The following is a 72089-nucleotide window of genomic DNA, read 5'->3' as shown; positions in this document are numbered from 1 at the left end:
CTTAGTATTTGGGGCTGGTGTGTATTTTTCTACATATCCCTGCCAAAGGGGTAAGCGCGAGACTCACATTGATTAATCTGATTACCCTTCTCCCTTAGGAATTAGTGATTTCTGGGCAGCAGACATTGAAAGAAACTGATCCAAGTTCTTTCTCAGAGAGGGAAACTGATACTGTGGGAGAGAGTGTATCTCTGGCACGCTAGGCTGCACAAACTGAGAGTTTGCAGTACCTTCTTGTCTCCCATGTGGAAAAAGCGTGAGAAAGAAGCCCACACAAAAAAGGAGAACCAAGAGGTGAACGAGGAGGGACAGATCTCTGATGATGTAGCTTTAGTGCCTGGTCTCCAGGTCAGCACATCTCAACTTTTCATTTTTATGAAATGCTAAACTCTCTTTTATGCTTAAATAATCTCAATTGGGTTTCTTACCCTCATACCCCTAGAAATTCCCACTTCCCTTTAGCTCGCCTGCCTCAGCTAGATTTTTTTCAAGGTAAATCTGCAAGACTCCTTCAAGTTGCTCTTCCCAAATTATCCATTTAATCTATCCCTGTCTTGATTTAATATTGCCAAGGATTCCCAATGTCCATGGACCAAATTTTGAAATCCTTGAAAAACAAGCACATGCTGCTTTTCTTTCGATGCCCCCTCCTCTGTGACTGTGCAGGAGCCTCAGATGCTGGCCACGGTGTGTTTTTATAAGTAACCCGAGCATCCTTAGCACTACATTATGTCCATCCTTTTTCCCATGTTCTTTCCTTTATCTAAAATGCTCAGCACCCTTAGCTTCATGAAGATAGGGGCGCATGAAAACCATTCTCACCCATAGATGGTGAGTATAGCTTGGTGTATGGGGCAGAAGTAAAAATCTGCACTTCTAATTTGCTGATTGTGTCCTTGTTTGATTTTTGCTTACATATTCATTAGTAAATTTGGAACAGTATTCACCCTTTTATCTTCCACAGATTTGTGGACAGGATCCACAAATTTAATGTTTAAGAATGAGCCATTTCTATGGAGAAGCACCATTAATTTTTTTTTATCTCTCACTGAGTAGTTTTGTGGTTATTTGTGTGTGTATTCTGTCTCACAGATTGTAACTCCTCCAAGGAGACACACGGGTGGCATGCATCCTTAAATCACCTTGTGTCTTGAACACAAAAGTGCCTTGTTAGAATCTTCTGTGCCGGTAATCAAACCATAGGAGAATATTAACAATACTGGTGCATCTTACATATACAATATAATAGCACTTCTATTAGTAAAATTAGTAAGTGCTAGGATTTTTTTTTTTTTTTTTTTTTTTTTTAGTTTTAGGAATTTGTATCTTTAAGGAAAACTTAATTCCAAATTTTAATTTACAAAATTTTTGTCATCATTCAGAAGAACAGGGTGACATCTGCAGCAAAATCAATATAAGACATTTCTATGCTTCAAGAGACCAAGTATACAGTAAACGTGATAATCCTTGATTTCTGTCACTTCATGATTTTTCTCTTGGATTTCAAGATGGTAGAATGTATATAAACTAAGGACTTTCTCCTCCAAAACAATAACAACAACAACCCCAAACAAAAACAAAAAAAAATGGCCAAAAATTGTATTCACAGCTGCTTTCCAATAACTACTTGGCATCTCAGATTCTGCTGTGTTCAGGCACACCCTTCCCTGTTGACTCTTTTAAGAAGGAAATGTATGGGCCTTGACTTCTGTAACATTTTGAAGAAAAACTGAAATCTCAGCACAATTTAGAACTTGTGTTTCCTAGCAGACATATGATCATTTATCCTCATCCAGAGCTTCTCAATCAAAAGAAACTGCTAGCTACAACTGGAAACATCTAAAAACACATGTTTTCCTAGACATGTGAGCATTCTTTAATCCTTTAAAGTCATAAAATACTTGGACATCTGCTGGATCTCAAGACAATCTGTGGTTGTCCCTAACATTTGAGTGAAAAAAAAAAATAACAAAGCTTGATTTGTACTCAGAGCTGGTTTAGTTATAGCTCTTTCCTCCCACTCTTGAGGAAACCGAGGCTGGAAGGCAAAGTGCCTTTCCAAATGGCAGATCTCACTGGGGTAGGAGCAGGGCTGACCCCCAGTCTTCTGAGGCTCAGCTGAATGTCCTTTTCTTTCCCGCACAGAGTCCTGGGTAGAGTCTTCTGAGTGGGCATTTGTTCTGATGCACATTGGAGCAGCCCGCATGTGAAGGTCCATGTGGGCTGCGTGCCTCCTGCCAGTGTCATATAGGTCTCTAACCTGTTCCCACCTCAGCCAAGCGAAAAGGATGAGGTACCCTGAGTTGCATGAAGCCTCAGGAATCCATTCACCATCACCCGTGCTTCTCTCTGTCTTCATTTTTATACCTGCTGCCTGAAGGCAAGACCCATCTTCTGGCTGATTTAAGGACAGGCATTAATCGACCCATCTCCTTCGTTGTTCCCAAGTTCATGGAAAGCCACTGCAGTTGATTTTAATTTGAGATTATTTAATCTATATGATCATATAGATTATTTTGTATCATATATACAGAGAACCAGAAGTGCTGAAGTAAAGAGATGCCATCAATAAAAGCTGGTAGGCTGGGAAAGTGTATTTTATCAACAGAAAGCAGATCTGTCGTACATGATTGTGCATTATGACAAGTAAAAATAACATCAGTTTCCCATGTTCTAGGAGAATTTATCTCTCAAATAAAAGGGAAACATTGATACCATTGACCTGCCAAAGATGGGGTGGGGATTAAACCATCCATGAGTATCCTGGACCTGATCCTTTCATACCTAGAAGCCACTTCAAGGCTCTACCATGGACAGAGCACTCAACCACACTCCCAGATTACACCATTCAGGAGGTCATCATTTATAATGTGTTTGTGTAAGAACTCAAGGGAGACATTTGTTAAGTTCCAAAAGAGTGGAGAAAAAAAAAGTGACCGAATGTAGAAAAGAGTATGGTTGCTCCCCATGGGGTGTGTAGAAGCAAAGAAAGGAAACCTTTTCTTCATGCCTTTTGAGTTCAGCAAAGTGGTGTTGGTGACTTATTCGAAGAGGCTAATGCCACATCATGTGCCTCCTGCGGCTCACAAAGGGGAAGAGAGTTCCACCTGTGCCTTTTAATTTCAAACATGGAATCCTAACATTTTTAAAAGTCATGGCTTCACTTACATGTGGTCACCCCTCCTCACCTGAAATTGATTGTCTCCATGGAAGTGTTGTGAGAGACTGGAATTAGAATGCTTTGAAATAAATAAAAAATTATTCTTACAATTTGGGAGTATGTTTAATAGATTTATGAAATGTATACATTTTAAGATTTTAAATTTTAAGTCAATTATGAATTTATGCCCTTGATTTGGCTTCTTGTATCCTCAACCAGAAATTATCTTTTTCCCAAGGTCTGGTGCTGTTATCCCATTTCCTTCATAGATGCCCATTATGTTAGAGCCAAGGACGAAAATGAGAGCCAAATATAGAAAAATAAAACAGTTAACTGAAGTAAGTAAATAACACAGGTTTTACTTGTAGATTATTTTCTCTGTAGTTGGCACACACTGTTCCCCCTTTTAGACTGTTTTTATGAGTTCAAATATTGTATTTTATTTTTATATGTATCATGTCTAATATGGTCTGCGTCACACAGCCAGTTAGTTTCAAAATAAAAAATAAGTGAATAAATAATAGTAGAATATTAATATTTTTCATTTTTAATGGTGGACCATTTGATGTGTTGAAATCATGTTATAAGAATTTCTGGGCCAGGCGCGGTGGCTCACGCCTGTAATCCCAACACTTTGGGAGGCCGAGGCGGGTGGATCACCTGAGGTCAGGAGGTCAAGACCAGCCTGACCAACATGGAGAAAACCCGTCTCTACTAAAAAATACAAAAAAAAAATTAGCCAGGCATGGTGGCACATACCTGTAACCCCAGCTACTCAGGAGGCTGAGGCAGGAGAACCACTGGAACCCGAGAGGCAGAGGTTGAAGTGAGCTGAGATCACGCCATTGTACTCCAGCCTGGGCAACAAGAGTGAAACTCCATCTCAAAAATAATAATAATAATAATTTCTAATTCCCCATACCTTGAACTGTTTGCAGTGCTCGGGTTGATGGTTTGCCACAACCTATCTGTCCCAGCACGTTGTGGATATATGAGACTGGGTTGCCAGTGTTGTAACTAGTGGTAGCAGTCTCCTGCCTTTTTGTAAGTATGATGGCATAGAGTTATAATACCTTATGTCTCCAGATTTTGGTTCAACTGAAGAAAAATTGCGGCAGAAAACATACATGAACATATAGAAGTTTGGAAAAAAGTTAAGCTCATTTGTCAGGAGTGTAGAACTCCATAACAATGAAGTAGGTAATATGACACTGCTCAGGAGGAAGGCATGCTCCTCCCACACCGAAGATCAGAACGTCATTCTATTCACAGAACAAAGGGCACTCTTAGGCACTAGAGAAGATTTTCATCACACATTTTGAGGAATTAAATGTCCAGGCTTCCCTAATACCGAGGGCGATTTGACTTTCACTCCGTCATCATCAAGCTGATTAGATACCCCAGGTGTTCAGCCAGATCTTATTTTATATCACAGTTTCTAGTAAACCATGATGCAGTGAAACTAAATAGGTCTTAGCAGAACCTGACAGAACAGTAATTGTAGCACAGCACTAAAATTTACCCCCCGAAGTCTACTATGGAAGTCTGTGTCTCACATTGTCATCTGTGGAAATGCATCCTTGACAACTCGAGTAAGGGAATCAAATCTACATGGCATGTAAAGTCAATGAATGAGCAAGAAATCTGGGTCTAGTGAAAATAATAAAAAATGATGGTGATGAACAGCAGCCATAGTAATTGAAGTCAGTGTTGCCATTTAGATGACTGCATTTGGATTACCAGCTTCACGAGAAAGGGCATAATGACAAAATGCTAAATGACTCTAATAATATTAATTTATTCAAAGGAATAAGACTTGCCAAAGAACAGTTTGTAATATGTCTTTACACGGCAGTAGAATTTATATAAAAGCCTACTTTCAAGTAACTTATATTAAAAAGGATTATGTATTTATACTGAAGTTCACTTTTCATACATCTTCTGACTTCTGGTTGACAGGGAAAGTACTTAGACTTGATCTTAGCAAGTAACTTATCTTGAAGGTAAGACTTTATTTGTGGATGGTCACGGTGCTTTCTTGTATGGAGGGCACACTGTCATAGGAGTGCTTATACAACTTTGGAAAGCAGAAGCTAATTAAGTCTTGGACTTGGGGAATATGTATTAGGCTGGTGCAAAAGTAATTGCTGTTTTTGCCATTTAAAAGTAATGGCAAAATAGAAAGAGGTGTGAAAAGAAACACTCTCCCCAGTTCACCTGCACCTAGTGCATGTAATAAATCTTACTGAAAAATTATCCTGAGAAAGCCTGGATAGGGTAAAAATGCCTATGATTTATTTGCATAGTGTGCAGTAGCAAATACATATTTACAAAAGATGCCAAAGGAAAATGTCAGTGGGCCAGGGATGGTGCATCTCTACTTGCATTATTCCCTAATGAAAATAAAATACTGAGAAAAAGGTAATGAATCATATTCTTGTCCTTATCTCTAGAGGCCAAAATAATTAATGCTAGGTAAATTATACAGGTACAAATCATGAATGGTTATGAAAGCTGCATAAGAGATACCCTAAAACTCAGTGGTGTGAAGAGAACATTTATCATAATCACACATTCTGTGGGTCTGGAATTCAAACAGGGCACATCATATGGAAGCTTGAAAGGCTAGAGTTATCTGAAGATTCACTCAACCTCATTTCAGCTGGTTGATACTAGCTTTCAGTGGGAGACTGCAATTCCACTGATGATGGATTTCTCCTTGTGGTCTTTTCTTATGGGCTAGTTTGGACTTTCTCGCAATGTGGTAGGTGGATTCCAAGGGCAAACATAGTGGTCAAATGACAGAGAGAGAGAATATGAAGACTAGAGAGACATGAAAGACTAGAAAGACTATGACATAGTCTTGCAAGCCACAATATACCATTTTGGCACAGTGTTGTTCATACTATCCATGTTGATACTCCTACTCACCTCTCCGGGAAGGAGTATTGGTTACATTGTACAAAGGACATGCAGGATGGGAGATATTGGTGTGGTCATCTTCGGAACGTGAAATACGCCCCAGTTACTAAGCAAGAAATGGTAGCCAGCCCAAAACCTAGGGGACAAGGGAGGAGGGTGTAAAAAATGGAAGACAGTAGGAAGCATACCCCTATTTTGAAAATCTACCTGCACTAAAAATTCTGTATAATGAACTGTATACCCACAAATGCCTGTAATGTATAAAAATTCTCTGTATGTATTTTGTGTTTGTTTGTTTTGTTATTCCAATGTCCTTCACAATGATTCCAAGGAAAATAATAGAGCTACAGGAAAACTGTCCTGTGACATTAATATGGAATTTATAAAATGAAAAAAAGCTAATTACAAGCAATACACATGCATAGTAATAAATATGCCACACACAAGCACATTTAGAATTTCTCTTTAAGAGGGTCTTTTCTCAAACTGCTTATCACTTACTACTGTCATCAACCTGCCCCCTAAAGTGAAAAAAGATGAAAAGCAGAATTTGAAAGTAAGAATATTGTCTTTCATTATTTACATGTATTAGGGTTTGAATTATCTTCTAACATCGTGAAAATACAAATAACATCATTCATAACATTTTAAAAGTTCAATCTATGGGAATTTATCCATTAATATAGCATCTTTATCTTTTTATGTTTTTTTGCAACTGATTATATTGAACTTATATCTAAGTGTTATTTTTTTCTCCTATTTACCATGGTTTTATTTGATTAGGTTTTTTCTCTGTGTTGAGCATATAAAACGTACTTTGATGTTTTCTCTCTGCAGTTTGAAATCTCTATATTTTATTTTTGATTCTTTGGTTAGAGTTGTGAAATTTTATATATTTATATGTACATAACTACTTATTCTGAAATTTTATTGAATAAATATAATTGCTATCCCGTACCTAACAAAGAAATGTTTCCTATAGTTTTTCATATACTGTATGATTTAAAATACTATATATTTAAGTTTTTAAAAATATCATTGATTTTTATATCCTACTTTAACCTTCTGGGTTCTTTTTTTTCCTGATACATTATATACGTTAGAAGCCTTTTATCTAGTGTCTAGCTAGTGCCTGTTCTTATTGGCCTTTCTTTGTTTGATAAATCTGAAATGGACTCTATTTTGCCTGATTCTTGAATGAAAGAATTCTAGGTAGAACCGTATTTTCACACACCACTTGGAAGAGAAAAAATACAACCACTGTAATCTTCCATCTCTTTTTTCTAATGAGACAGCTAAAAGCTGCTCTCAGGGGAATCAGACCCACTGTCGTTCTTTTGTAGTTAAATGGCTCTTTTTTACTGGAAACTGTTAAGATTTCCGCATTAACTTTGACATCCTGAAGTTTCAGTGAAATGTGTTGCTTGTTTAAGATGCAAATTTACAAAATCCATTTGACCTGAGTGTGCTCATTACATTAAAAAGTCATTTTATTTATTTTTCTAATTCTGAAAAATTATCAGCCATTCTCTATTGCACCATTGCCCCAGTCTTTGTTTCCTTTCTTTCGGAGCTACTCAGCAATGTAGGTTGAAGCTTCTAATCTCACTCAATCTTCTATGTATCTCAGCTTGTCTCTCTCTCTTCTTTTCCCGTCCTCCTCATCTCTCATGCTCTGTGCTATGTTCTTGTGAGTCAGGGCCTTGATGTGTTTCCCGGTTCACTAATATTGTCTTCAACTGTATACGTCTTCTGTCTCTATAGTTGGTGTGATTAAAAACATATCCAAAGCTGATTGTCATTTTTGGATGCATTTCCTCATTTGTTCATGTTCTCATCTTGCACAGGGTTTGTTTCAGTTTTTCCCCCACATTCATTGCTTTCTGTGAGAAGTTTTGATGGATCACTTCTCAGAAGGCAGAGCAGGTGTTGCATCAGCAGTTCAGGGTTTCTTTTCATGGGATCTCTCTTCTCGATACAGCAAACATTGAGGCTATATCCAGTTTCTGTTGTGCAGGGGTCTCTGATTATTTCCTTTGTACTAACTGGAAATGTATGCACATTGTTTCTAACTGCAATCTCAAGCACAGGGCAGAGAATGTTCGGCTTCTGCTCTTCAAAAAAGAACTGAGACTCACGAGCCATTTTTTTTGAGAGCTGGTTTATTTTCTCCTGCAGTAGTGAGTTGCGTTCAGTTGCTGATTCTGTGAGGCAAATTAAATTTGAGCCTCCACATGTTCGTTCAATTCAGTGTGCTTTGACCCTACTCTATAGATATACCCACAGCTATTTTACCTTACTTTTGAGTGTATGTGTGTTTTTCTGTTCTTTACCTTTGAATAGAGGGCAGAGTTGTTTTGGTATACACTATCCTTTTGACCGGAGGTCAAATCTTATCAGAAATAATGACACAGTTTTGGGATATGGGAGCAGGAAAAAGACTGGTTTTTGAAGGGAACCTAAAATATATCCTTAGCAGTTGGTTAAATCTTCAAGTAAATTTCTTGATCCTGTTGTATGAAAACGTACACAGATTAAAGAACTTGAAGTTAAATAAACTAGAGAGTGCTATGATTAAAGTGCCTAAAATGCTGGCCAATCCATTTTTAGGTTTTAGATCTTGAATACTGAATAGCACTACCTTGCAGATTTAGATATGGGCTTCTCTGCTATATGAGTAAGAATTAACCATATCCTAGTGTATTGTAAATGGTGATCCACAAGATTATTATAAAATTATGTAATATTTTATATTTTGATGATATATACATAGTAATAGCCACCTCCACACACACACAGCTCCTGTTCACATACTCACTTTAGATCAACTGGATAACCACATCACATTTTTTTTTCTCTCCTTCCTGTCACCAGTTCAAACCACCACATGGCTTCAGCACCTGCATTCTGCTTACAATTTTGCTGGATTCAACTTTAATAATTACAGTATAATGAGTGAAGATCAAATGTCATAATACATTTTAAAAAATAGAAGACAAATGTATTAGTCTGATTTCACACTGCTATAAACAAATACCTGAGGCTGGGTAATTTATATGGGAAAGAGATTTAACTGACTCCCAGTTCCACATGACTGGGAAGGCTTCAGGAAACTTACAATCATGACAGAAGGGGAAGCAGGCACCTTCTTCACAAGGAGGCAGGAGAGAAGAGAGAGGGGAAATCGCCACTTGTAAAACCATCAGATCTCGTGAGAACTCACTATCTCAAGAACAACATAGGGGGAACTGCCCCCATGATCCAATCTCCTCCGACCAGGTCCCTCCCCTGACACATGAGGATTACAATTTGGATTACAATTCAAGATGAGATTTGGATTGGGACACAGCCAAACCATATCAACAATCATGAAAAAGCAATAAGAATCTCATGTCAATACGCAAAAAGGTTACCTTTAGTTATTTGAAAGTAAATTTCTACTAGATTATAATAAATTGTACCAAATAAGAATGCAATGTCTAACTCTGTTCAGCAGTTTTCTTTGATCTCAGCAATTCACAAAGCAGCAGGTAGATGGCAACTAAAAGATGTCTGCATGACTCTGGAATAGAAAACATTTCATGGAATGTAACCTGTGTCACTTCAACTTGGCTTCAATAGGTCAATCATCACATGAATAAATGGCATAAGAAATTAAGAAAGCTAATATCTAGAAGCCGGCCTAGTTATAGCAAAGAGTAGGTAGAGTTTGTCTTTTGAAATGTGTAGTTTTATTTAACTTCTTATAAACAAGCAGGAATAGAAGGATAACATGCTAGGAAGATCAACAAATGGAATTTCTTTTTTGGAAGTGAAAATTATAATAAGTTGTATATATCAATTGATTAGAACTCCAAGTCAGGCAACATATAGCTTCCAAGATAGCATCAGAAGTACAGATTGAGGGCAAGAACTTTGTCTATCATGTTCACTAATGTGCCTCATCCTGCAGGACAATTCTTGACACCCAGTGGGCATGTGATAAAAATGGCATTTAATTAATTAATTAATTGATTGGTTAAAGGATGCAAAAGTGCAAAGAACTGTACTGAGATCAAGACATGATGTAGGGTTGACACTAACTGGTTGTTTAACCTTGTATGTATATTAAACTTTCTGGGACAAATTATTCAAAGATGGGGGTAAATTAAATGATCTCCAGGGCTCTTTCAGTTCTTAAGAAGCCAATAAAAGGAAACAACTGGAGAATCAGGCATACAGGTAATTGGAGTCAATGCAAAATCTTTGACAAACACATATTACCTTCTCTGTTCAGTCCTTCAAAAGTCTAATAAGTGAGCAGCAGACTCACCATAGCTCAGAGACTGTTCCCCAGCAGTCCCTTAAATGTTATATGCCATTACGCCTGAGAAAATTAAAACTAATTAACCTAATTAGGAAAGCAAAACTGCTATCTCTTCTCTTTCACACTCTTTCTCACCTAGGATCTCCTTGTCCTCCACTCTACTGATAAAACATAATATATTGACTGATGAGGGTGTGAGGTCAGGACCTTTGAATGGTGGACCTGGGAAAACAAAAAGTGGAAGTGTAGGTGCCCTGAGGCAGAGGGCTGCCTCGCTGTTCTGTGCCAGTCCCATAGTTCCAGCTGAATGTGTTCATTTATTTCCACTTCCTTTTCAGAAATCTACAAGAAATGAGGACTCCCCTGACTGCTTTTTCTCATGAGTATGAGTTTACATTTCTTGTTGCTTTGCATGTCTTGTAATTTTGAATTATATCCTAAACATTAAGAGTGAGACACCACAGAACCATGAATTCTGATGTATGTAATCCTCTCAAAGTGTTATTATTTTTTTTTTTTTGGACATTCAATTAATTTGACTAAATTCAAAGTCCCAATCCTGTCTCCCTTGAAATGGGCAACAATTAAATTCCTCTTCTTTTAACTTTAGCTGAGCTTAGCTTAGTTTGTCTGACCTGTGGATGGTTCAAAGGTCAGCCAGAGATGTAGGCAGAGTTTATCCACGTGATTTGGTTCCCCTCTGCTGTGACTTTCTACACGTCCTACACGTCTTGGTTTCCTTTCTCACTTTCCATCTGCCATGTTCACCCTGAACTCTGTCCTCTCACTGCTCAATCCAGTAAGCCCTCTGTCATGCACGACCCTGACTAAAGCCCGCCCTCAGGCAAATGCTGTAAAAATCCCAAATCATCCAGTCTTCTTCCCTTTTACTGAGTTTCTAGTCACTGTTCCTGGGTCTTTTGAAAGCTCAACCATTCACTGATTAACCGAGCTAAGAATTGAAGCAACCACTTTTCCTACACTTCAATTAAGTATTCATAGTCGATACTTCTTTTCTTATTTCAGAATAATTTTTATGTTACTAAGTTATACTAGGATGCTGTTCACTTTACCTCTTTACTCTCCCTATGCCCCACTCACACATACTTAAGAAGAGGAACACTTGGTATTAGAGATGTTTTGAAGCTGGCTAGATGCAGGGTGTAGAATGAGCCTCTAGTACTTTTCCAGTACATCCAAGTTAGGTCACTTTTTAAAATTAAGGAATATTATTAGTAATTACACCAAGAAAATTAATGTAAAGTGGCAATGTCTTGAGCAAATAAAATATGTGATTATTGTACTGATTGAGTCCGTTTCTAGTTCTCTACTGTATTAGTGGCTTAGGGCTGTCATAACAAAGTGCCACAAATGGGGTGGTTTAAAACAACAGAAATTTACTGTCTCACAGTTCTAGAGGCTGGAAGTCCAAAATCAAAGTGTCAGCAGAGCTGTGCTCCCTATAAAGACTTCAGGGCATCCTTCCCTTTCACTTCCCAGTTTCTGGGGGTTGGCTGGCAATCACTGGTAGTCCCATAGGTTGTAGATGCCTCACTCCGATCTTCCCTCTTCATGTTGCATTTTCCATGTGTCTCTGTCTTCCCATAAGCATCTTCTGATACAATTCTATCTGCTTCATTTTGTGTTTCCTTTTCCATTTCCAATAAAATGTTGCATGAATTCACATAGTTGATATAGTATTTTGCTAGTGTAAGGTATAGACAACAAAAGGCAGCTAAAGTCAAAATTATAAATGTTCCCCCTCCAAACAGTAATTATCAGATGGCAGGTACATTATGAGCATTAAGACAGCCTGGCAATGACGTCTATATTTACATTGCAGGTCTCTGTCTACATTGCACATTAATATTCTCCAACCTTGTCAAATGTAATTTCCAGTCATCTTTGTTTCATCAACATATTATTTTACAATTTAAACAAAGATGAATCATAGAAATGTTTCTGAATTTTTCTCAATACACATGCCACAGAATAGATTAAAATATGCAAGTTGTTTGCATAAGTTAAATATTCCATTTTGGCATCTTTAAGTTCTTTTTTATTTTGAAACAATTGTGGATCATTCATATCAGATGAGGACAAAGGACCTTGACCTCTGAAAACTTAGAATTCTATAATAGTAACTACATTAAAAACTCATCTTGTTAGAATAGTCATACTATCCTATTTTTATTCAACTACTGCTCGATACAATAGCCCAATTTTATTTTATTCCAAAAGTTTTCCTTTATAACTTTGTAAAAGAATGCCCATGTGCAATCTTCTTATTTAGAGAGTTTATGAAAGTGTCTTAAAATCTGGATCTTCTTGACTAACTGAATACTGAGCACTTATCCCACCTAATTTCTTGGAGACTTTAGAACTAGGATCATAAGCCTGTGCCCACAAGTATAATCTGGATTGCAGATGATTGGTTGTTCTTTGGTCAGCACTGTGTGTTATAAGAGAGAGTCTGAATGTGTGTGTATGTGTGTGTGTGTGTGTGTGTGTGTGTGTCTGTTTGGATTCAGGCCTCTTCCACTCTTACATCTTCTTATAGTCAATGCAGGTGACCTTACTGGCACTGTGGATAATTCATTTCCCTGCTACAAATGTTGATTTGAAGTATGAGAGAAAGACACTCAGAGGGAGAGTGTTCTACAGCTATGCTAGTCAAATCTCCAGTAGAGGTGGAATTGGACACCTTGATTTCAAAATACTGCTCAGTGTTCAAATTCCAGGTCATAAGCAATGGGAGTTGGGAGCCAGAGACTTAGAGTTGTGCAGAATCTGGCTCCGGGGTCAGACAACTCAGCTCTGATCACTGACTCCACCTTCCTGCCTCGTAGGTCAGATACTTCACATGAACTGTGACGCCTCAGATCCTTCCTCTATAATATCAGAAGTTGTGATATAATCATTGTTGGGATTAACTGAGATGATACATGTGAAATAGCATAGGACTATTCTTCCAATATTATCAATAATAACAATAGAAATAATGAATTACTGAATAAAATCTAAGATGAATGAAAATGACTAAGTAATTAAGGCCACAGAGAACAATGTCCCATCAGTTATAGTAATACAACACAATGTATGTTTTCTATTTTGTCCGATTTTATTACAATCATTATTTGTTGTCCCTCCCTAAATTCATTTTATTTTTTGGTGTTGATTTTCCTAGTACATCATTGATGGAAATCATGTCTGGTTTACATTATCAGTTTATTGGTTTGCAGTGCTGGTTAACTTTAAGATCGATTTGTGTTTCTCTTCTAAAATCCCAAGGGCCAAACTTTCTACATTGCTGTCCAACAGAGAGCCACTAGAGGAGACAGTGACTTTCACAACTGGCTGGGTTCTGTCTGTTGCTTCCCCTGATCGTTCAGGATTGTCATGATACACTGGGGAAAATTAGCTTGGGCTCTTAGAATAGACTCCTCACAAAGCCCAATGGATTTCTTCGCAAAGTCAACTATGATTGTGGAAGTGCATACAAACTGATTATTTGGCAATTAATTTCAATATTCTATGTGCTAATTTGACTATTTGTGCCTAGAATTTTTGAAGGATTTCCTTTAGCTAGTCTTTTTCTTTCATGAAAAAAAAAAAAAAAAAAAAAAAAAAAAACACCACGTTTTTCTATGCTTTCATAATGTCACGGACCTTACCTGCTTCTGGAGCCCTCATAATTATGTCTTTGTTGTCACAGTTCTTGGCAATCCTACCAATAGATGTTCCCTTGGAACTCTCTGAGATTGCTCAAGTATCATATGTAGGAGAAGTACTGATACGCACATCCCAGACAATGCCCTAAGTGTGGCCCTTTCCACGCTCCAACAGGCTGTCTTTGCCTACATCAATGTGACCTCTCAACTCAAAAATAACCTGGATGACCTGACTCCTGACTAGCCCACAAGGTACAACCCCCAACCCCCACCACCTAGGCACTTCCATGGGAAAGAAGACCAAAGGACAATTTGGTTTTTATTGAATCCAACACACAATCTTTTCTCCACCCTCAAAGCCCAAAGAAAACCAACAGAGAGCAAAACAAATCATCGAATGTGATTTTAATCATCAGTTTTAATAGTGTCAATTTAATGTTGATAACTGACAACAGTAGTTTAGTTAACTGCTTCTTAACAATGTGGCACAAAGCAAGTTAGAAGTAGATTTTTCAATGTGGCCTGTCAATTAGCTGTTGTTTTGGGACTTGAGACATGCTAAATGCGAGTGGACGGAAGTCTGTTCAGGAGGGAGAACGTCTGGCCATAAAGCGATATAATGTGAGGTAGCAATACATTTCTGACAATTAAGGGGAATTTCAGGTTGTGTTTCTTTTTCTCTTAAACACAGGTGTGAAAAGAGGGGCGGAATCTTATTTTATCAAATTTAAAGTTCTGGGACATGAGGGAAATAATTTTGGAAAATTAGTCAATGAATCAAAGACCTCAACATCTATTTCCAGATGTGTAAATCCATTTGTTCACAATTTATGTTACTAAATTACCTTCTGAAGAATAATATTGGTTATTTGTGTATGGACTATTCATATAAGCAGGTGATTTTCTCATCAACATGAAACATGGTAGTGAGTCCCAGGAGTTATCAGTGTTTCTAAATGGATGTTTTAAAGAGAGAATAAATTGGTTGTATTTTAAAATAACGATATGAAAGGACATACTGGGAAAGCTGAATTCATACTCACAGTGGGATAAAAAAGAGAGACGGGGGCTTTCCAGTGAGCTCAGTGGGAGAGAAAGTGCTTTTTGTAGGATGTCATCTCTTTAGCATTTGTGGAATAGAATATAAGAGTTACCTAACTGACACGTGAAAAAGATTACATGTATCTTTATTGGCTGAAAACAGTTCATTTTTCTGATGTAAAACAATTTAACATGATCTGAGAATATCAACTATCCTTTCTAAGACTCCTAATTTGTTTTACCTTGATAAAAAAGCACCAAAATGAGATGCGAGGAAGAGAAAGTGAGCAAACTTATTATAGGTATAATAATACACATATACACACAGAGAAAGGAGGGTATAATTTCTTTTGAAAGTCCACTGAATTAAATATTAATCATATCTTTAAAACACAGCTAAATAATAATTTTGAATCAATATCTAAACTGATATTTGACCCAAAACTGGATATCAGTGTTTTTGAGAGACTCTAGCTAAATGGGAGTTCCAGTATCAGAGGTGGATAAATTCTTATCTCTGACCACTGGATTGAGCCATTTGGTTGTGGTATAGAATTGGAAACTGTGTCAAGGGTAACTAAACCCTGCTTCCAGAATGAGAAAACTAAACTTGTATTCAAAACAGATGCCAAGGTAATATAAAGTTATGAGAATTCACTACACATGGCCTGTGTAGTGAATTTAACACATAAAATTGACCATCACAAGCATGGAGAGAGCAGTGCTGAGAATGAGTCCTGTCCAGGGAGGGAGCGAGGGAGGGGAGAGGTGGGGAGATAGGGGTGCCCACTGATCTTGTGTGAGATCCTTGATTAAACCATTCCTGAAGATTTCTTCTCTGGGAGCCATTAAATCCTCATTTTACATTAAGCTGGTTTGAATTGGGTTTCTGCCTAGGGAAGAATCTTTTCAACTACATTCAACAAACATCTCTCGTCTATATTCCCACTGAGGAGTCATCTTTTCAGTATACATGGGCCATTCCTGTTGTGGGGGAAAATCAACAGGTAAAGTGAAACAATAACAACAAAACAGGTACAAATACACTGACACAAAGGTTCCAGCTATCAAAAAACTGTTCTTGCAGTGGTCTGCATAGCTGATTTTGAAGTCATGAATTGGAAATATGGATCTGTACTTTTTTTTAGATATAAAACACATTTGCTCACTTTCTCTTTATTACATCTCACTTTGGTGTTTTCATCAATATAAAACAACCAGTTGTGACCACAGGGCCTTTTTGGAAGATATAATGGAGCTAGACAGATATAAAATAGCCACTACACTTTTCCCCATTTGTATTTCACATACACATACATACACACACACACATACACACGCGAATCAGGACAGATATTTCTCTTATTCTCTATTGATATCATGATCTCAGCATGTGTTACTGGTTATGATTACAAGTTTTAGAAAAAGAAAAGAACCATTAAATGAATACAGTAAGCTTTACTCTGTTCTCTTTCTAGGAAAAGTAAAGAACAAGTGGCCAAAAGTATCAAAGAAATTTTGTATTTATGGCAAAATTAGAAAGAACTAGCATTCTTATACTTATTGTTAAATGGCTAGACTGAGTTATTTTCTATTTTGTCTTCTTATAGAAAAATTGTAAGGATCAGTGAACACTGATAACTGAGGCATGAAATGGAGGCCATTTTTACCTGCATTATCCATTTTGGCAATTATCATTTTTGACAGTAACAGCATGACTATAAAATTTACTCCTCAATTTGATCTAGGTAGTATGGTTTCAGGAGAGTCAATATGAATTGACCTGTATAACTATAAACCTTCATAAATGTTTCATATCTTAAGTCATCAAACAAATATTTTATCAGTGTCCTATGTGCTGCAATCACATAGAAACTTATTGAAATGGTTTCTATATTCTAATGAGTTAAGCAATATTTACAATTCTGCAAACCACACGAATCAGACATGAATAATCTCCTGGCATTTGACCTTTTCTTTTTTATTCATACTACCCTCTTTGCTAAGATTTGTGTGTAAGGGTTGAGGAGGCAGAATGTGGAACTGCAAAGTGAGGCATTTCCCCCGTCCCCCCTACCTCCGGAATCGCAAACACAAACCCTGTTTACAGGAAAGATATACGAAAGAAGCAACTTAAGAATTTAGGTAGACAAACTGTCGATAACAACAACAACAGCAACAAAATGAAATATATGGCTGTTTGGAAATGTTAATGTGTGGGGTATCTATAAAAACAGAAATGTCATTTCTTACATGATTACAATGGATTAAATACAAAACTTGCAGATTTGCCAAGTTATTTGACACAGGCACAAAGAATACTACAGCATTCATATTTTTAAGATAGGGTCGAGGGCAGTATACAGTGTTGCAACAGCTGGAGTTCCGTTTTTCTCTACCTGGTGAGGAATGTAAGCCTATTGTAGCAGTCACTGCATGTTGGCTACCAATGTTCATTTCTTTATTTTTTTCTTGTTAACACAAGTCTCTCCTCTCTGTGGGGTGAATAACATGTTCCAAGGTAAAAATATGCAGCCATCCTCTGGTGTGAGCCTAGGAGATCCTGGGGTGCACTTTGGACATTTAGGCAGTCATGCCAAAATGGAACTTCTAAAGTTCATGGGAAGAACACGTTTCTCCCTGTCCCTTTCACTTGTCTGGAATGTGCACCAGTGGCCCTCCTGTGACCATGAGTCTGAAGCCACATGCTGGATGGGAACCTCAGAAAACGCCAGGCTCTGAAGCAGCTGAGCTGCATCTTAGACTTACTGTTGGAGGAAAACCCTAATGTGTTCATGTCAACCTTAGGGGATTATAGAACAAATAAGCGTGATCCATCAGCCTGTGTCTTCCCCTTCCTAGAAATTGGAGGTGATATTTTCTGGGATCCTATCATCCTTTAAAAAAAATACAACTGATCTGTATATCCAAGCACTATAATCCCAATGTTGAAAACCTTGAAGATAAAAAATAAATGTGTTTAGTCTTTACATTATTTCTAACACTGGAGGTAAAAATTGTTTAAAATATTTTAGGTATTTCTATTGGTTTAATGCATTTTTTTGTAAATGTCATTCTGTGAAAGTGCATTAGTACAATGTTGACTTTGCATGGAAGCATTGTGTTGGTGTCAATGTGCATTCAAAAATATAATTCTGAAAAAAAATTAAAAATTATTTTTAAAATATTTATTTACATTTTAAAATGGAGGTCTATTTGAGAAACATATACAACCATAACAGAAAACTTCTTAGGCCACTTTACATGCTATCATAGGCAATAGTAACATACATATTTTTCCAAGCATAAACATTCAGGTATATTAATGACAGTCATGCAAGTATAATGGCTATGAGAAGACAAACTTTATTCATAAAGAGATAAGTCAAACGTGAAATGTATAAATGTATATCACTATGGTTGGAAACTGTCTGCACCCAGCTAAAATTGCAGTTATCTGAAATACCATTAGGGACAACCTAAGTTTTTTAACCGGATTGATCAAAATCCACAGAATTACCACCACACCACCACCTCATCAACTGCCCCCAAAGTCAAGATCTTGATAAATTTTATCTTTCACAAATGCAGCTGTACAAAAAGGACATTTCATCATTTATTAAAGAAGTATTAAGGTTTTTACATACAAACGCAATGCTCACACACAAAGTCAACATTGTAATAATGCACTTTCACAGAGTCACATTTACAAAAAGTGCATAAAACTAATTAGAACTATCTAAAAGTCATTATACAATGTATACCTTCAGTATTAGGAATGATGCAAAGACTAAATACATAACACAGAGATTTGTAAAAATAATGACTACAATTTTAAATAGTAAAAAAAGAAAAAGAAAAAAATGAAAATTTGACCTATGTGAAAGTACATTACAAGGAATAGAGTCTAGGTGATTGCATGGAGACAGTTCATAAGAGATAGCTGAACTTCATGATCATTAAATTATATTTTGAATTCTTATATCATGATGAATAGCTGCATTTTTTTCCTTTAGGTCACAGCTCTTTTCAGAGAATATTTTCACATTCATTTTCTATGTGGTGCTGCTCTTTATGAAATTTATAATTTTTTTTTTTTTTTTTTTTTTTGAGACGGAGTCTCGCTCTGTCGCCCAGGCTGGAGTGCAGTGGCCGGATCTCAGCTCACTGCAAGCTCCGCCTCCCGGGTTCACGCCATTCTCCTGCCATCATCATACATGTTCCCTATTAAATTTTCCCATCTTCTGCTCCATGCTTCAATGTTCTTTTGTGTATGCAGAAATGTATTTCTCATGTACTCATATATAGATAACAAATTTGGCAGAAACATTATTGGTGATCAAACAACAACACCATTGCATAAGTGTCTTCTTATTCTATCATGCACATAATTATTTTAAAACCGGTCAGTAACTTCACTGGCTTCTTCTGAAAAGGAGGCTTTAATTCATTAAAAACTCCTGGAATGCCATCAGCTGGAAGGAATGCTAGCGCAGGCAAATGAAATATTTTTATTTTATTTTTTTCAACTTTTATTTTAGATTCATGGGTAAAAGTGCAGATTTGCGGATTTGTTACCTGGGTAAACATGTTGCTCAGGTTTGGTGTACAAATGATTTCATCATCCAGGTAGTAAGCATAGTACCTGATAGGTCGTTTTGATGACCTTCACCTCCTTCTAACCACCCCCCTTCAAGTAGGCCCTAATGTCTAGTCTTCCCATTTTTCGTCCATGTGTCCTCAATGTTTAGTTGATTTTATATCTGGAAATTTTCCTGAGATTGTAATTAGTTCTAGGAGCCTTTGTTTCTAGGAGCAGAAACAATGGGGTTTTCTAGGTATAGAATTATGTACTCTGCAAAGAGATAGTTTCATCCTCTCTTTCTATTGGGATGCCTTTTATTTCTTTCTCTTGCCTTACTGCTTTGGCTAAGACTTCTAGTACTATGTTGAATAGAAATGGTAAGAGTGGGGATTGTTGTTTTGTTTCAGTTCTCAAGGGGAATGCTTATAGTTTTTCCCATTTATAGTATGATGTTGGATATGGGTGTCTCACAGATGGCTCTTATTATTTTGAAGTATTTTTTTTATGCCAATTTTTTTGAGAGTTTTTAACTTGAAGATATGTTGATTGTCATTGAAAGTATTTTCTGTGTCATGTGACACCGAGATGATTATGTGGTTTTTGTCTTTTGTTCTGTTTATGTGAGAACTCACAAATTGATTTATGTTTATTGAACCAACCTTGTATCCCAGGATTAAAGCCTCCTTGGTCATTGATACGTTTTAGATTTGTGTCCCCACTCAAATCTCACGTCATATTGTAATCCTCAATGTTGGAGGAGCCCAGTGGGAGGAGATTGGATCATGGGGTGGGCTTTTCCCTTGCTGTTCTTGTGATCGTGAGTGATTTCGTATAAGATCTTGTTGTTTAAAGGTATGTAGTACCTCCCCTTTCTCTCTCTTCCCTCTGCTCCAGTCAGGTAAGATTTGTCTGCTTCCCCTTCACCCTCCACCATAATTATAAGTTTCTGGAGTCCTCCTCAGTGATGCTTCTGTATAGCCTGCAGAACCATGAGCCAATTAAACATCTTTTTTATTATAAATTATGCAGTCTCAGGTAGTTCTCTATGGCAATGTTAGAATAGACTAATATAGTCATGGTGTATTTTCTTTTTGATGTGCTGTTGGATTCGGTTTGCTAGTATTTATTTGAGGATTTTGTGTATATGTTCATCAGCGATATTGGCTTGAGGTTTTATTTTTTTCATTGTGTATTTGCACAAGAATGAGCTAAGGAGGAGTCCCTTCTTGATTTTTTTTGGAATAATTTCAGGGGGATTGGAACAGGCTCTTGTTTGCACATGTGGTAGAATTTGGCTGTGAAGTCATCTGCTCCAGAGCTTTTTGTAGTTGGTAGGCCATTTATTAGTAATTTTATTTTGGAACTAATGATTGGTTTATTCAGGGTTTCAACTTATTCCTGGTTCAATCTTGGGAGGTTGTTTTTTCCAGGAATTTATTCATTTCTTCTTGCTTTTATCAATTATGTGCATGGGAGTGTTCATAATAGTTTTTGAGAGTTTTTTGTGTTTCTTTTTTTTTTTTTTTTTTTTTTTTTGAGAGTTTTCCTCTTGTCATCCAGGCTAGAGTGTGGAGTGCAATGGCACAATCTCAGCTCACTGCAACCTCTACCTTCAGGTTCAAGTGATTCTCCTGCCTCGGCCTTCCCAGTAGCTGGGATTAGAGGCACGTGCCACCATACCAGGTTAATTTTTGTATTTTTAGTAGAGATGAGTTTTGCCATGTTGGGCAGGCTGTTCTCAATCTCCTGACCTCAGGTGATCCACCCACCTTAGCCTCCCAAAGTGCTGGGATTACAGGCGTGAGCCACTATGCACGACCAGTTTTTTGTATTTCTGTAGGGTTGGTGATAATCTCAACTTTGCCATTTTTGATTGTGTTTTTTGGGATATTCTTTCTTTTTTACTTTATTAGTCAAGCTAGTGATCTATCAATCTTGTTTAGTCTTTCAAAGAACCAACTTTTTGTTTTATTGATCATTTTTATAGGATGCTGCTTCTTAATTTCATTCAGTACAGCTCTGATTGTATTTATTTTCTCCTGCTAACTTTGGCATTGGTTTGCTCTTGTTTATCTAGTACTTTAGGTGTCATGTTATGTTTTTAATTTGAGATCGTTCTAATTTCTTGATGTAGGCATTTAGCCCTATAAATTTTTCTCTTAACACTGCTGTAGCTGTGTCTGAGATTCTGGCATGTTGGATCTTTATTTTTGTTAATTTCAGTAAATGTTTTGACTTCTGCCTTAATTTTATTCTTTACCCAAAAGTCCTTCAGTAACAGATTGTTTAATTCTCATGTAATTGCATGGATTTAAGATATCTTCTTGATATTGTTTTCTATTTTTATTGCATTGTGGTCCAACCGTGGTGCTTGGTATGATTTTGTTTTTCTGAATTTCATAAGAATTGCTTTATGCCTGAGCATATGGTGATTCTTAGAATATGTGCTTTGTGCATATGAGAAGAATGTATATTCTGTTGGTGTTGGGTGAAGTATTCTGTAAATGTATGTTAATCCTATTTGGTTTTCAGTTTAGATCCACATATGTTTGTTTGTTTCCTGACTTGATAATGTGTTTTACTGTCACTGGGGTGTTAAAAGTATCCCACTATTATTGTGTGGTTATGCAAATGTCTTCATAGGTTTCTAAGAAGTTGTTTTATGAATCTTGTTGCTCCAGTGTTGGATGTGTACATATTTAGGATACCTAAGTCTTCTTGCCAAATTGAACCCTTTATTATAATGTAATGCCCTTCTTTGTGCTTTTTGATTATTGGTAAAATCTGTTTTGACTGAAATAAAAGTAGCAAACTCTTCTCTTTCTTGTTTTCCATTTGCTTGATAAATCTTTCTCCATTCCTTTACCTTGAGCCTATGGATGTCCTTATATGTGAAATGGGTCTCTGGAAGACAGCATACCATTGGGTCTTGCTTCTTTATCCATCTTGCCACTCTGGGCTTTTCAATTGGGTCATTTAGCAAGTTTACATTCAAGGTCAATGTTGATAAGTGAGGATTTGATGGTGTCATTGTGTTGTCAGCTTGTTGTCATGTAAATTTGATTATATATTGTTTGATAGTGTCAGTGGGCTATGTACTTAAATGTATTTTTGTGGTGGCAAGTATTAGTCTTTCATTTTCATGTTTTGCATGCCCTTAAGGACCTCTTGTAAATGTAATGTAGATCTGGTGGTAATGCATTCCCTTAGCATCTGCTTCTCTGAAAAGGATTTTATTTCTCTTTTGCTTATGAAGCTTGCTTTGGCTGGATATAAAATTCTTGGTTGGAATTTTCTTTTGTTAAGCATGTGGAACACAGGCTGCCAGTCTCTTCTGGCTTTTAAGGTTTGTGCTGAAAAATCCACTGTTAGCCTAATGAGCTTCAATCTGTAAGTGATCTGCTCCTTCTCTGTAGCTGCCTTTCAATTATTTTCTTTCATATTTACCTTGGAGAATCTGATGAGTGTGTACTACAGGGATGGTTGTATTATAGTATCTTGAGGCAGCAGTTCTCTAAATTTTATGAATTTTCATGTGGACCTCCCTAGTGAGGTTGGGAAAATTTTCATGGGCAATATCCTGAAATATGTCTTCAAGTTTCTTGCTCTCTGTACATCTCTTTCAGGAATGCCAATGAATCATAGGTTTGACATCTTTACATAATTCCATATTCTTGGAGTTTTTGTTCATTTAAAACATTTATTTAATTTTTTTTCTGCCTGTATTGATTCAAAAGAATGGTCTTTGAGCTCGGAGATTCTTTTCTCAGCTTGTTCTATTCTGTTATTAATGCTTCCAGTTACATTATAAAATTCATTTAGTAAACTTTTTATCTTCCTTCCTTCCTTCCTTCCTTCCTTCCTTCAAATGGCTATGTCTTTCAACTTTCAGATTGTTTTACCATTTTCCTTGGATTGGGTTTCAATCTCTTCCTGTATCTTGTTTAACTTCCTTGCCATCTAGATTCTGAATTTTATGTCTGTCATTTCAGTCTGGTTAAGAACCATTGCTGGGGAGCTACTGCAGTCATTTGGAGGTAGGAAGACACTCTGGATTTTAAGAATTGCCAGAGTTTTTTCACTGGTTCTTTCTCATCTGTGTGTTTCTTTAATCTGTGAAGTTGCTACTTTTTGCTTTTATATTCTTTGATGACCTTGAGGGTTTGATTGTTGTACAAGTTGGATTTGGTCAATCGGCATCATTTCTGGATGTGTTCATGGGGCCAAAGTTCAGCTCAGCATTCTTGGACTACATGCTCTGACCCTGGGTCTAGGGTTAGATACTTTTGTTTTCTGGCCTCTTGAGGTCAAGCACCTGCTGTGCTGGAGGGAGCTGAAATGGTCCCATGGCAACAACACTCTGACAGGAGCTGCTGGTAAAAGTGCACAGGCAGGGGATTGGTGCCTGAGACATGGATGAGTATGCTCTAACAGGGAAGTGTGGGGGGAAGGTGGTTGCTGCCTGAAAGTGCACAGTGGCACAGTGGCCATAAGCATGTGCATGCTAGTGGGCCAGTGGTGGGTCCACAAGCACGTGCATACCAGCAAAGTGATGGATTTTCATGTGCCTCTGTGTGCCTGCAGTGCAGCAGGGGAAGGCTGTGGACAAGTATGTCAGAGGGGTCTGTCTGCAAAAACACTACAATAGGAAGGTGGGGTTTTCTGCCAAATGAGCTATGGTGGTGGTTGTGGGCAAGTATTCTGGTAGGGCAGCTGAGGCTACACTGCAGGCAGTACAGGTAGGCAGGGACTCTGGACAAGGCCAGCATACAGGGGGGCATTCAGATCAGACTAACCTCATCCTGTAGCAACACAGCCCTGCTCTCTCCAAGACAAGCAGCATACAAAGGCTAAAGCTACCTTTAGGAGTATGGCAAGCCTTGAGGAATGAGCACCCATGGTCATGCTCCACTGCAGCCATTCCCATGCCAAATCCTCTGCATTCCATGCACCTTTCCCATCTCTGAACTATTTTCCTTGACAACTAAAATGTCCATGGGGGTTGTTGGGTCTTCTGCAGCTAGGATCCCAGAGGTCTGTGGCAAGAGTGGGCCACTTCATGCCTATTTCACTCACCCCTTGTCTAGGAGGGGCTCAGGGCCAGGAATGAGTTGTAGTGCTTAGCAACCCATTCAGGGCTTTCAGTTCCCTACCCTTTCAGTCCAGGGTCTATGTCCTCCTTATATCTACTCTCAATGTCTTCTTTACAAAGATCTGTTTGGAATGAAATGCCACACTTTTAAACTGAAGTTTTCTTGGTTTGCCAATGTACTCATATAAATTTTTTACCAAATGAGCACCCAATGTCAAGCTCCATGGGTTTTATTGGGGTCTGAATGGAAAAAAACAAGTGTTATTGGCAACAACTTGAAATTCAGTTTTTGAAGGCTTGATCACACGTAATTCCAAAGCTTTCATTATGGTTTAGGAATCCAATTGAAATCCATTTCTTCTGCATGAAGGCAATAACTAGATAATAGTCCTGTCTAACATAATGCTACTGTCTTGTTATTGTGATTTTCAGGATTTTAGGTGTTAGGGGTTTTAGATTTTAGGAATTTAGATTTAGGAATTTAGAATGTTGATTTTAGAGATTTTTGAATTTTCAAAATTTCGACATTCCTGATTATGGTGTTCAAGATTGTTTTTCAGGATTATACTACAAAGGCACATTTACCTCACCAGAAAAAACAAAAACAATAAGACAAAACAAAACACAAAAACAAAGAAACATTGTGAGCAGATCATAATTCCAAACATAAGCTTCAGTTTCCCAGTTGCTCAAACTATGATTTTCGTTTTTATTGTCTAGCAGAGAAAACATTCTTAGGGTGATTATGCTCCAGTGATTTATACTGCTTAGTTTGGCTGCTTTCCTCCTGACCTGGGCAGGTTCCCAGTGAAGGCAGGTGGCTCTCCAGAAAGCTTTTCATCACCAGAAGGCTTAGAAACCCTGTAGGTGGGGTTTTGACTTTAGGGGGAGATCCAGATGAAGTCTGTATGTGCTTTTCACTTGGAGAAAGGTGAGCCCCTTCAGGGCTCAGCCAGGCCAGGGCCTGGTGTGGCTGACAGGGACTGAGTCATCATAGACTGCTACAAGAAGGTGGAGCCACATGGACAGCCACAGGTGGGACTTGAGAGGATCCAGTAGGAGGTAAGAGATCCAGGCCAGCATCAGCTAGCCAGGTACCAACTGGTCAAAGGGAAGGATGTAGTAGAGGGCAGCCTTGTGTCAACTGAATAATAAAGCAGGTGGATTCATTTTATGTAGTCAAGCATTAGTTCTCAGGCTTTACAGAGTAGTGAATGTCCCCAGAGACATGGTTGAAATTATGACCCAGGTCTGGTGGGGCCAGGATCCAGCATTTCCCACTCTCTTTGCCATGCCTATGCCTTGAGGACGAGTCCTGGGGACATTAGGGCTAGAGATGCAAAGTGAATGATAGACAGGCATTTCCCAGCCTAAGCCAGCAGTTAGGATCCCTCAAAGAGCGAGAACCTGGAGAAAATGCACAGTACAGTGTGGTGTGTGTGGAGATGGCGGGTCATTTAGGGGAGCCATCAGGGAGCGTAGAGCACACATCTTCAGACATGAAATTTGAGAGTATGTCTGAGACTGGAGGCCTCAGCCTTGTGCTGAGATGCTTGCTTAATACCATCTGTAAAGACTGGAGCTCATTGAGTTATTGCTATCTGTAAAACTTTGGAAAAGGAGCTAACACTTTTCATGTAATAACTGCCAGGCATCAAAATAGATATCCTGAACCTACTCTTCTTGTTCTTTAGAGATGTAAAAGGAGTGATGGAGCCAAAGTCAAGGATTGGAAAACTTCTCAGATGTCTTTGTGTAACCGGGGCTGAAAGGGAGTGATTGGAATCAGAGAAGCTGGTGGGTTGCCGGTGGAATGAACTGCTTCTTCCAGACAAGGAGTGGAGAGAGCTGGGAAGTGACACCAAGCACCGAGGAACTGGGGCCCAGTCCATCTCCAGATTTCTGCATATTTCTATTGTTCAACATTTAGATTTCATAATTGTAGATAAAAAGATTGCTGTATTCTCATGGACATTGGGGATTGATGAGAGATTCATACTGCACACTCTGTAGCCCTCCTCAGATCAATATTATCCTCAACAGAGCCCATTAGGAGCAGAAAAGCACCCAGCAAACTGACAGATCCACCCAAGTAGGAGACATTGAAAGCATCACACACTTCACTATTATGTAAGACAATCGCATTGCCTTGACTAGCTATTAATAAAATCAGTAATTCTGAACTTCACTGAGAAACAATATCATGTCTGTGGTAGGATGAACTAGTAAAAAATTCAAGGCTTTCCTTCAGCCTGTGTAAAGCCATGATTTATAGGCCCCGTTACTGTTCGTGAAGCCCAAAAGTTGCATCTACAATAATGCTAATATTTTACATGTAGCACATTTACAATTTTCTGCCATACCCTGAGTTATTTTTATTTGATTATATTTTCTATATATGTATGCAGATTTATAATAGTGTATAACTTTTAATGTGTATTCCATTTGTAAACAAAACTTTTCCAAAGGGTTTATATCAATTTTTAGACTGTTTACACACCCCCAAGAAGTTGACATAATAAGTAAATGAGTCAAGGATAAAAATGCAAATGCCCAAATAAAAAAGGGCCAATAGTTACCTTGAAAAAGAGTCAAGCATTCTGGGATTTTAAAATCCAAAGTCCCATTTCTCAAAGAAGTCAAAATGTCTTTGTTTGCAGATGACATGATCCTATATATAGAAGACTCCATGGTCTCAGCACAAAAGCTTCTTAAGCTGATAAACAACTTCAGAAAAGTCTCAGTATACCAAATCTATGTGCAGAAGTCACAAACATTTGTATACATCCACAATAGTCAAGCAGAGAGTCAAATCATGAATGAACTCCCATTCACAATTGCTACAAAGAGGAATACAGCTAACAAGGAAAGTGAAGGACCCCTTCAAAGAGAACTACAAACCACTGCTCAAGGAAACCAGAGAGGACACAAAGAAATAGAAAACTATTCTATGCTCTTGGATAGGAAGCATCAATATCATGAAAATGGCCATACTGCAAAAAGTAATTTATAGATTCAGTGCTATTCCTATTAAACTACCATTGACATTCTTCACAGAATTAGAAAAAAACTACTTTAAGATTCATATGGAAACAAAAAAAAGAGCCCATATAGCCAAGACAATCCTAAGCAAAAAGAACAAAGCTGGAAGCATCATGCTACCGGACTTCAAACTATACTATAAGACTACAATAGCCAAAACAGCATTGTACTGGTACAAAAACAGACATATAGACAAATGGAACAGGATAGAGAACTCAGAAATAAGATAGTATATTATAACCATCTGATCTTTGACAAATGTGGCAAAAACAAGCAATGGGGAAATGATTCCCTATTTAATAAATGGTGCTAGGAGAACTGGCTATCCATTCACAGAAAATTGAAACTGGACCCATTCCTCACGACTTATACAAAAATCAACTCAAGATGGATTAAAGACTTAAATGTAAAACCCAAAACTATTAAAACCCTAGAAGAAAATCTAGGCATTACCATTCAGGACGTAGGCATAGGTAAAGATTTCATAATGAAATTGACAAAAGCAAAAACAAAAATTGACAAATGGGATTTAATTACACTAAAGAGCTTCCACACGGCAAAAGAAACGATCATAAGAGTGAACAGGCAACCTACAGAGTGGGAAACAAATTTTGCAACCTATTTATCTGACAAAAGGTCTAATATCCAGAATTTACAAGGAACTCAAACAAATTTACAATAAAAAAACCAACCCCATTTTAAAAAAGTGAGCACAGGACATGAATAGACACCTCTTGAAAGAAGACATTCATGCAGCCAGCAAACCTATGAAAAAGGCTCAACATCACTGATCATTAGAGAAATGCAAATCAAAACCACAATCAGATACCATATCACACCAGCCAGAATGGCCATTATTAGAAAGTCAAGAAACAACAGATGCTGGCAAGGTTGCAGAGAAATAGGAACACGTTTACACTGTTGGTGGGAATGTAAATTAGTTCAACCATTGTGGAAGATAGTGTGGCAATTTCTTAAAGATCTAAAACTAGAAATGCCATTTGGCACAGCAATTCCATTACTGGATATATACTGAAAGGGATATAAGACATTTTATTACAAAGATACATGCACACATATGTTTATTGCAGCACTATTCACAATGGCAAGGACATGGAATCAACCCAAATGTCCATCAATGATAGACCGGGTAAAGAAAATGTGGCACATATACACCATGGAATACTATGCAGCCATACAGCTGAATATCAAGTCCTTTGCAGGGACATGGATGAAGCTGGAAGCCATTCTTCTCAGTAAATACAGGAACAGAAAACCAATTACCACATGTTCTTACTTATAAGTGGGAGCTGAACAGTAAGAACACATGGACACAGGGAGGGGCACAATACACACTGGGGCCTATCAGGAGGAGGGAGAGCATTAGGAAAAATAGCTAATGTATGCTGGGCTTAATACCTAGATCGTGGATTGATAGGTGCAGCAAACCACCATGGCACACATTAACCTATGTAACAAACCTACACATCCTGCACATGTACCCCAGAACTAAACAAAATAAATAGATATAAATAAATAAATACAAATAAAATGCAAAGTTTTATTTCTCCATCACCAAGTTCGTCAAGGCAAAGAGAGTAAAACCACACAATATTGTTTATTCCAGTCCTTCCCTTTGTTAACCTTTAGTAGGATTACCAAAAAAAAACAAAAAAACAACACACACACACACACACACACACACACACAATTTGAGATAATTGAAAAAAATTTAATAGCCTTAAAAATTTGTTTTGCATTTACTCCACTTATGAAACAGAACTCCATGAAGTGTGTGATGAAAAAGAAAGACATTGTTAATCCCATTCGAATGAAAGGCATCCCTTGCTTGGTTTTTGGCTCCAACAACTTACTAGAGCATGGTGCTTTGGGGACAGAAGAATCAAGTCTGGGGTGGAGAAGAGAATGAAAACATTTCTTGGGCATAGCTGCAGGAAGTAACTGGTGCCTTACATGCTGCAGTTTGAATTGTGTGTTGGGAGAAAAGAGATGAGTGAGTTGGGGAGTAATAATGAAGAAATAGAACAAATGTAGGAAAGTTTTTGGTGGAAAATAAGAGACACAGGTGACTGGAGAAAATGTTTTTCAGATATTTTAAAAGTCATTTTTTAAAAAAATAGGAGATTATTGAGCATTTAAAAATGCTGATTAGGAGACGAAGAGAGTGAGGTTGAATATAGCTCAGGAAGAAGATAATTGCTACATCAGGGCTCCTGCAAACTGAAAAGGTTTTGGGATAAAGGAGCCCCAGTGAACTCGAGGAGAATGTGGGCTTAAGTAAGTAGCACCTGTTCCTAGTTGACAGGAGCGAAGAGAGATTTAATTAATGCAAGTAAAACTAGGTGTGTGCAATTAGTGAAAAAAAATCTGAGATAGATTCAGTAATAGTTAAACTCCCAGAGGTGGTAGAAATAGGGCTTCCGCAGAATTAGAGGTGGAATTTTAGGAGAGTAGAAAATATTAGTATTTGTAATAATCTGCAGAGAATGGGAAAGTTATTTGGTTATAGTTTGGAGACTTAAGTGGATTGCAAGGGAGTGAATTTATATTTCATTCTGAGATGCAATTTTAATCTAGAGAGGTCTGCACATTTGCCATCTTTACTATAAAATATTTATCAAAATCTTACTTTTTATGAAAATTTTGAATAGAGACAGATTCCTTTCTGAATATCATGTGGCTTCTCTGAATACTGGTGATATTTTTTCCTATTTACTATTTCTATAAGAATCGAGAAGAGGTTGACTTCTCTCCCACTCATAAACCCCATGGGTTTCATAAGACAAATACATAGAAAACAAAAACTAAACAGAAGAACAAACAATAATAAAGTTCAATCCCCAGTTTTGTTTGCAGAAAAGGCTTTTCAGTCATTTTTGTTCTACATCATTTTGTATTAAAAACGAGAGTGAGAAGGATGTTTAAAAGAATTAGGAACAACCAACTTTATAAAAGTATTACTCATAATAATCTAATGAGAGGTATTGAAACTTTCATATATTCTGTATATTGCATTTTACTAGACATAATCCCCATGGTCAATTTCTGAACTTTCAATACGGTTGTTAATAAGTTCAGTAAATTCCTTTCAACCGAGTATTACATTTCTTGGATATTGTTCTAGGAGAAGTAAATTTGTAAGCGAATCATGCTCACATTTCTATAATATTCTAATTAATAGATTTAGTTCTGCCACATTTTCCTTAACATATGCCAAATATATTTTAACTGCTTCCTAGATACAGCTATACGCCAGTCACATGGGGTATATTCTTTGTACAAGCTCACACTCATGCAATTCCACCCAGATCCTTTTGTTTCCGGTTCACCTTTTCCCTTCTTTCCTCCAGCACCCAAGTATCATAATGTCAAAACGTAAAATATCAACATTAGGAAAACCCAGGCAAACATAGAAGCATGACTTTAGCAAAACAAGGGTCTTGTTCTGGTAAGAGTTTTCAGCCTGGTAAAAATCCTGATGCCTTCTGGAAAAGGACACCAGATTTTACTTTGGAAATCAGAGGCCACAGATTTTCATTATCTGCTAGTTTTATTTATTTATTTTTAATTTTAATTTTTGTGGGTACATAGTAAAGGTATATATTTACGAGGTATATGATATATTTTGATATAGCATTACAATGTGCAATAATCACATCAGCGTAAATGGGGTACCCATCGCCTCAAATATTTATCCTCTGTGTTATGGACAATCCAATTATACTTTTGGTTATTTTAAAATACACAATTAAATTATTATTGACTAGAGTCACTGTGCTGTGCTATCAAACACTAGATCTTATTCATTCTTCCTATTTGTTGTGCCTTACTTCCCCCTGGTCCTCTAGCTACCATTCTCAGCCTCTGGTAACCAACTTTCTACTCTGTATCTCCATCAGTTCAATTGCTTTAATTTTTTACTCTCACAAATCAGTGAAAACATGCAAAGTTTCTCTTTCTGTGCCTGGCTTAATTCACCTAACAGAATCACCTCCAGTTCCGTCCATGTTGTTGCAAATGAGAGGATCTCATTCTTTTTTATGCATGAATAGGATTCTATGGTATATACATACCACATATTCGTTCTCCCTAAGACTGTTCATAGACACTTAGGTTGTTTTCAAGTCTTGCTATTGTGAATAGTGCCTCAGGAAACACAGGAGTGCAGGTATCCCTTTGATATAGTGATTTTCTTTCTTTTGGGCATATCCCTAGCAGTGGGATGGCTAGATCATGTGGTAGCCCTACTTTTAGTTTTTTGAGAAATCTTCAAACTGTTCCATAGTGGTTGCACTAATTTACATTCACACCAACAGTGTACAAGGTTCTCTTTTCTTCACATTCTTGTTGGCATTTGTTACTGCCTATCTTTGGATAAAGGTAATGTAACTGAAGTGAGATGATATCTCACTGTAGTTGATGAAATCCCTCAACTTTTGTTTGTCTAGGATACTCTTTATTTCTCCTTCATGTTTGTAGATATTTTTGTCAATATAATCTTTTAGGGTACAAATTTTTCCTTCAGCATTTTAATATCATGCCACTCTCTCCTGGCCTACAGTTTCCACTGAAAAGTCTGCTGCCAGATGTATTGGAGTTTGATTGCATATTATTTGTTTCTTTTCTCTTGCTACTTCTAGGACACGTTATTTATCCTTGACCTTTGTGAGTGTGATTAATAAATGGCTTGAGGTAAGGGGTTAAATTTGGGTTAAATTTGTTTGTGTTTTACATCTTTCTTATACTTGAATATTGATATCCTTTTCTAGGTTTGGGAAGTTCTCTCTTATATCCCTTTGAATAAATACTCTAATACCCCCTCCACATTCTCTTTAGGCCACTAGATCTTTGATTTGCTTTTTGAGGCTATTTTCTAGATAATGTAGATATGCTTCATTGTTTTGTATTCCTTTTCTTTTGTCTCATTTGATTGTGTATTTTTAAATAGCCTGCCTTCAAACTTACTAATTTTTCTTCTTGTTTATCAATTCTGCTGTTAATTAACTTTGATTCATTCTTCAGTATATCAATTGCATTTTCAGCTCTAGAATTTCTACTTGACTCTTTTTAATTATTTAAATTTCTTTATTAAATTTATCTGATATAATTCTGAGTTCCTTCTCTGCGTTATCTTGAGTTTCTTTGCGTTTTCTCAAAAGAACTATTATGAGTTTTCTTGTCTGAAAAGTCCCATATCTCTGTGTTTCTAGGATTGATTCGTGGTGTCATACTTAGTTTGGTGAGGTCATGTTTTCCTGATGGTCTTGATGTTTGTGGATATTCATTGGTATCTGGGCACTGAAGATATCAATAGTCTTTGCAGTCTGGGTTTGTTTTTACCCATCTTTCTTGGGAAGACTTTTCAGGTATTCAAAGAGACTTGGGTGTTTTGATTTAAGTCTTTTCTCACTACAGCCATTTCTGTATAAGGGTCACCCTAAGCCCAGAAGTACTGTGGTCCTCAAAGACTTGTAGAGGTACCGCCTGGGTGCTCCTGGCCAACATTTAGAAGAATTCTTTTTTTCTCTTTCCTTACTTTTTCCCAAACAAGTGGAGTCTCATTCTCTCTCTCTCTCTCTCTCTCTCTCTCTCTCTCTCTCTCTCTCTCTCTCCACCCCCGCCCCCCCCCCCCCCCCCACTGAGATGCTGGATCTGGGAGAGGAGTGACACAAGCACCCCTGTCACCACCACCACGGGGACTATTGGGTCAAATATGAAGCCACCATGGCACTGATTCTCACACAAAATGCACTGTTAATGCTACCTGGCTAACGCCTATGTTTGCTAATGGCTGTACAATCAGCAGGTGGTGCATCCAATCAGGCATTTTCCCCCCCTTTTCAGGGTGCTAAGTTCCCCCAGACTCTGGTTTGTTCCAGAGGTGCCATCCATTAGCCAGGACCTGGAGTTGGAAACCTTAGGACTCTACTTGATTCTCTGTTCTACTGCAGCTGAGCTGGCAGCCAAACCACAAGACTCTTTTCTCCCCTTTCCCCAGGCAGAGGTGTCTTTCTCCATTTCCGTCGCCACCACGGGCCCATGGTTAGTACCACGAGGCTACTGCTGATGTTTACTTAAGGGCCTCAGGCTCTTCAATCAGCTTGTGGTGAAAGCTACCAGGACTGACACTCACCCTTCAGAGCACTGGGCTCCTGTCTGCACCAAGATAGGTCAAGAAATACCATCCAAGAGCCAAGGCCTGCCGTTGGGGACCCCAAGAGCCCTTTCACTGTTTTACCACACTGTGGCTGAGCTAGTACCTAAGCTATAACAGCAAGTCCCTTTTTCTCTTCTCTCTGTTTTTCTCAAGGAGAAGGAGTCTCTCCTCATAGCTGCTGCAGATGTCAGTGTGCTGGATCACATTGAAAGCCAGCACATGTTGGTCTCACCCAAATTTTCCTTCTTGTACTTCCCACTTACCATTGCTAATTATTGAAGGCCCAAGAGCTCTTTAGTCAGCAGGTGATGAGTCCTGCTAGAGCTGAGCCCTTCCCTTCAAGGCGGTGGGTTACCTTCTGGCCCAGGATGTGTCTAGAAATGTTATCCAGGAGCTAGAGCCTGGTAAGGGGTCTTCACACCTCTGCCTGGGGCACTATCCTACTGTGACTGGGCTGGTATTCAAGTTGCAAGAAATGTTGTCTTTCCTCTTCCCTCTCCCCTCTTCAAGAAGAAGAATAAGGTCTCTTTCCAAGCAAACTCACTGCCTGGTGTAGGGGGAGGAGTAGCCAAACACTCCCTTAGCCCCTCTAGATGATGTTTCACTAGGTTGTGTGCTTCCCAAGTCTGCTGTACCTGGGTTCTGAGCCCAGCATAGCACTAGGACTTGCCTAAGAGTTGCAGTCCTTGTAGCCTAGACTGCCTTTCAAGTTTATTTAGAGCCTCAGAGCCCTTTTTCCCATGGTGGTGAGGCTTGCCTACACTGAGGTTTCAATTGCTGGGATGGGCAATTCCCCTCTGGTTAGGGCTCCTCTAAATGCTCCGTCTGTGAGTGTTAGCTGACTTCTGCCTGGTGTTGATAGCATGAGTTCCAGTGAAAGTCCCACAGTCCCTGCACTCTTCCTTTCTCAGGCACGCAGATTCTCTCTCTTCACCCTGCTGAGGGATGGAGGAGGGATGGTGTTGGCAATGTAAGACTGTCTTTCCTACTTTCTTCACTGCCGCTTTCAGCAATCTAAAGTTAAAACCAAATACTGTGATCACTAACCTGATTTTTGGTTCTTATGAAGGTGATTTTTGTGTATGTAGTTGCTAAATTTAGTGTTCCTGTGGGGAGTACAATTGGTAAAGGCTTCTATTCAGCCATCTTGCACCTCCTCCTAGTTTTAAAAACACATTTTCTTTCTTTTTATTGACATCTTTCATATATACAGAAAAAGTGAAGAAACCATATAAATTCAACTTGAATTCTCCCAAAATGAACACACCCATGTAAATATTACCCATATCAAGAAATAATGCCTTTCTAGCACAAAGGAGATTCCCTCTGCCCCTCTTGATCACTGTCTCTTTTCTCTCCCTGAGTTGAAAAACACCGTTTTCGCTTCACATATCCTAGCTAAGCGTTGGACATCTTTGAATTTTTGTTTTTAAATCATGAAGTCTGTATTCTATGTCGTGCTTCTTGTGTGTTTACGAGATTAATTCATGTTGTTTTGTACATATTCTATTTGCTGTATAGTGTTCTACTGTATGAATGAATATAGTTTGACACTCTGTTATTAATGACCATTTAAGTTGTTTATTAGTCAGTTCTCACATTGCTATAAAGAAATACCTAAGACTGGGTAATTTATAAATAAAATAAGTTTAATTCACTCATGGTTCGTCAAGATGTACAGAAAGCATGATGCTGGCATCTGCTTGATTTCTGGAGTGGCCTCAGGAAACTCGCAATGATGGTGGAGGGAGAAGGGGACGCTAGACATCTCATGTGGCAGGATCAGCAAGAGCAAGGAGGGGAGGTGTGGCACACTTTTAAACAAACATATCATGAGAACTTGCTCACTATCAGCAGAACAGCTCCAAGGGAGTGGTGTTAAACCATTCATGAGAAACATCTTCATGATCTAATCACCTCCCACCGGGCCCCACCTCCAAAATTGGCTATTTCAATTCAACATGAGATTTTGGTTGGGACACAAATCCAAACCATGTCAGTTTGCTTCTATTTTTTTTTTTCTATTAAAGATAATGTTGCTACAGAATTTTTTAAATATATATATGTGTGTATGTGTGTGTGTGTGTACATGTACACATTTATGTTGGGTATATAATCAAGTATAAATTTGCCAGTTGATAATACATACACGTACTTAGGTTTTTACACCAGCCAATCTTTCATGGATACTTCAGAGAGGGTTTCTCAACTTCAGTCCTATTGAGGTTGAGCCTTGTTGAGAACCACTGGGCCCAGCTGAGAACCACGGGGCTCCGCTGAGAACCACAGAGCCCAGCTGAGAACCACTGCTCTGGAGTTTACAATGTGAATTCATAATTACTTTTACCACTTCAAGGAATTTAGAATGCTTTAACTCTATTTATTTTTATTTCATATCATATGCATATTATATATTTTAACATTCTGATATTTAAAACTTAAAATTTTATAATTGATTCGGAAAATCAACATATATTCGATTTTCACACATTTATTTTTTCTCTTTCTCTTTATTCATCCTGATATCTCTGTTCTTCTTTCTGTAATCATTTTACTCAGGATAGAGGTTGCAAGTTATATTATGTTTTGATTGTCTAAAAATTTATTTGCCTTTTTAAAATATATTTTTATGGATATAAAATTCTAGGTTGTCATTTCAATATATTGAAGATTTTATTATCAGGTCTTCTGGCTTGCATTGTTTTCATTGAGAAATCTTCTGTAAAACCTTTTTCCTCTTTGAAGGTTTTCTGTATTTTTGCCCCCTCTGGAACTCTTATATTTTTCCATTTGTCTTGAATTTTGAGGTATAGTATCCTAATGGTCATGCTTTTCTTCTTTATAGATTTAACAGTATACATTATAAATTACGAATATAAAGTTTGATGTTGCTCATGTTTTACTGAAAATTCTTGACATTTATTTCTTCTTCATTCTTCTTTCTTCTCTACTTTTGGGACTCCAATTAGGCCTCTATTAGACCTTGTTCATCATGTATTACATATTTTTTATGCCCTTAACTGTGTTTTTCTTCATTTTCTGACCTGTTTTCTTTTGATCAATCTTCTGGTTTAATAATCCTCTTTTCAGCCTCAGCATTCTGTTGCTAAATTAATGTATTATGTTCTTAATTATATTTATAATATTTTAAATTTCATAATTTTTTCTTTGATTCATTTCTATGGTTTCAGTTTCTCTACTGATAATCTCCTATTTGCCATAGAATGTATTGATTAATATATATATGTATCTAATTTAAAGTTTGTGTTTGGAAACTTCACTATCTATATGTGCATTTCTTAGAGACCTGATTGTTTCTGGTATTTTTCTTCTTTATTTTCTGTCATTTGATCTTAGTTTCTAGTATATAAAGTAACTTTTTAATGTAATGCCATACATAAAGTATTCTAAATTCCTTGAAGTGGTAAAAGTAATTATGAATTCACGTTGTAAACTCCAGAGCAGTGGTTCTCAGCTGGGCTCCGTGGTTCTCAGCTGAGCCCCGTGGTTCTCAGCTGGGCCTAGTGGTTCTCAACAAGGCTCAACCTCAATAGGACTAAAGTTGAGAAACCTTCTCTGAAGTATCTATGAAAGATTGGCTGGTGTAATGTTGTGAGGACAGTTTGCTATTTTTATAGAGAATTTATTTTTACTTCTTATAGGCAGGAAAAAAATCTATTTTTACTTCTTACAGATGTTTGATTCATTATTAAGCATAATTTTCCCTGGGGGTATTTGTGAAATAAAAAGTCAGAGCTTATGGCTCAGAAGCCAATTATAAATTTAATCTGGTGAGGGACTGACAGGTAAAGGTTGAGCTTTAATCTTCTTGAAGGTTGGTTCTTTCCTGTTTGTACTCCTTCATGGTCACCACTGAATGCCTGAGTTAATTACCAGGCATCCTCCTCTTTGCTGTGACCTGAACTTCATTTGTGGTCTCTCTAGTGCAATGAAATTTTGGAATCTCTACTCTGCTTCACTTCTCAGCTTTAGCTTCCTGACTGGCTTCTGAGCCACTGGGAACTGGTCTTTTAATGCACAAATTGCTCAAGGAAAATATAGTGCTTAGTGTTAAATTTACTTCTTTGTACTTCCTTTCCCTGGGTTCTTGGTTTTTACTGTCTTGGTAATTCTGCAGAACCTTCAAATGGATATTTTCTTAACTTGGTCAGGGTTTATAGTTTTTCTTGTTCAGAGGGTTGGCATGCAACAAGCTAATGTACAGTTATCAGAAAATCCACTATAACATATTAGAAACCTGGGCAAGTAAATACAAAATAATATAAAAACAGGTACTAATATCAGACAAATACATATATGATTGTCATGTACCTCCTCCCCTTAATCCAAAGGAATTTAATCTCCTACCTCAAAGCACTGTTGGTCAATGCAGAGTAAGGACTGAGGACGTTTATGTTACTGCGAGAAGAGACCAGAACTGGAGGTCAGATACCTTGACTCACACCTGACTTTGCCACTCCCAAGCTTCAACACCTTTAGGAAATCGTGTAACTTTTCTGTCTGATCTTTCTCACTTGTTTAAAAAAAAAATACAATAGCTACCTTTTCCACAGCTTTACTTTGTGTATAAAGTGAAAATGAGATACTGATATGAGGCTTATATAAACTTTCTAGAATTAAAGAAAAGGTGTCAGTAATGTTAACTTGTATCATTAGTAGATTGATGTGTTTATTAGACAATAAACTATACATCATTTCTCCATATAATTGTGTTGTGCAGCAGAAAGGGCAGAAAGAACCATGAGAAGAAACAAGATCAGGTTTATTTTCTGATTATAAAATTTATATGATCTATAGAACTAAGGCTGCCCTTTTTTACCCTCAGTATTTGAAATTAAATTAATTTTAAAGGCTCCTTGGGAAGAGAAACACAGCACCATTGACCCTAAGCACTCTGCCTCAAGGCCTAGTTGGTTCTGACAAATCTGAAAACATCTAAGAGAAGCTAAATTCACACTCTGGTTCTTTCTTTCCCAATAGTGCTTCTGAGGGAGGGCTTAGTGTTCCACAACGTCATTGGTTGAAACTCTTGGGAATTTTGGAGCCGTCTTCTGCACTTTAAGGTGTTCTGTGAGATTCCTGATAAGTGGGAAATCACAAATCTCCATGGATTTGAATGATTCTTAAGTATTTACTGCTTTGGCCACATTTTATGATTTTAATTTATATAAAGCTTATATAACACTTTTACAGTGATGCTATCAATGAATTTACTCATTTTCCTGATAGCGCAGTGTCTTCAGTACTAGCAGAAAGCAATAGTGGTGCTTCTATCATTGATGCCATAAAGCAAATCGTAAGTTATTTCCACATGTGCCTGGGTGAATGAAAGATCCATTTCAGAAAGAATCAATCACTAGATAATTAAAAAAGCAAAGAGTATAGGAAGGCATTTACTGTGGGAAATCACTGAGAAGATGAAGAATTACAGATGGCTTAAGTGCCTTCTGTGAGGGAACAGGCATTGTCCCTCCCTTCCCATTTCCCCACAAGGGAGTTCCATGTGAGCAGAAAAAGCTGGAGAGAGAGAATGTGGTGCTTGTGAATAATGCAGAGAGGATGACAAGCTTAAATATGGTGACGACAGAAACCCACAACATTTATTTCACATGTTTCTGGCTGGCCAGTTTATTGTAAATCTCTGTATGATTTTATTTATGTATCTATAGTGAAAAGTTATCCTCCCTCATTCCCATTATGGCAAACTAGTTACAATGCTATTTTTATTGCATCATAGTTATAAATATAATCCTGCATATTTTGAATATAGTTATGAAAACCCACCATTTCTTATCATCTGCATAAAAGAAAATAAAAGCAAGTAACAGAATAAAAATATAAGTAAATGTGTAGGTAACATAATTATAGAATATTTAATAGATTGAAAACATTAACATATGAATACCTCTAAAATATGCATGTGGGGGAAACTTTGGGAAAAAAATGAGTGGCAAAATAGTGGCACAGAAATGAGATGCTGTCCTCCCTCCTCACACCCCAGCAGTGAGATGCTGTCCTCCCTCCTTACATCCCAGCAGTGAGATGCTGTCCTCCCTCCCTCACATCCCAGCAGTGAGATGCTGTCCTCCCTCCTCACATCCCAGCAGTGAGATGCTGTCCTCCCTCCCTCATCCCAGCAGTGAGATGCTGTCCTCCCTCCCTCACATCCCAGCAGGGAGATGCTGTCCTCCCTCCTCACATCCCAGTACTAAGATGCTGTCCTCCCTCCCTTACATCCCAATAGTGAGATGTTGTCCTCCCTCCTCACACCCCAGTAGTGAGATACTGTCCTCCCTCCCTCACATCCCAATAATAAGATGCTGTCCTCCCTCCCTCACATCCTGGTAATGAGATGCTGTCCTCCCTCTCTCACATCCCAGCAGTGAGATGCTGTCCTCCCTCCTCACATCCCAGTACTAAGATGCTGTCCTCCCTCCTCACATGCCAGTAGTGAGATGCTGTCCTCCCTCCCTCACATCCTAGTAGTGAGATGTGAGATGCTGTCCTCCCTTTTCATATCCCAGCAGTAAAACGGTGTCCTCCCTCCACACATCCCAGCAGTGAGATGCTGTCCTCTGTCACACCAGGTAACTGAGAGGCTGTCTCTGCTGTTTTACTTGCTTCTACCTCCACCTTCCTGTATGCCGTGTGTAGAGCAGCCAAAGTTAAATTCTCATGTGTGGATCCCCCATTCACCTTTTGAAAGCACTTCATGTATTTCATTGTGTGTGAGGTAAAATAAACAAACAATGCTTCATATGCCCTTTGAGACCCTGCATTACTAGAACCAGACTGTCTTTCTACATCCAACTCCTGACACTTCCTTACTTTTCTTTATAATGTCCAGCCATGGTGACCCCTTTTCTCATCTGAGAACATTGTCATGTGCTGCTCCCACTACTGAACTAACATCCTCCCTTCACCTACCTCCCTCCTGCCCATCTCAGTCTACATATGACCTTGGAGACCGCTGTCACTAATCTCAGACTCAATCTTTCTGCATCCTACATATTTGTTTTAATAGCTGCATATTGTTTTCAATTATATAACTTATCACAATTTACAGTTGAAATTTATTTGTTCTTTTATTTAACATTTGTATTTTCTGAAGCCAAAATAATATTTTTTATTCATAAAGGTGGTTGCACTGTTTTTCACAAAATCCAGAATATAATTTGTTAAATAATTTTTGAAAGGGTACATGACCTATATCCTCAATAATGATATACTAAGCTCCTCAAGAGAATACAGTGAAAATAAAGAAAAGGTATTTATAGTACGTTGCCGTATTTTTCCTTTTGGTTATAATCTAGATTATCTTCAATTCTCAGAATAAAATCAGTACCTTTTGCCTGTGTGTGTGTGTGTGTGTGTGTGTGTGTGTGTGTGAAATTCAATGTGCTTTTTTATGCATTTAAATCTTATAAACATCTGTGGGAGTAGAAAGGGATAACCATGCCCATTATGTAGATGTCTAATAATCAATTTTTACTATGTATTTGTTGAGTAATTTTCTTTACAGCAATGACCTGTTTCTTATTAAATTCATTGTTTAATTCATCTTCTTCTTCTAACACAAGTGCAATATTCCAAGTGCCTTAATAAATAAGGAAGTAGGATTTTCCGTGCAGCCCCTACAATGCCTGGGGCCCTAGAAGTTTTCTCACCTCTACAGAAAGAAGGACGTTTCTACTTCTGTGCAGAATTGGAAAAAATGAAAAAATGAATGTGATATAGCAATTATAGTGTTTGGCAGAGGAATCATTATATTATTCTTTTGTTTTGTTTTGTTTTTGAAATGTTGAGTGATTTTCTTCACAGCAATGACCTGTTTTTGATTAAATACCGGTCACTGATTATCTTTTTCTTCTGACACAAGTGCAATATTCTAAATGCCTTAATAAATAAGGAGCTAGGATTTCCCCTGCAGCCTCCACAATACCTGGGATCCTAGAAGTGTATGACATTTCAAAAACTAAACAAAACACCACCAAAGAATAATATAATGATCACTCTGCCAAGCACTGTAATTGCCACATCACATTCATTTTTTACAACTATGCACAGAAGTAGAAATATCCTTCTTTCTGTAGAGGTGAGAAAACTTGAAGCTCGGAGAAATTAGAGAAATTGCCTGTAGGCATATCAATGATATATGTAAGTGTTAGAATTTGAATCCAACTGCTTGTGACTTAGTCCAAAGCTCATGGTTGTTCCAATAAGCAATATAATGTTAGGACTGTGAGGGTAACCTTTGATGTCTCCAAATCATTCAAATAAAAGAAATGCATTTACACTGAATCAAGAATATTTACATCTTACAATGCACTCCATTTCCATATATACTATGGTACTAGATTTTTTTTTTTTTAGAAACTAGTGCCTATAGTTCCTTCATATTAAAAGTGGATGAGAAGAATATTTTCTTCAGATCAGTTCTGATGTGATTTCAAACAAGCTTGAAACAAGGTGACCAGAGAGTGCTTTCAGTTGGCCCATCTTTATCTTTCTATAGGTACAAAAATTGGCCTCCAAAGGACTGCCTGTATTACCAGAGCCTGGATGTGATCTGATAGATTTATAAGTGAACAAAAGTTCAAAAAGTGCTTCTTGAAAGTGTATATAAACAAAAAAACTTACTACTCATTTAGTGTTTAAGAATATATGTTACTGTTTTCTGTCATTGTATTGAACTTGTATCAAACAAATGACATGGCTTTTTATTCAAATATTTTCCCATATTAATAAAAAAAAGAAATGTAGCTGGTTGCAATGTCTTAATCCCTTTTAGTATGGCACTTTTAAATATCAAGGAAACCAATAACAGGAACGTCATTTTGTTTCATTTTGTTTCTGCCTTGTCTGATAATATACCACCTTATTAAGAAAATATTCTTTATTCAGGCCGGATGCATTGGCTCACGCCTGTAATCCCAGCACTTTGGGAGGCTGACATGGGCAGATCACCTATATAAGGAGTTCAAGACCACCTGGCCAACATGGTGGGACACCGTCTTTACTAAAAATACAAAAATTAGACAGGCATGGTGGGGCATGTCTGTAGTCTCAGCTACTTGGGAAGCTGAGGTAGGAGAATCGCTTGAACCCAGGAGGAGGAGATTTCAGTGAACCGAGATCACACCACTGCACTGGGTGACAAGAGTGAAACTCTGTCTCAAAAGAAAAATCAAAAACAAAAACAAACAAAACAACTCTCTATTCAATTCAGGAAATAATAGTTCGTGGGATGTCATTTTATATCAAGTACTGTGTTAGCCGTGTTCCTATGTAACAAAGAAATGTGTTGTAGCAAATAAACCTGTAACAAAGGAACCACAGAAGGTAACGATGCATCAGCAGAAGGCAGTACTGATTCTGACTGTGAATGAGACTTCCTGAAAGAAATACATGGCTACTCTATTTGTTCATTTGAAATATTTAATTGAAAAACAAAAAGTGAAGACATTCAAAGTGCTCAATGTGATGATCTGATATAGGCATATATTGTGTAGCAGTCATCACAGTCAACTTAATTTACATATCCATCATCATCCATGCTGTACCTTACACCCCCAGGACTTGTTCATCTTATTACTTGTTCTCAAATTTGTACACTTTGACCAACATCCCCCCATTTTCTCCCACCATGATGATCAGATATCTCCTCACACCAGTTAGGATGGCTATTATGAAAAAACAACAAGAGATAACAAGTTTCACAAAGGTGTGGAGAAAATGGAAACTTAGTACCTCATTGATGGGAATATAAATTGGTGGAGCCACTATGGAAAATACTATGGAGGCTCCTCAAAAAAAGTTAAAGTTAGAGCTCTCATGAGATGGAGCAATTCCACTTCTGAATATATATCCAAAGGGAATGAAAGAAATCAATGTGTTGTAGTGATATCTGTACCTTCATGTTTATTGCAGCACTGTTCACAATAGTCAAGTTAAGGAATTGATATGATTTGGATTTGCGTCCCCACCCAAATCTCATGTCCAATTGTAATCCCCAGTGTTGGAGAAGTGGGCTGGTGGGAGGTGATTGGATCATGAAGGTGGATTTTCTCCTTGCTGTTCTTGTAATAGTGAGTGATTTCTCACAAAATCTTGTTGTTTAAAAGTGTGTAGCACTTCCCACTTTGCTCTCTTCCTACTGCTCCACCTATGTTCCTGTTTCCTCTTTATCTTCTTTCATGATTATGTTTTCTGAGGCCTCCCCGGCCATTCTTCCTGTACAGCCCATGGAACTGTGAGTCAATTAAATCTCTTTTCTTTATAAATTACCTAGTCTCAGGTAGTTCTTTATAGCAATGCAAGAATGGACTAATACAGGAATCAACCTAGTATGCATGGATGGATGACATAATAAAATTGTGCTATATATAAGCACAATGGAATATTATATAGATTTCAAAAAGAAGGAAATCCTGTTCTTTGGGACAACATAGGTGGACCTGGAGGACATGATGCTAAAATAAGCCAGGCACAGAAAGGCTGCTGCATCTTAACTGCACAAAACTGGAGAGTGGAAGGGCATGAGCCCAGGAATGTTAACAACTGAGCATGGGAATTTACTGAGATCACAGTCTGTTCATACAATGGTGGGAACTCAGGCTGGAAGAAAAACTAGGAATAAGATTGTGAAGGGCCTGGGGAGTCCTGCTGGGGATTCTCAAACACAGTCATTTTGAAAACCACTGCTTTTCTCAAACACAGATTCCTTCTGTTTTGGTTCACTATGGGCACGAGCATGCTGCAGGCAGAGAGCGTTTGTCAGGTTTCACTTTCTTTTGGGTACTCTTGTCAGGACGTTGCATGCATATTCATTGCCCAAACAACCCTATGAATTAGGTACTGCTATTACACCAGCTTTAATGATGAGGAAACTGACAGCCGGCACAACTTGTCCAAGTGACAGAATGATTGTCGGTAGAGCCAGGACTCACATCTAGGCTTTCAGTGGCCATGATTGCCATGTGCCTGGTGAGCCTGGTTTTCCCAAGGTTGGTCTGAGCCCACATCATACAATGAGGTCTGGTTTTTCTCAAGCAGTTTATAGAATACTGGTTCAATTATAGTCATGCTAAAGTGGCTCCATATAAAAAAGCCTGTTGGTGATAATACAGAATTCTAGACCCTCCTCAATAAAGTGCTTGCGAAAACTCTTAGCTGAATTTAGGTAAGAAAGAAAATTATCTCTATTATGATTGTTCTGATCAGAATTTATTTTTCACGTCTTCTGATCTTGTTTTCTTGCTATAATAGACTACCCATGTTTTCTAAGTTTTTGGTTTCAGTAACACTTTATACTCTTAAAATATTAATGAGTTTTCCAAAAGAGCTTTTGTTTATAAATGTTACATCTATCTATGTATTCCATATTATAAATATAATATGCACACAAAATCACATTTGTGAATATGACCTCCAATCTCAGGGAGTATGGCTTAAGTATTAAGAAGGAGCCAAACTCAAAGTGTCAGACGTAAGTTTGCAAAAACTCTAATTTTCACTTGAAAGCTCAGATTATCATTGAAAACATATATTATCAGCTGTTTACTTTGATGCTAATGGTTCACTTTATACATTTTAAAGAAAATATCTGCCAATTATTTACGTTTAAATAACCATAGTTTGTCTGTCCTTCTTTCAGATATAAAAGGTGGTTTCTGGAAAAAATGGTTTGTACCGTTTGCAACTCAAATAATCACATAACTGATTTATCTTGAGATAACCACTGAATTTCTCATTTTAACAGGTAAAATATTTTTAAAAGGATGAGTACTAAAGGGTTGAGATTTGATAATTGTGATGCTTATTATTAAGTGTCAAATTGATTGTATTGAAGGATGCAAAGTACTGTTCCTGGATGTGTCTGTGAGGGTGTTGCTAGAGGAGATGAACATTTGAGTGAGTCAGTGGACTGGGAGAGGCTGACCCACCCTTAATCTGGGTGAACACTATCCCCTCGGCTGCCAGCGTGGCTAGGAAAAGCAGGCAGAAGAAGGTGAAAAGAGTGGACTTGCTGAGTCTTGCCACCTTCACCTTTCTCCCATGCTGGATGCTTCCTGCCCTAGAACATCAGACTGCAAGTTCTTCATCTTTAGATTCTTGGACTTACACCACTGGTTTGCCAGGGGCTCTCAGGCCTTCCACCACAGGCTGCACTGTTGGCTGCCCTACTTTTGAGGTTTTGGGACTTGGACTGACCCACTGCTGACTTCCTTGCTCCTCAACTTGCAGACTGCCTATCTTGGGACTTCACCTTGTGATCGTGTCAGTCAATTCTCCTTAATAAACTCCTTAATAAATGTATACGTAAATTATATTAGTTCTATTAGTTCTGTCCCTTTAGAGAACCCTAGTACATTAATTGTAATAATTTTTGATGCATTCGTAAGTCTAACTTATTTGTTTTCTTTGGTGGGAGTATGTGGTGGGGAGGAATATAACTGCTGCCTACACAGTTTCATGCCATTGCCTTGATCCATAAGCCACCATTGCTTTTTGCATCATCAATAAAAACATCAACACAGTTCTGGGATAAACCACGATATTTCAAAATGGTTATTTGATACTTGGAATATTTCAGCACCACTTAATGTTTTTGTTAGGCACTCACATAGTGGAAAATATTTCCTGATGACCGTTTCTCATATTGGACCAATGCAAGCAAAATAACAAGTCCCGCCACATGTACAGATTGAGCCATTTGTAAGGCAAAGGGAAATTCTGTTGAAGAGATATTACCCTGAGACTTTGGGTTTTCAGCAAAATGATTGAATCAACAAATTAGTGTATGGTGGGAAAGTGGCCCTGGTTCTTATGTTGCATTTTCATCCAGCTGGCATTCAGCAGTGTGTGCCTCAGCTATTGCATGTGGTCCTTCAGCCAAAGCAATGCTGTAACTCACCTTGGAAAATGCTGCCCTTGCTTTCTCATTTGTGGTATGAAAGTCCGTAACAAATAATTCGTGGATCTGAAAGAGTTCATCATAGCTCTGATTAGCATATTCAACTTCCTTTTCTTTATTCTTTGATTGATTGATCTCAAAGTGATGCTACGACTTACCTGGTACCATAACGGTATTCAAAAGGTTCCATTGCGTACGATTATAGTAAATTATTAACATTTATAATGCCAGCATAAAATAGCTTTCATCATATTTCTATTTATTATATATAGTTTTACCCATTTCTTAGTAGATTATGTCCTTTAATAAGTTAGAGAACTCTCTGATAAGTCAACTCTGAAGAGTCTCTTCAGATATAGATGATATTGGTATGGGTTAAGTATTATAATCCCTTCTAAAGCCAATGCTGAATTCTTGAATAGAATACAAATAAATTATCTTGTATTTTACAATAATACATTACTAGATTCTAAAAAAAAAAATAGTATAAATCAACTTTAAAAATTTAAATGTTTTCCAAAAAATTTTTTTGCAAAATGAGACAAAAATTGTACTTGCTTCTGTGTTCCTGTGTACAACTAAGAAAAATCACCAGATTTGGTAAAATTATGTACTGAACAGTAATGAGGCTGAAGAAAATTTAGCAGGTATAACCAAAGATAGAAAGGACCAGATGGTAGGAGTACTGAGAACAAACTAGTTAATCTCTGGCAGTGAACATAAGAATACTCTAAATGTAACACATTAGAATGCTCTGGAATACACATGAATACACAGACACACATTCTATTAGTTATCAGACTGATGATGGCATCACATGATGTGTCCTCCAGATAACTTTACACTACAACAGAATAAAAGTGGAAAAGGCAAATAATGTCATCGAATTCTTTTTGCTTTGATGTTGCATACTGCCTGGAAGACACACAGGAACTCTCTGGGGTCTTCAGGTCCCATTCTGAAGGCCTCTCATTTTCCAGTATTTTTGACTACCTCTACTTAGAGGTAAGTGTGTCAATCTCCTTTTCCTGGGAATGTTGGAGTACAACATGAAAACAAAATTCACCTATTAAGCAGGACACTTATATTTTGTGACATTTTCTGAGTAGCAATCTTATAAAATTCTCTGTCAAGGAAGATACGTTTCAGGGCCATGGGATCTTCTTCTTCCTAAAGGGACATAATAATTCAACTGCCCTAATTTTAGAGATAATGAAAGTGAGTGCCAAAAAGAAATTAGTATTTCAAAATCATGGCCAGATGGATGAAGGACGTGAAACAATAGACCCAGTTTTATTTTTTATCTTGCTTGTATTAACTGTAGTATTAAACGTACTTGAAAGTACATTCATGATTCTACCTATAGAGCTTATTTAGTGTTCCCTCAGGGTACATATACAATGAACTACAATTTAACTGTCTATCTCCCAAAACACCCTATTTGCCATGCGCAGAAACACTGTTTGACCTAAACTAAAAAAGTAAAATGAAATCCTCAGCTTCTGCTTCAATTAACCATTGACCCTGTTGTACATATGACAGAACAAGAGCAAGATTCGGCTTGATGCATCTTTTTCTAACCTCAGGATTTAGTTGAGTGCAGAGGAGGAATTCCTCACCTTTCTTTTATGACCTAGTCCTATTTAATTCACTTTACTCCTGAGTACATTTTCTCTGTTGTTACTCATTATCCCTACACCATAGTAATTTACTGGCTGCCCAGAATAACCAAAAGTCTTTAACATACATACTTCAACCACCAAGAAACTCTCACTTTGCAGAAAATTCTTCCTGGATGGTAGAGGATGTCTTACCAACCAAAACATGGTACTTTTTGGTACCACTTCATTTAGCCACGTCCACCACTCCTCCCTGTTGCTGAGCTCTGCCTTTCTTTCCCTACAATATCCTAATGACTAAATGAGACATGCATGTAAAATCCTTAGCACGATGCCTGGCAAATGCTAAGTACACAATTTTTGTGCACTATTACTGCCTCATTTTTGTGAAGATATAATGGTTACTGCTCTTACCTCTCCATGGAGTTGACACGATTTCTACATGATGTCTACAGAAGGAGTTTTTTGTTTTCTGTCATAACTTTGCCACCCTGGACCTATCTTTATCTACTCTTCATGTTACCTGGTATCACACAGCTTAGATTAATATTTAAGGATAAGTACATATGCTCAATGTCACACATCTGATGTATTGTGTTCAGAATTTGTATTAAGCTATAAATGTCACCTCTGAGAAATCACAGTATTCTGAAAATCTATTAAAACATTTATGTCATAATATCCAAATTGTGTAGTATTTGTTTCTCCCAGTTATGAAAAGTGTTCCTCAATGCATGCAACTGAAATACACTTAAATCAAAAATTCTATCATAAATATTTAATAGTAATAATACATGGATGAAACAATCACTTGTCCATATGGATTTGTAAACCATTTTGAGGAATACTGTCTAATGAGGATCTAGACTTTAACTGTATCTTACTAAACCAGGACTTCTGAACTCGGCTGAGTTACAAATCATCATACTCTTGTTTTGAAAGTCTTTCATTGCTGCCAACAATTCCTTGTCATGAATAAGATAAACTAGAAAGTAAATTTTTCCAGGACAACATCCTCTTATAACATCCAAAATAGATTTAGTTGTTCTATGATAAATGTTGAAGTAAATACCATTAAATAGTTCAATTTACTGTAGTTTCAAATTCACTACATGAATATTTCTTTTGTTCCTTTTCAACAATGAAACAGAATCCCTGCAGTAGAGGCAGGCACTAGTACTGGACAAGAAATGTTTTGGCAAAGACGAAGGCATGTTATATGATGGGGAAGACAGTATTTTCCCAGGTGAGTGGCTTGGCTGAGAGGCCAGTTCATCACACTTCCACTCCAGTGGGCCACCTGTCAAGTCATTCTGAGCTACAGAAGCTGGGCATCCCTTAGCTGGTTCGGATTCCTCTGGTGGTTCCATGTCACTGGAGAGAAGAGTGCTAAAGCTCTGGATAGGAAGAAAGGCAGGCCCCTTTGTATGTTTCAACTAAGGAGATACTCTCCTCAAGCACAAGCTTTGTGGCTCCAAGGAGTGACCAACCCATATCCCCTCTTTCATCTCATGCCCAGGTGACCAGGAGCCTGGAGGGGGGCTGGTCTCCTTTTTGCGAAAGAGATGCAGGATGTTCCAAAAGATCCAGTCTAAACCCAGCCAACCATGAGTCATGTGCACTCTCTCTGTGACACTGGGAAAGTCACTTATCCTTCTCAATTTCTTTCTTACAGAGGAAAAATATCCCTACTTTAGAGTTGTTGGGGAGGACTCTCTGCTGCCCCCGATGGAGGGAAGCTGAACTACTCCTATGTCTCCCTCACTCTTTTTTTTTTTTTTACATTTACATATTTTTATTTTTTAAAATTTTTTTGAATAAATTTTTTTATTATATTTTATGTTCTAGGGTACATGTGAACAACGTTCAGGTTTGTTACATATGTATACATGTGCCATGTTTGTGTGCTGCACCCATTAACTTGTCATTTACATTAGGGATATCTCCTAATGCTATTCCTTCCCCCTTCTCCAACCCCACAACAGGACCCGGTGTGTGATGATCCCCTTCCTGTGTCCAAGTGATCTCATTGTTCACTTCCCACCTATGAGTGAGAACATGCGGTATTTGGTTTTCTGTTCTTGTGATAGTTTGCTGAGAATGATAGTTTCCAGCTGCATCCATGTGCCTACAAAGGACATGAACTCATCCTTTTTTATGGCTGCATAGTATTCCACGGTGTCTATGTGCCACATTTTCTTAATCCAGTCTGTCAATGATGGACATTTGGGTTGGTTCTAAGTCTTTGCTATTGTGAATAGTGCCACAATAAACATATGTGTGCATGTGTCTTTATAGCAGCATGATTTATAATCCTTTGGGTATATACCCAGTAACGGGATGGCTGGGTCAAATGGTATTTCTAGTTCCAGATCCTTGAGGAATTGCCACATGGTCTTCCACAATGGTTGAACTAGTTTACAGTCCCACCAACAGTGTAAAAGTGTTCCTATTTCTCCACATCCTCTCCAGCACCTGTTGTTTCCTGACTTTTTAATGATCGCCATTCTAACTGGTATGAGATGGTATCTCATTGTGGTTTTGATTTGCATTTCTCTGATGGCTAGTGATGATAACCATTTTTTTCATGTGTCTGTTGGCTGGATAAATGTCTTCTTTTGAGAAGTGTCTGTTCATATGCTTTGCCCACTTTTTGATGGGGTTGTTTGTTTTTTTCCTTGTAAATTTGAGTTTGAGTTCTTTGTAGGTTCTGGATATTAGCCCTTTGTCAGATGAATAGATTGCAAAGATTTTCTCCCATTCTGTATGTAGGTTGCCTGTTGACTCTGATGTTAGTTTCTTTTGCTGTGCAGAAGCTCTTTAGTTTAATTAGATCCTATTTGTCAATTTTGGCTTCTGTTGCCATTGCTTTTGGTGTTTTAGACATGAAGTCCTTGCCCATGCCTATGTCCTGAATGGTATTACCTAGGTTTTCTTCTAGGGTTTTTATGGTTTTTGGTCTAACATTTAAGTCTCTAATCTATCTTGAATTAATTTTTATATAAGGAGTAAGGAAGGGATCCAGTTTCAGCTTTCTACTTATGGCTAGCCAGTTTTCCCAGCACCATTTATTAAACAGGGAACGCTTTCCCCATTGCTTGTTTTTGTCAGGTTTGTCAAAGATCAGATGGTCGTAGATGTGTGGTATTATTTCTGAGGGCTCTGTTCTGTTCCATTGGTCTATATCTCTGTTTTGGTACCAGTACCATGCTATTTTGCTTACTGTCACCTTGTAGTATAGTTTCAAGTCAGGTAGCGTGATGTCTCCAGCTTTGTTCTTTTGACTTATGATTGTCTTGGCAATGCAGGCTCTTTTTTGGTTCCATATGAACTTTAAAGTAGTTTTTTCCAATTCTGTGAAGAAAGTCATTGCGAGCTTAATGGGGATGGCATTGAATCTATAAATTACCTTGGGCAATATGGCCATTTTCACGATATTGATTCTTCCTATCCATGAGCATGGAATGTTCTTCCATTTGTGTGTGTCCTCTTTTATTTCATGTGCAGTGGTTTGTAGTTCTCCTTGAAGAGATCCTTCACATCCCTTGTAAGTTGGATTCCTACGTATTTTATTCTCTTTGAAGCAATTGTGAATGGGAGTTCATTCATGATTTGGCTCTCTGTTTGTCTGTTTTTGGTGTATAAGAATGCTTGTGATTTTTGCACATTGATTTTGTATCCTGAGACTTTGCTGAAGTTGCTTATCAGCTTGAGGAGATTTGGGGCCGAGAGATCTGCTGTTAGTCTGATGGGCTTCCCTTTGTGCATAACCCAACCTTTCTCTATGGCTGCCCTTAACATTTTTTCCTTCATTTCAACTTTGGTGAATCTGACAATTATGTGTCTTGGAGTTGCTCTTCTTGCGGAGTATCTTTGTAGCATTCTCTGTATTTCCTGAATTTGAATGTTGGCCTGCCTTGCTAGGTTGGGGAAGTTCTCCTGGATAATATCCTGCAAGGTGTTTTCCAACTTGGTTCCATTCTCCCCGTCACTTTCAGGTACACCAATCAGACGTAGATTTGGTCTTTTCACATAATCCCATATTTCTTGGAGGCTTTGTTCCTTTCTTTTTACTCTTTTTTATCTAAACTTCTCTTCTCACTTCATTTCATTCATTTGATCTTCAATCTCTGATACTCTTTCTTCCTGTTGATAGAGTCGGTTACTGAAGCTTGTGCATTTGTCACGTAGTTCTCGTGTCATGATTTTCATCTCTATCAGGTCATTTATGGATTTCTCTGCATTGGTTATTCTAGTTATCCATTCGTCAAATCTTTTTTCAAGGTTTTTAGTTTCTTTGTGCTGGGTTCGTAGTTCCTCCTTCAGCTCTGAGAAGTTTGACTGACTGAAGCCTTCTGCTCTCAACTCGTCAAAGTCATTCTCTGTCCAGCTTTGTTCAGTTGCTGGTGAGGAGCTCTGTTCCTTTGAAGGGGGAGAGGCACTCTGATTTTTTTAATTTTGGTCTTTTCTGCACTGCTTTTTCCCCATCTTTGTGGTTTTATCTGCCTTTGGTCTTTGATGATGGTGATGTACTGATGGGGTTTTGGTGTGGATGTCCTTTCTGTTTGTTAGTTTTCCTTCTAACAGTCAGGACCCTCAGCTGCAGGTCTGTTGGAGTTTGCTTGAGGTCCACTCCAGTTAGGCTACTCTCAGTTAGGCTCTCTCAGTTAGGCTACTCGGGGGTCAGGAACCCACTTGAGTAGGCAGTCTGTCCATTCTCTGATTTAAACCTCCGTGCTTGAGAATCACTACTCTCTTCAAAGCTGTCAGACAGGGACATTTATATCTGCAGAGGTTTCTGCTGCTTTTTGTTTAGTTATGCCCTGTCCCCAGAGGTAGAGCCCACAGAGGGAGGCAGGCCTCCTTGAGCTGCGGTGGGCTCCACCCAGTTGGAGCTTCCCAGTGGTTTTGTTTACCTACTCAAGCCTCAGCAATGGTGGGGGCCCCTCCCCCAGCCTCACTTCTGCCTTGCAGTTAGATCTCAGACTGCTGTGCTAGCAATGAAGGAGGTTCCATGGGCGTGGCACCCTCCCAGCCAGGTGCGGGATATCATCTCCTGGTGTGCTTTTTGCTAAGACCCTTGGAAAAGCGCAGTATTAGGGTGGGAGTGACCCAATTTTCCAGGTGCTGTGTGCCAGGGTTTCTCTTGGCTAGGAAAAGGAATTCCCTTCACCCTTGCCCTTCCTGGTTGAGGGGATGCCTCGCCCGGCTTCGGCTCTCCCTCACCCGGCTTCGGCTCTCCCTCACTGGGCTGCACCCACTGTCCTGCACCAACTGTCCCATTTGCCTCAGTGAGATGAACATGGTACCTCAGTTGGAAATGCAGAAATCAACCGTCTTCTGTGTTGCTCACGCTGGGAGCTGGAAGCTGGAACTGTTCCTATTCGGCCATCTTGGTGCCCCCCCTTTACAAACCGTCTCCCTCACTCTTTTGCCAACCCTAGGAAGGCACCAAGAAGTGTGGAGCTCTAAAAAGTGCTCACAGAAAACAAAGAAATAAAACTGCAAGCTTTTCCACAGAGATGCTCCTTTTGATGTTTCCAGACCTAGCACAGGGCATCCTGCATAGTCCCACTACCTGTAGTCACGGGACCTGTGTCCAGGGAGGCACAGAGGGAAGAGAACACAGATATGAGGGATTTCAACAACTTTTTCCCTGAATTATCATTTAATTCTTACTTCTGTTCTGTGATAGCTGGTCCCATCATCCTCATTTCTCAGATGAGGAAATAGAGGTTAAAGAATTCTTCACCTCCCCAGTGACTTCTCTACTGAGGAGAGAGCAATGAGTAACAGAGAGGAACAGTGCTGCTTTGCTGTGGGGTCTTCCCATCTCCTTTCTCATATCGCCTGGTCGTGGCAGGTAAATGGGAGAGAAACCCACAGCCATGGCACTCCCATTACCCTGGTACCCCATGCAGGGAAAGCCAAGTGGCTACAGGTGGCCCAGATTAGTAGAAGGAGTAAATAATCTGATATCAATTGCTTTCTTATAGCCCGTTAAACCATTGTTGAATCTATGTTTTCCAGCAAAAGTACATGCTTTTGAGTCATGGTTTTTCCAAGAAGTGCTGACATTAACGTATATGACTGTGTGTTTCATTCTTACACACAAACACACATGGCAATAGCAATCCATTAATAATTGAAGGAGATTTGAAAAAAAAAAAAAGTCCAGATTCCATCCTACTGTCCAGTTTGATTTAAATGTGAATTCCAAAAACCTAACATCATAACTAGACTAAAATAATAACCTCTTGCTCTATGTAAACTTTGAACAGATGACACATTGAATACCTGTGACTCAGAAGTTTTTAATTTAAACAATATGTTGTAAATTCAGCTTCCTAGTAGGCCTTTGTGCCTCTACGGTGGTTTAAGGTGACTCACATCTTTCCCATAAATTATTTCAATTCAAACTCTAAAAAAATTCATTAAGTAGTGAAGGTAGGTGTTCGGTTTGTGTTACTTTAAATAAAGACAGTGAGGTTTGGGGAGGAAAATGCGGCCGGTAATTTTTCATGCTGAATTTAGAGTCCAGGTTAACATATTTTCTATTAAAGCATAATGTATAGATTAGATAATCTGATTGAAATTAAGATCAGGCAGTTTGCTCTTTAAGTATAATAGTTACAAGTTTTGTAGTTCACTAGAGGAATTATGTCACTAATAAAAATATAAATTGAAAAAAATGAATTTGTATCACATAAAATATTAAAAATGTAATTACTCTTTTCAGTCTCTATTGTTTTGGGAACCCATTTGCTGTCAATGGTGGACAGCTGTGGGATTTTGTTTATACCAGGGGGTGCCCGTTTCCAGATTTTTCCCTCCTGTTTCCCTCTGAGAGCTTTGTGGTGGTGAATCATCGTGTCTTGCCCCTAGTAGACATCCCCTGTCATTGCACGATGCGGAGCTCTGGGGTTAATGAGCAAGCTCCACGTGCAAGGCTCTGCTGTAGGTGCTCCAGGTGTATTCACTCATTTGATGCCCACGCACAACAACCCTTTGAGGTAGCACTATTATCATCATATTTTACAGGCAAGGGTCTTGGTTCAGGTTAATTAAGAAGCTGAAGTTACATGACCAGTGAGTGGCAGGGCTTGGTTAGAGCCCAGGTGTTCTGGATCCCCATCTCTTGCCATTAACTTCAGTGCCGCACAGCCTGGCCAGTCACAGTGGGATGGTGAGCTGTTTCGTACACCCCCAAAGGTGCTGCACTTGCAGAATGACCTAGTTGCTCTTGTTCATTCTGAAAATAGTTTCAAAGTGAAACTGCTTGTTCTGAAACCATCTATATCGATTTTGATCATATAAGTTAATTTTGTAATTTGTAAATATACAGGTTCAAATTAAGAAAGGCATTATCTTATTCAATTATGTCATGTTCAATAAAGAATACTCTGCCCAATTATCAAAGTAAAGAGAGAGAGGATGAATTAATTTGTCCAGTTTCCCAATGGGGCACAGTTGAGGAGTAAAACCTCAGTGGGCAGAGAGGGGCAATTAAGCTCCTGTGGCCACTGTGTTACAGGACATGACACTGTGCCTCCCTCCCTCAAGAAGCCTAGTGTCCAGCCGCTGAGAATCTAGGCATCTGAAGTTGAATAACACCGTGCGAGAGCAGGTGAGAGTGAAACAGTCTCTGAAGGAGAGCGGCACAGAACAGTGTGCTTAGCAATAAAGGCAGAGCCCATGGAGGCTGCAGCAGGCAGAGGCCTTCGTGAAGATGCAGGCTGCAAACTGGGCTTCCAAGGTCCATGAGTGCTAAGAGGAGGGTGAAGCCTGCCTGGCAGGGAGAGAAGCAAGGACAGAGGCGTGGATGGTTGGGGTAATGCATAGTGATTGGAAGATGTACAGAGATGGCTTCATAGAGAAAGGCAGGACCTAGGAGAGAAGTTCAAGGTAAGATTAAAGGGTAAACTGGAGCCCACTTCAGGAGGAACTTGAATAATAGACTGGGTGAATATTATTTTTTGAAGTTTAAGAGTAGAAAAAGAGGAGAACACAAATAGTTATTGCATACCTCCTATGAGACAGTCATGGTACTGAGTGTTAGAAATACAGTCTCATTTAATTTTCATAAATCATTAAACAGAGAGGTTTATTGCCATTTTACAAAAAAAGGAAACTGAGGTGGAAATATGAGAATTAATGTGCCCCCAGTTCTTGCCAATTGGTACGAGCCATACATTGCGAGCTCCACTTTTGCCTTTTTGCACTGCTGGAAGTTGAGACACTTCATCTTTGACTTTGGGAAGATGTGTGTTGATTCAACAAGTACCTTGGAAATGTGACCAGACAAGAACCAACACATTTGGTAGCTGCATTCTAAACACATTTTCTAGGAATTTTGCTGATATACAATTTGAAAGAGGCCTTTGAAAATACGGAGTTGTTTCATTGCCTCTTACTTCTGTAAGAGTAGGGTGTTCCTCTGGCAGGCTTCCAAATGGAATGCATTTTAAATCACTGCCACTGGCTGACTGTCAATAATGCTTCAAGGAAAGGAACTGGAGACCAAAATTCTACTCTGTAATTAGTTCAGATTCTTCTGACAACTTACCTTTCCATAATAAATCAGACAAAGCTGAAAGCATGATAAATTTAATTATAATTGACTGTGTGAGTATTGTCACTCATTTGCATATATACCAAGTCCCATGGAATAATTTTTCTTACCTACTTGAGTGTTAAGAACGAGGAAGGATCAAATTATGGAAACATTTGCCTATAATTAAAAGGGAAGCTGCTCTTTGGGACCAGGTCTGCTATGTATGTAAGGTTAACTTTCACCGGGCACTTATCTCTATCACTGTACATTGTCCTCATAATTAGAAACAACCTGATTCTCTCAGGTTGGAGGGCTTGTGGAACATATGGAGTATTTCTAGCAGATCGAAGATAGAACCTACCCCTAACTGCTTAGTGAGGAAGTAAAGAAGTGACCCTGAGGTCACACCCTGGAGATACAAGTGCCCCGCTGGCCTTGGTGCTGATGGGTTCTCTTGCTCAGTTGGGCCATAGGGGATCCAGACTCCCTGTCTCTTCAGTCCCTGTAGCACAGTCCAGTTCTGAGCAGGGCTGGTTCCCTGAGCATGGAGTTGTCAGGACCCGGGTCTCCAGGCATCTTCATACCTGGGGATGCAGAGAGCTGCTCCTGAGCGTTCTCCCAGGGGAGCAAGGGAAACTTCCCATGAAGCCAGTGGGAAACTTCGTTTTATACTTCATTGGCCCAGGTGCTACCAGGTCTCCAATCCAGATCTCAACACTGGCAATGAGAATGGACTAAATCTAGTTGTTTAGATTATCTGGGGGGACACACCTACAAAGGTGTGAGTTATTGAATCGATATTTGAAAATAACATCTGGGGCAAAATAAGGGCTATAGAAGGGGTTGCTAAATGAGCAAATGCTCAATAATAAATAATGAATGTGTGGATAGAACCTGCTTCTGTTTAATTACCTGAATGTAGGGACCACTTGAATAAAATTACAGTTTTGTTAGGAGGAACTACTTAAGAAATAGGTAGGTACTCAGTAGGCAATAAATTGCATATATATTCGTGTGCCTGTCTCTATATGCATGTGACTGAGTTATTAAAGAGAGAAGAAACTAACTAGTGCTATTTATTTAATTGCTTTTGGTGGTGGGGATGTTAGGCGAGCCAGAGCTTCATTACGAAAGAATAAAGCAGCACCATCCCTGGCTCCTACCTTTTGATTTAATGGCTCTCTTTCTGGTTGTGAAGGCCTGGGCTTTGAGGGTCAGTTGTGGGGGAAAATAGTTTCTGTGCTTCCAGCTCACCGGAGGCCATTGTCCTGAGTTTTCTAGAACTGAGATGGCTGCTTAGAGTTGAGGCAGCAGAAGTGACTGACTCAGGATAGGAGAGAAGCCTGTCTCTGAACTTAGGGCATGAGAAGAATGGGAGATTCTGAAAGTTCTGGGATGCATTGAGTTGATGTGCACTGTGATTGAGGGCACAAAATCAGGAGGCTGAACTCAAAGGGGTTTGATAAAAACCCATGGTTGCCACAGAGAAGGGAAACCCATGATTCTAACAGAGCACTCAGGCTCCATCTGTGTCTGCAGCTCTAAGAGGACATTGTGAACTTAGTTGAGATCATTTGCCAAGGCTGGCTTATGGCAGCACAGACCAGCAGGGATCCTGTACAACCTGCACAGGGAGGGAGCAGTGAGCAGAGAACAGGAATAGTGATTGAGGTTGAATTTCCCAATTCCTAGGCAGGTGAGGGTCAGAGCAGATTTAAGTTAAGCAGAGAAATGCAACTTTTGCCACAGCAAGTGTTGCAAGACAAAACGCACATGTAACTGATTTTATTCTTAATCCAGAAGACTCACGCCCAGTGCTAGAAATGACAGTGTTCCATGATCGGTTAGGTGCACTCCCAACACTCATCTTCTGACCATCAAATTAACACTAATGGCACCATACTTTAGAAATAACTGTATTCCTTTTTTGATATGGTTTGGCTGTATCCCTACCCAAATATCATCTTGAATTGTAACTCCCACAATTCCTATGTGTCCTGAGAGGACTTGGTGGGAGGTGATTGAATTATGGGGGTGAGTCTTTCCTGTGCTGTTCTCTTGATGATGAGTGAGTCTCATAAGATCTGATGGTTTTAAAAACGGGAGATGTTCTGCACAAGCTCTTTCTCTTTGCCTCCTGCCATCCATGTAAGATGTGACTTGCTCCTCCTTGCCTTCTGCCATGATTATGAAGCCTCCCCAGCCATGTGGAACTGTTTATTTTGTAAATTGCCCAGTCTTGGGTATGTTTTTATCAGCAGTGTGAAAATGGAATAATACACTTTTAAAGTAGTACCTAATCTTATTTAGCTTCCCAAACAACATTTAAGGAGGAATAGGGCAAAAATTATTATACCTATTTTAAGGAGGAGAAAACTGAAACTCTGAGTGATTTATGCCATTGGCAGTAGTGAGATTTGAGCATGGATGATTGAATTCCAAGGTTAGTGGTCTTTCTCACTGGCCTATCTACCTCTGTCATATTGTCTTTTCCAATTCTATTATAAAACAATAACTGCAGGAATCAAGCTTGGATATCCATTTTTTATTACTTGTGTGAGTGTAATGAATGAATGGCTTTGTTGCTAATGACTCCCCAGATGGGCCCCTATCAACCTCTAATAATTGAAATTTACATTTATTGTTGATGAAATCTAGGTGCTTTCAATACAATGATTGCTTGAGGGACAAAAGAAAAGCTGACCTCTCTTACCACACAATCTGTTTTTATGGCTGTTTTCTTCGTAGCTTCCAGCCCTCTATGCACCTTTTATTTTATCTGAGTAATATTCATTTCAATGAATGGTTCATTTATTATAGTATAAAATATTAGATGCTTCTTTCTAGAAGCGACGTTGTCTTACGTTTTCATAGATTTATTAGTATGAGTATAAATTGCTCTGGAATATATTTTGAACATCTTTTTCTTCATCGTTTGCATAAGATGCCAGTAATTTATTCTCTTACATATAACAAAATGACAAAAGTATTTTTAAAAATTATCATTCCATGATAATGTGTCATTCAGTGGCCTGTTATAGGAATGTCTAATAATTTACAGAAAGGCATCCAGGGTAGATGAAACAAGAAATTAAGTAAAATAAGATAAAACAATTCTCCCACCTCCAACACACACACGCACATCAAAGCTGGTCACTCTGCGGACACAGACAGTTGCAAAGGCTTTTTCTCTAATTGGAAGAATCAGGAATTTAGTCCCATGCCTTGGGACTGTAGAAGAAATGATCTTGTCGTGAGGTGTGGCTTGCTTTGTAAGATTATTATATGTTGCCCTAAAGTAATAGTAGTTTCAAACACTTGTCAGTATATCTAGGCAATGTCCAAGACATCTAAGCTGACAAACTTGCTCCTGAAACAAGAAAATCGTTTAAAATTCCCACTATTTATTATGCATCAGCATAAAAATTTCTTTCTGGAATATGTGGTGAAGAGAGAGTAGGATGCAATTAAGCAGTGGATTTGGGGATAGGATGGGTCCACCCTAGATCATGTGTTTTCTTTTCCTGGGGTCTCAGTGCTAGTGTTTCCTTTCTGTGAATTTCCTGACACTTGTCTGCGTCTGGTATATTTTAGTGCCCTGAGAGTTCACATAACTTATCTCAAATTAAGTGACTTAATTGGTAAGGTGAAGGATTCTGGTGGCTTTAATTACCAATTACAGGATAATGATAGGTTTAAAATTATATTATAGGTTAGAGATATAAAATTATAATTATATAACTATAGATATAGGATCATATTTCCAGCTTAGATACCTTTATTGAAATATAGACAGAAATATTCAACCATCAACTGGATATCTTTACCCAGATGTACTACAGGCACCTCAGTCTCAACATGTCCACAGTGTATCTAGTCATTTCCCCACCCAAATAATTCTTCCTTTCATAAGCCCCTCCTGGGATCATAGCATGTCCATTCACCTTGTCTTCCAAGCCTTAAGACAGGAATTTCCAGGAATTTTTGATTCTTCCCCTTTCTTAATACGCATGCCCAGTGTCTGAGGCCAGGGCACTCTACTCTTCTGACCCTTCAGCTGCCCTGTCTCATCTTAGTTAACACTGTCATTGTTTCCCACTAGGACGATTGCAATGAGCCCCCAACTGTTGCACCTGCTTCTAGTCTCCTTCTCTGTCACTCTACCCTGACAATGAGTATCTAAAACTCATTCCTGATCATTCTACTCTCCTGTTAAAAACATTTCTCTTAATGTTCAATTAAGTTTCTCTTAACATTCAATTAAGTAAAATTTTAGTTTAGGATGAGATGTAAAATCCTTTTATGATAGTCTAAGCCAACCTCCACAGTGTAATCACTGGTCTCCTCCATAAACTCCCTTCAGAATTTCCTCTACACTATGCCCAAAGTTTTTAATTGAGATACAATTTACATACCATAAAATCGATCACTGTAAAGTGTACATATCAGCTATTTTTAGCACATTCACAAGGTTGTGCTACCATCAGTACAATTTTTTTTTAGAAAAATTTCATCACTCTGCCTTCAAAACAAGCCATGCTCATTAGCAGTCACTCCCTATTTCCCCCTCCTTTCACCCCTGGCAATGGCTAACCTACTCTGTCTTTATAGATTTGTCCATTCTGGTGACTTCACAGAAGTGGAGTCATACAATTTGTGGCCTTGTATACCTGACTTCTTTCACTGAGTGTAATATTTTCAAGGTTTCTTCAGGTAGCATGTATCAGTACATCATTCATGTTTACAGCTGAGTAATATTCCATTGCATCAATAGAACACATTAAAAGGTGTTTTATTCTTCAGTTGCTGAACATGTGAGTTGTTTTCTTCTTTTGACTATTACAGTATTACTATTATGCACTTCCATGTACATGTTTTTGTCTGAACATATGTTTTCCATTTCTTTGGGTGTATACTTAAGAATGGAATTTTGGGGTCACGTAGTAACTCCATGTTTAAGGTTTTGAGGAACTGCCAAATTGTGTTCCATACAGGCTGCATTACTTCGCATTCAGCAATGTAGCCAGCAACATATGAGCATTCTGATTCCTCCACATCCTTCCAAACACTTATTATTTTTCCTGTGAAAAATTATTATAGCCCTCCTAGTGGATGTGAGATGGCATCTTGTTACAGTGTTGATTTGAATTTCCCTAATGACTAATAATGCTGAGCATCTTTCATGAGCCAGCTTTGTATCTTCTTTGGAGACATGTCTATTCAAACCTTTTACCCATTTTAAAGTGTTTAAATAAATTTTGTGAATAGACCTTAGTTTTTGTAACAATTTTATGTTGACAGAAAAATTGAGCAGCTAACAGAGTTTCTAAATACAATTCCCCTACCCATTCTTGCACACAGTATCTCCTATTATAAACATCTTGCTTTAGTACAGTACATTTTTCATCCAATATTATAAATTATTAACTAAAAGCCATTATGTATTCAGATTTCTTTAGTTTTTACCTTTTTTTTTGTCTTTTCCGAGATATAGGACATCGTGTTACATTTAATGGTTATGTCTCGTTTAGCTTCTCTTGGGTGTGATATTTTCTCAGATTTTCTTTGTATTTGATGACATTGACAGTTTTGAGGAATACTGCTCATGCATATTATGGGATATCCCTCTACATTAGAATTTATCTGATGATTTTCTTATGGTTAGATTGGGATTATGGGCTTTGGGGAGGAAGTGAAACACCATTTTTATTGTATCAAGGGTCCATGCTTTAAACGTGACTTATAACTGTTGATACTTGCCTTGATCACCAGGCCAATGTAGTGTTTATAAGGTTTCTCCTTTGTAAAGTTACTCTATTTATTCTGTCTTTCCATATGGCAGTCTTTGGAAGGAAGTCACTGTTTGCAGCTCAGACTTAATGACTGTAGAGTCATGGTTCCCCTCCTTCAGACTGGAGTATGTAAATAATTTATTTGAAGCTCCGTATGAGAGATCTGCATCTTCTCTCTATTAATCTGGAATATTAGATTGTAGTTTTCTTTTCTTGTAATATCCTTTGTTCTGATGTCAGAGTGATATTGGCTTTGAAGAATGAGGTAGAAAATGTCCCTTCTGGTTTTTTTGTTAGATTTTATGATGGATTTGTGTTAATTTTTCTTAAATATTTGATAGAATTCAGCAGTGAGGTTATCTGGTCCAGCATGCATCTTTTCTTTGTTTCTTGGTTAGTCTAGCTAAAAGTTCGTCATTTTAATTTTTTTTCAAAGAACGAAATACACTTTAGGGTTTGTTGATTTTCCCCTGTTTTTTAGTTCTCTACGTGGTTAATTTCTGCTCTAATTTTTATTACTTTCTCTTTTTTGGCTTTCTTTCAGTTTAGTTTGCTTATTATTTCTAATTTCTTTCTTTCCTATTCTGTTACTATAGAGCAGGGTTGTGCTCAGTCACCTAGGCTGGAGGGCAATGGCATAATCATAGCTCATTGCAACCTCCACCTCCTGAGCTCAAGTGATCCTCCCACCTCAGCCTCCTGAGCAGCTAGGACTACAGGCATAAGCCATCACACTTGCTATTTTTTTTTATTTTTTAATTTTTTTTTTTGTAGAGACTGGACCTCACTATGTTGACTAGGCTGGTCTGGAAATCCAGGCTTCAAGTGAACCTCCGGCTTTGTCCTCCCAAAGTGCTGGGAATACAGGCATGAACCATCTCATGTGGGCTTCTAGTTTCTTAAGATGGAAAATTAGGTTGTTGATTTGAGATCCTTCTTTTTTTAGTGTAGGTGTTTACAGCCATAATTTTTCCTATGAACACTGCCTTTGCTGAATTTTATAAGTTCCATTATGTTGTTTTCTTCATTGTCATTCATCTCAAAGTATTTTCTAATTCCAATTGTGGGAAAAGACAGTCTTTTCAAAAAATGGGGTGTTGAGAAAACTGGATATTCACATGCAAAAAAAAAATTGAACTTAGACCCTTATACTGTGTACAAAAATAACTCACAATGGATAAAAAGACTTAAACATAATTTTGTAATTTCTTCTTTGACCCATTTATTATTAGGAGCATCTTGTATAGTTTCCGCATACATATACTTTTCCAAAACCTCCTTTTGTTATTGACTTTTAATTTTAAGCCAATGTGATCAGAAAACATCCTATATATGATTTTAATTTTTTAAAAGTGTGATTTCAATCATTCTAAATGTGTTGACTCTTGTTCATGAAACAACATTACCTCTTCTGTAGACTGCTCTGTGCACACTTGAGTATGTTGGGTGAGTCTTCTATGGATGTTTATTATACTTCGTTGGTTTGTAGTGTTGCCCAAGTCTCCAATTTTCATCATGATCTTCTGTCTAGTGGTTCTATGCAAGATTGAAAGTAGAATATTGAAGGATGAGAGAAAATACCTATGGAAGGAATTATCGTGCAAAAGTCTCTACGTCCAACCCCAAGGCTGAGATTCAAACCTTGCTGAGGAGAATACACCCGTGGGCCACAGTCCAACTCTCCCAAAATAACAAGTAACAACAGCAACAAACCACTATTCACTAACAGTGAAGTGTGTTGAGGTGCCGTGGGACATGGTTGGCCAGTAGGAAACTAACTCCAGAGGTACATATGAAATTCACTAGAGGTGGTATGCCTCGGCTAGCCAGGCTGTGAGAAGAAGATGAAACCCTTCCTCTTGCAGTGACTCTTCGGTGTCCTTAAATATCATGTCAGCTGGCAAATAATAAATGTTCACAGGTACAGGTCTAGCATCACCAGGAAGGGCAAAAAAAATGTAGCTTTCAGCCAAGGGGCAATAAATTGTTACATGATACAGACTGTTCCTTTAGCCTCTCAGCTTCCAGTGTACCCTTCTACACATTTTTGAGCTTCTGTACAATAATGGGACTCTGTGTTTCCACCTAAAAAGGGGAAGCCATCCTCCATATAACTGAATAAGCTATTGTTTTTTTCCTATCAGGAAGATGCACACAGTTGTAACACTCTGTTAGACTCCTTTCTTGGCTGTATTAATTACTGATCAAATTCAGTTATGGTAGCATTAAATATTCTATTACCTAAAGACTACGTAAAGTTATTTTCAAACAACTTGTACATAAAATAAAAATGAAGAGAGAAGGAAATTGTTTATTAAATATAAATAATATAAATATGTAAATAAACTATAATCCTCAGTTTTGAAATTGGTAACAAGGCTATAGTTGATATCTCTTTTTTCTCTTTTACTAATCATTTCACCTTTCCTTCATCCATAACCAAAGCTGGTCAAGGCTCCCTTTCTAGTGGAGTGGCCCAAATCCTCATCCCTGTATGGTATTGATACTCAAAAAATCCATTTTGATTACAGTAGTTGTATTTTATTACAAATAATATAAATATGCAAATAAACTATAATGCTCAGTTTTGAAATTGGTAACATGGCTGTAGTTTATATTTGTTTTTTTTGTGTGTGTTTTTTTTTTTTTTTGGTCTCTTTTACTAATCATTTCACATTCCCTTTTCCTTCAGCCATAACCAAAGCTGGTCAGGGTTCCTTTTCTAGTGGAGTGGCCCAAATCCTGTATAGTATTGATACTTGAAAATTCTATTTTGATTACTACAGTTTTTATTAGCTGTTAGTGTTGAGAATGGGGAGTACTAAGCATCAGCCCTGAGAACAATTACGGGTTGTAGACATAGACTTCCTTACCCTCCATTGGTAGCAGTAATGGATTTTTTTCCTCAATAATAAGAATCAATTCCTCCACCAGGCAGAGCAACTTCATTTTCTCTCTGTTGGGATAAAAAGGCCAAAATGTCCAGATAGCAGTCTCATTTTCCAATGCAGTGAATTCTCACCCTTCAGGAAACAGGACCTCAAAACCAGTAGATCTCTGGGCCAAAAAGCAAAGCTTTTGCAAGCTGGCTATTAGGAATAATTTTGAGAGGAGATGGACCACCTTCTACACCTTGATGCTTAGACTCATGTATTCTGCCTCTGGAAGGAGAGAATATCATATAGTGATCACCAATTCAAAAACTATACTTCATCTTATAAAACAGAATGTCATTCTCTTTGGGCATTCTGCTCAAACTGGTACCATGACTGAGTCCCTAGTAAACCATACCACTGTGCAATTAGACCATCTGCTTCCAGGAAATGTGATAAGACCAGTTAATTCTATGCACATCAGCCCATTGCTGTACTTATTGCTGTGAAGTGAGTTCCAGATCAGAAGCATTATTGTGCAGAATACCATGCTGATGGATAAGAATTCTGTAAGTCTATGCATGGTGCTGCTGACAAGGAAAATTGATATTCAGTATGTGGCTATTTCAGTGAGGATGTTTATATTATTACTCATATGTACATGTTTTTATAAATATGAAATTGAATACTCTTTAACTTATTTTTCCTTTCTTAGCATTCTACGTAACTTTGTTCCATGCAACAAATTGTTGCATATTCTTCATCATATTGAGTGGTTCCAAAGTTTGCATGTCAGGAATGTCCAGTTTTTGCTTGTGGGAAGTTAGGTGAATTCCGAGTGTTTCATTACAAACAAGGCTGTGATGACGATCTTTGTAAGTCTGTCTTAAGACATTTCCCATAATTGAAGTTACAGGGCCAATGTCTGGCACATTCTTGAGGCTTTTGATTTGATGGTTAAATTATTCTTTGGAAACATTATTCCAGTTTATATTTCCATCTCATTTCCAAATACCTTCACCAGTGCTAGGGGAAAATTATCTGTTTTTTTAAAAAAGTCTTTGTCGGTTTTAGAAGTGAAGTCATTCTGGAATTGTGAAAGATGCCGAGAACTTGTATGTATTTAATTAGGAGAAGGAGTGGTCCATCTGCATGAATGGTGGGAGACATCTCAACCAAGAGATCACAGGAAATAGTTATTGGGCAGTGACATGGCTATGTGAAATAATGATGTAGTTGGCAGCCATTGCATTGAAAAGTTTCCTCTGTGTTAGTGATGGAGCATCTGTCTTTTCTTCAAGGGCCTCCAGTTATTTGTGGAAGTCCATAGAGGGAACCCTGTGTGTCCTCGTAAACGTACAAGTCTGCCTCTTTTCCCTTCTCTCTGGGTAATTTCTCAGGGGCCTATGAGCTCTGCCTGCAAAGTCTCTGGAAAACCCTCTTGCCTCCCATGCCTCCTGAGAACACTGAAGACCCAGAGTAGGTCTTAGAGCTTCTGGGCATCTAGGTTGAAGGCTGGTGCTGTGTAGAGGCTCAGAGGGAAAAGGGGCTGCCTCCAATTCTCAGAGAGAACTTTGGGTGGCCTGGTTGTGCTTTAGCTACTGACTTTCGAGTGTTACCAGCATACTATGCAGAACCATTTGTAAACCAGGCTTGAGTCTGTACTTTCTCAGTCAATTGCTCCTAAGGAATTTCCCAAGAAGCCATAGGAATAAATTGAGGGAAAGGAAGCAGGGCACCAGAGTCAGTGATGAAGGATTTGGAGCCACCTGCTCATGGGACAAAACTTATTGTGAAAGTTTTTACAGAAAAGTATCATAACCCATTGATGAAAATTATACAGAATATTCTACAGTGTAACAGAGAAAAAAATTTCATGGTCAATTAAAAAATGAGATAAAGTAGCCTACACAAACCAATTCTTCTCTTCAAAAATTAATTACCTAAATACACCCAGTAATTAAATAGAAAATATTATACTTATTTAATTAATCTGAATCTAGATGAATCATGTAAAAATGAAACATTACTTACATCGAATAAAAGGTTCATTAAGTTCAAAGCTTATCTTTAATGGTTAAACCAATCAAAGAAAAAACTTCAAGGGAAGAAAAGAAATAACATACCTCTTCTCATATATAAAGCAGATTCTTTTTTTTTTTTTTGAGACGGAGTCTCGCTTTTTATGCTGTCCCATGGGTACTGACAGTGCTGTGACCTGGGAACATTTGGAGGACGGGCTGAATCAGAAAGGGGCAAAGGACTGTTGCATATCAAAGGACTGTTTGAAGAGCAATTTAGGATATAACGCTCATCTCATTTTATTGACTTCCCAGGCAACAAGTGCCCTTCAGCACCAGGTCACAGAAAAAAGAAACAGTTCATCTAGATATCTTCCTAAGTTAGAGAATCATCCACAGCAATTTTTAGCAACAATTATCCTGGAAGACAGAAATTTACAAGCACTGAATTAGGAAGCAAATGTGACTCTGGTTGAAACTGGAATGAAAACAAACAACAACAACAACAACAAATAAAAGAAACAATAGGGACAGAAAATAAAAAATACAGGGAATCTCAGGTTGGAGAATTGTTCTCTTGACTTCTTTTCATATGATTATATTTTTGTTGGGGAAGCAAGGTGATGGGATGAATCTGTTCTTTCTAATGTAGGCTATCAGAGGCTGAATTTGTCTACTATCTCTAGTTCAAGAAGTCTGTGGCAGAATTCTCATTTTGGGTACATGAAATAGACCTAGTACTGATGGTTTCCTGACAAGGAATGTCCACGTCTCCCATGGGTACCTTTTTAAGGATGAGATCTTGTGACCCATTTTTGTTTCCTTGTTCTCCCCTTGTTTGGTAAAGAAGTGGCATCTGCATTGTCCTATGGCTGAGAGTTTCTGGTTTTGTAAGTGGCCTAGGATGCATTCAACTACTGACCACTTCTTACCTTCATTACATTATCTTCACATTTTTGTATCAATCTCAGCAAGAATACATAGCTGACTTTCTCCTGGATCTGATGTAATTGGTTATTAGCATTTTTGTTCTCTCTTGAATGTGCTTTTTCTTTTACTGATGTTTAATCTTCACTGCCATTGCATTTGTCATGAGTTTCTCTCATCTTGTGTAAAAACACTATCTAAAGTCTTAAAGTACACACAACTATATTTAAGACTGCTATTACCAACGTGATTGTTTTTCTGTAGGTTAAATTACTGGGTTTTTAAAGCAATTAACTTGACCTGAATCTTCAGCCTCAAAAGCTGTACGTGTGCTATTAATATGTCCATCATCTTGTTCCAGGATAGAAGGTACTTCATGTACTGAAGTCTCATTCAGGTTCCATTAACTCAGAGTTCACTGGAGTCAGGCGTGCTGTGCTGAATGTTCCCCTGACAACCTCTGTAAGAAAAGGAGGCCCTGAAAAGTAATAACAATGCAAATAAAGAGCATTTTCTCCAAGTTAATAATAACACCAAACCTATATTGTCCTGGCTTTGCTTTTTAATAGTGTCTCAAATTCCAATGTGAAAGTGTGACACAAAATAAGATATAAGTACCTAAGAGGAATAAAGGCCAAATGTTTACAAAGAATTCCTTATATTCTAGGGATCATTCTAGGCCCAGTTTAGGCTGCCATAACAAAATACGTAGGCTGGGGGCTTAAGCAACAGAAGTGTATTCTTCCCAGTTCTGGAGGCTGGAAGTTCAGGGTCAGAGTGCTGGTAGGGCTGCTCCTGGTGAGGGCTCTGCTCCTGCCTGCCAGTGCAGCCTTCTCGCTGTGTTTCCATATAGAGGAAGGAGGGAGGTTTGGTCTTTCTGTCTCATCTCAAATCCCATTATCATTAACTCATCACATCTTCTCTTTATAAATCCCATCGTGGGGGTGCCTACCCTCATGAACTCACCTAACCCTTGTCCCTCCCACGGACCCTACCTCTAATACCATCACTTTGGGGGTTAGGGCTTCAATGTATGAATTTTGGGAATGCACAATTCAGTCCACAGCATCTTGGCTTCCCTCTAAGGAAGGAGATCTTGGTAAAGCGTACCTCTGAGTAGTTGCCCCAGAGGCTCACAAAATGATGTAGAGTGTGCCAGGCAGAGAACACAGAATAAGCAAAGCCTGCAGGAAAAGCACATTATGATGTGCCCATTAGCACAGCAGAGGCCCAGGACTGAGCCAGTGGTCCCAAAGAGGGGCATTCAGAGTGGGGTACCTGGAAAAATTGTCAGAAGCTGCAGCTGAAGGGAGGGTGGACTTTGAGCTAATACTGAAATGAGTTAAGACTTTGGGGGACTGTTGGGAAGGCATGATTGGTTTTGAAATGTGAAAAGACATGAGATTTGGGAGAGGCCAGGGACAGATGATACGGCTTGGCTCTGTGTCCTCACCCAAATCTCATCTTGAATTGTAATCCTCTTTTGAGAAAGGAACCTGTAATCCCCATGGGTTGAGAGAGGGATATGATTGGATCATGGGTGCAGTTTCCCCATGTTGTTCTCATGATAGTGAGTGAGTTCTCACAAGATCTGGTGGTTCTATGTGTTTGGAAGTTCCCCCTTCATTCTTCTCTCTCCTGCTGCCTTGTGAAAAAGGTGCTTGCTGCCCCTTCGCCTTCTGCCATGATTGTAAGGTTTGGAGGCCTCCCTAGCCATGTGGAACTGTGAGTCAATTAAAACTCTTTCCTTTATAAATCACCCAGTTTTGGATATTTCTTTATAGCAGATTGAAATGAACTAATATAGCATGGAGTGGAGGGAGTGCAATAGAGTTGGGATGGGCAAGAGAAATAGGATAAATTTTGAACCTGCCAAGCTTGAGGGCCCTGTGAAACCTGTAGGGGAGATGTCAATAGACAGCTAGCCATGTGTCCTTGCAGCAGGTATACTAGTTAAAGTGACTCCAGCTGCTGTAGCAGATAAACATGTATGTACACTTAAAGCAGAGCAGAACCAAAGCAAAATCCTGTGTATATAATATCTCAAACCTAAGTAGAAGGCGATTACTGCTTACATACATAAATCCCAGGGTCAGTGTTCCTGGCTGGCAGGTTTTCCTTTGAGCAGTGATTTAGGAGCCCAGCCCCCCTTTTCCTTGTGCCTTCATCATCTTGAACATGTGGCTTCCAGGATCCCCATGCATGGTCATGGGGAGGAAACAATGTACAAAATTGATTGAGAGAGGATGGATTGGGTCATTTCTGCAAGTATCAGATATCACATAGACTCACTTGCCATTGGCTGAAATTTAGCTTTATGGCCACACCTAACTGCAAAAGAAGCTAAGGAAGGAGTACCTAGAAACTGTGTTTATCAATCTCCATATCTCAGGGCCCTATACTTAGTATCTGTGCAATAAAGTTAGGTATTATCGTTAGATGAGCGATTTAGCCTTAGGTGAAATGTATGGGAATACAGCATTATGTGGAAGTTGGAGAGAAAAGTCCCAAAGCCAGAGAAGACAGTGCATAAAATTCTGGGAACTATTTAAATGAGGCTTTAGAAGTGGCCTGGCACAGTGGTTCATGCCTGTGATCTCAGCACTTTGGGAGGCCAAGGAGGGCGGATCACAAGATCAGGAGTTTGAGACCAGTCTGGCCAACATGGTGAAACCCAGTCTTTACTAAAGATACAACATTTAGCCCAGCATGGTGGTTCGTGCTTGTAATCCCAGGTACTCGGGGCCTGAGGCAGGAGAATTGCATGAACCTGGGCGGCGGAGGTGGCAGTGAGCCAAGATCACACCCCTGCACTCCAGCCTGAGTGACAGGGCAAGACTCTGTCTCAAAAACAAAAACAAACAAAAACAACAACAACAACAACAAAAGCTTTAGAAGTAGCAATGGAGTATTCTTCATCATCACTGCCATATGTCACAGGATAAATAAAGCTGATAAACATAATGCTGAGGAAAACAAATTTGATAAAAGGGTACATGTTGCATGATACCATTCATATAACATCACAATCAGATCGAATTACCCTGAAGCGCTTGTAGCTAAGACAGAAGTTAACTTTATTTGGCAACGTGATTGGTGTGAGGGAGGAGAGGGCTGGAAGGCAGCACTTTAACATTTTTAAATCTTGATCCAGATACTGGTTTTATAAGTGTATTCATTTTGTTAAAATTTATTGAGGTGAGCACTCCTGATTTGTGTAAATTTTGTACATTGCATTTAAATAAAGCATATACTTTAAAATAAAGTTTACACTTCAAATTTTTCACACACATACTCTCATATAGAAATTAATTAATACCTAACTCTCCCTAATGAGGAATTATTGACCTTTATTTCATTTTCTCAATT

The 72089-nt window shown here is 38.3% G+C and overlaps 1 long non-coding RNA gene across 1 annotated transcript; it reads right to left on the bottom strand.

Moving 5' to 3' along the window:
• Window positions 1–46519: 46519 nt before the first annotated feature.
• Window positions 46520–66214, bottom strand: LOC126956840 (uncharacterized). The gene is made up of 3 exons (XR_007726495.1): window positions 65773–66214; window positions 64306–64435; window positions 46520–47000 (listed from the first exon to the last, which is right to left on the bottom strand). It is a non-coding gene; the product is annotated as an uncharacterized LOC126956840 (long non-coding RNA).
• Between the last annotated feature and the right edge of the window lie 5875 nt (window positions 66215–72089).

The sequence above is a fragment of the Macaca thibetana genome, chromosome 6 (genome assembly GCF_024542745.1).
Source record: "Macaca thibetana thibetana isolate TM-01 chromosome 6, ASM2454274v1, whole genome shotgun sequence".
NCBI classification, from domain to species: domain Eukaryota; kingdom Metazoa; phylum Chordata; class Mammalia; order Primates; family Cercopithecidae; genus Macaca; species Macaca thibetana.
The sequence above is the reverse complement of the archived record's forward strand: the minus strand, read 5'-3'. Positions and strand labels throughout refer to the sequence as shown.